Source organism: Chanodichthys erythropterus, chromosome 4 (genome assembly GCF_024489055.1).
Source record: "Chanodichthys erythropterus isolate Z2021 chromosome 4, ASM2448905v1, whole genome shotgun sequence".
Classification (NCBI taxonomy): Eukaryota; Metazoa; Chordata; class Actinopteri; order Cypriniformes; family Xenocyprididae; genus Chanodichthys; species Chanodichthys erythropterus.
Window position 1 is genome coordinate 23,158,710 of NC_090224.1, and position 68,175 is coordinate 23,226,884.

Sequence of the window (68,175 nt, forward strand, 5' to 3'; positions counted from 1 at the left end):
CCAGTTGGATTCAGAGGATCTTTGGTGAATGGAAGATCTAGGCTGAGGCCTGGCACAAGCTTGGGGTTCCTTAGAAGCTTCTAGCTTCTTAAAGCGTCATCTTGACGTCAGCATTTGTCAGTAAAAAAAGAAGAGGAGAAAGAGAGATTTGATCTTGTGATCAGTGAATAGAAGGGGTGAAGATGTCACACCCTCTTGTCTGAGCCAATAAGGAGTTGCCCCCTCGGAGGGAAGTTTTACGAGTCTTTGTTCTGTAGCAAGATATTAGCATACGACACTGGATTGGATGAATGAGAAAAGAACCTTCTGGATTCTTATAATACTAATGTGTCACAGAGTTAGTAACTTGTAACATAAATTTCCAAATAGGAAACGAAAGTTGGAGTCCGTTGATACCAAACATGCTACCAGTGTGATTTCAGTTATCTATACATTTGCAACTATGTAACATTAATACCAAAATAGTTCAAAAGAGAGAATTAATACATAGAATAAAGCCTATAAAAGGAAAGTCATGAGATGGGAAAATTGGATACAGGTTTATACATTTCCCAGGTGGTTATATAGAGAATACATAAGATTAAGGGAGTTTATTTGTCCCTCTCAGAAAGAATGAGTCACTAGTCTCCACAGCATTCTTTCTGATCATAAAAATACTATATATCTGTAACAGGACACCCACCTAGTTCTGCCTGTGTGCTAGCTACATTTGGGATGCTGGTTGCAGTTTTAGGGGGATGGGTTCACAGAACTTTGATAAAGTGAGTTCATAGGTAATTCATTAAATATATTGAATAATGTTGTGTGCCTGATTGGTCCAGATGCTACAGTACCATTATAAAGCTTGGAAGAGCCAGGATATTTAATATAACTGATTGTGTGGTCTAAAAGATGGTCATATACACCTATGGCTTGAGGGTGAGTAAATCATGGGATAATTTTCATTTTTGGGTGAACTATCCCTTTAGTACCAGGTGTAAACAGGGCTTGAGCATATGTGGCCATGCAAGAACAGCCTTTACGAGTTCTTCTGCTACATAAAATATTGGGATATACTGAAAAATCTTGATCTTCCAGTGTGTGCAGGATATTAAAAGACTTTATTGTATGAATTACTGTATTTCATAATGAAAATGTTAAGAATAGAGCAGCTATGGTTGAGTCAGGCTTACAATATCATTGTAACATTAACCTGCATGTTAAACTCTTGAGTCATTCTGTATTCACAGTCCTGTTGCCATGAGAACTTCATCATGTTTCAAAGAAAAAACAATCCAGAACTGCCAAAATATCAACTACTGTATTCAGCTAATCAAGGATAAAATAAAGGCTGAATTTGCTATAGCAGAAATAGTACTAGTATACTATTCTGAATTCAGCACAATATGTGATTTTATGTTTGTTCAATAAGGGTGGAAAAAGGACAACTGAATCTTAAGAACCAATAGAATCATTCAGTTTCATAAACTCCCACTCATGCAAGTCTGGAGAATCATGACAGTTAATGAAGTGGGAGGGATTATTGTTAATGAGCCAAACTCTGAGTAGAAAAAGACCAAAGGGCAGCATCTCAACAGTGTGACTAGCTGTTGAACAATGGCAGGAAGTTGGTGTGTTGTTCAGTCTTTAGCACTTTGTGTGTGGTTTTGTGCTTTCTGTCATGCTGTTCCACAGTTGAGTAATCTGCCCCAGAATCCTCAAGCTCTGATGTTCCAGCAAACTGACCAGCGGTTTCAACAGCCAGCTCAACAACAAGCTGGTCAACAGAAACCTCAGCGGTTTCAACAGGCTAGTCAAGTTAGTCAGCAGTTTCAACAGGCAGTTCAACAAGCTAGTCAACAACAAGCTAGCCAACGGTTTCAACAACCAGCTCAAGCTAGTCAGCAGTTTCAACAGGCAGTTCAACAAGCTAGTCAACAGCAAGCTAGCCAACGGTTTCAACAACCAGCTCCAGCTAGTCAGCAGTTTCAACAGGCAGTTCAACAAGCTAGTCAACAGCAAGCTAGCCAACGGTTTCAACAACCAGCTCAACAAGCTAGTCAACAGTTTTCTCCGCAGTTCCAGCCTAAGCAGCCAGTGGCACAGGCAGAGCCCCTTGACAAATGTGCTGTAGCTGATTATGAGCAGATCCAATGTGGACCACCTGGTATCAGTGGTGCTGAGTGTGAAGCTATCAACTGCTGCTTTAACGGACAGCAGTGTTACTATGGGAAGGCAGGTAAGAGTGAGTCAATGTAAAGGTGTTCATGTTAACCTGATCCTCAGCATTAATCTGCTCTTGTTCCTTGTTCCAGTGACTGTCCAGTGTATAAGAGATGGTCAGTTTGTGGTGGTGGTGGCTAGAGATGTTACTCTGCCTCGATTGAGCCTGGATTCAGTCCGTCTCCTGGGTGGAAACGATCCACCTTGCAGTCCTGTGGGATCCACACCTTCCTTTGCTATATACCAGTTCCCTGTCACTGCATGTGGCACGAGCATGATGGTGAGTAGCTGCTTGTGGTTTTGTGGCTTAAAATGGACTGGATGCCAATAGTGTTACTGTTTGCAGGAGGACAGTGGATACGTGGTTTATGAAAACCGGATGACCTCCTCGTATGAAGTGGGGATTGGACCACTTGGTTCCATCACACGGGACAGTCACTTTGAGTAAGTGATGTGTGCTTCAGCATATTTCTTAATCCATGACGAATGCTACAAGCTCACTGTTTGTTGTCCAGGCTTCTCTTCCAGTGTAGGTACTCTGGTACTTCTGTGGAAGCTCTGGTTGTGGAGGTCAACACCGTTCCTCCACCGCCACCAGTAGCTGCTCCTGGACCCCTCAGGGTGGAGCTTAGACTGGCAAATGGTCAGTGTGTCACCAAAGGCTGTGCAGAAGGTGAGTGTCACAAGTATGCCTAAAGCCTTTCTGAAATTCCAGGTTGCAGCAGTTTCTGGTTTAACACCAGTGTTCTTCCTCAGGGGACGAGGCGTACACATCCTACTACAGTGATGCTGATTATCCAGTCACAAAAGTCCTGCGGGAGCCTGTGTATGTTGAGGTGCGCATTTTGGAGAGGACCGACCCCAACATTGTCCTGATGCTGGGACACTGCTGGGCGACATCAACCCCCAGTCCACTCAGTCTACCCCAGTGGGACCTTCTGGTTGATGGGTGAGTAATGTCAGTCTTTATCCATCTAGTGTGCTGTAAGGCACTTCTGACTGACTCTTTGCTCTTCAGATGCCCTTACCAGGATGACCGTTACCTGACCACATTGGTTCCAGTGACTGGATCATCTGGTCTTCAGTTCCCAACCCACTACAAGCGCTTTGTTGTCAAGATGTTTACATTTGTGGATCCATCATCACTGGCTCCTCTGCAGGAAACCGTATGCTCTGCAGTCTGTCTCAAACCCTTAATCATCCTCTTTATAGTGAATTCTAGGTCTTAACCCTTTCCCCCTCTGTTAGATCTTCATCCACTGCAGTACAGCGGTGTGCCATCCCTCTTCTGGCTCTTGTGAGCAAAGCTGCGCTAGGAAAAGTGAGTGAGTGCTGTAGATTGACTTCAGGAACTGAGAAGTTATTCTCAAATGCGTCATGCTTTTACCATATCTCTTATAGGAAGAGACACGCACGTCAAGACCATCTCTAGTGGGCAAACTGTGGTTTCTAGTGGACAAGTTAACCTGGTCATATGAATTTTGTGGTTTTAATAAAGTTTGTGAAATGCATGTTTGTCTTTGGGTTTTTGACTGGAGTTTGGTCTTTCATGACTTGTATATTGGTCCAACAATGAGGTTACATGGAAAATAGAAACTACATATTGATACTCATGCCCAAGTCCCTCTAAAGTCAATGTTCACTTGTGGGCCCCCCCAATAATGCAAGTACAACACTAATTGTCCTTTTATCTCATGACCATTTCTCTTTGAGAAGTAAACTTGCAGTTTCCCTCCTAGGATGCTACCTGGGGCTCTGTTTACACCTGGTACTAAAGTTAATTCAATCATGAATGGACTATATAAACAGACTGTTTACACAACACCGGTTCCAACTAAACTGAATTTAAGCATTTTGGTCATTTACTGGGGCCTAAAAATGAATTTTGGAAAACTGGTTTCAAAGTGCAACTTTCTGAAAATTTGTGTAAACTACAAACACATCTGTGAAAATGGTGAAGGCCTACATATTACATGTTTAGTCTACAGGAATGCATGTTTGGTGGGAGTGCTCTATAAAATGTTTTGTTTTGCTCTCCTCTGTACTTGTTTGTCATTGCATTTTGCGTCAGGTCAGAGATTACTCTTTTGGTGTAGGCCATCTGCCGGAAACCAGTTATTTTAGATTTAAATATGGATGTTTCTTACAAAAACACATAGATTTGCTTCAGAAGGCCTTTATTAACCCCATGGAGTTGTGTGGATATCTCTTATGGATGTGCGCTTTGGGAGGTAAAACTAGAATCATTCGCCGCTATAGGAGAGGAAGAATTATCTAAACTTATCAAATCCTCAAAATCAACATGTATGTTAGACCCAATGCCGACTAAACTACTGAAAGAAATGCTTCCAGAGGTCGTAGGTCCACTTCTTGATATAATTAATTCATCTTTAACACTAGGATACGTGCCAAAAACTTTTAAGCAGGCTATTATTAAACCTCTTATTAAAAAACCTCAACTAGATCCGAGAGATTTAGTAAATTACAGGCCAATCTCGAATCTACCTTTTCTGTCAAAGATACTAGAAAAGGCAGTTTCAACACAACTGTGCTCCTTTTTAGAAAGAAATAATATCTGTGAGGATTTCCAGTCAGGATTTAGACCATACCATAGTACTGAGACTGCTCTCGTTAGAGTTACAAACGATCTACTCTTCTCATCCGATCGTGGCTGTATTTCTCTATTAGTGTTATTAGATCTCAGTGCTGCTTTTGACACTATCGATCACAACATTCTTTTAAAAAGACTTGAAAACTATATTGGCATTAGTGGAATTGCTTTGGCATGGTTCAAATCTTACTTATCTGACCGTTATCAGTCTGTAGTAGTTAATGAAGAGATGTCGTATCGATCACAAGTTCAATATAGGAGAGATAATTAGGAAGCATGGTGTTAGTTTTCACTGCTACGCTGACGATACTCAGCTCTATATTTCCTCGCGCCCTGACGAAACCTACAAATTCACAAAACTAACAGAATGCATAGCTGACATTAAAAACTGGATGACAAGAAATTTCTTATTATTAAATTCAGAAAAAAAATGATATCCTAATCTTTGGACCAAAAACTTCTTCACGAAAAAACCTTGAATACTCTCTAACACTTGACGGGTGCTCCATTAAATCTTCGTCCTCAGTTAGGAACCTGGGTGTGCTCTTTGATACCAATCTTTCATTTGAAAGTCATGTTTCTAGTATCTGTAAAACCGCCGACATATGCTCTCAATGACTAAAATGCGGAACAGTTGGTTCATGCATTCATGACCTCAAGACTAGATTACTGTAACGCTCTACTGGGTGGTTGTTCTGCTCGGCTTTTAAACAGACTACAGTTGGTCAAAAATGCGGCAGCTCGAGTTCTTACTAGAACCAGAAAGTATGACCATATTAGCCCAGTTCTGTCAACATTACATTGGCTCCCTATTAAACATCGTATAGATTTTAAAATCTTGCTACTTACTTATAAAGCTCTAAATGGTTTAGCTCCCCAGTATCTAAGTGAGCTCTTGGTGCATTATAGTCCTTCACGTCTATTGCGATCTCAGAATTCAGGCCAGTTGATAATACCCAGAATATCAAAATCAACTGAAGGCGGCAGATCCTTTTCCTATTTAGCACTCTGGAACAATCTTCCTAGCATTGTTCGGGAAGCAGAAACACTCTGTCAGTTTAAATCTAGACTAAAAACACATCTCTTTGCCCGTGCATACACATAACACATTATCAATACATTAACATTTGTCAAATCCGTTAAAGGATTGTTACGCTGCAATAATTAGGTCGGCCGGAACCGAGAACATTTCCTATAACACTAGATATACCTGTACATCAGAATAAGAATGGCATCTACGCTAATATCAGTCTCTCTGCTTATCCTGAGGTTTGCCGGGTGCTGGATCCAGGCCGTATCCAGATCAGATGGAGAACCTGTGTCTGGACCTGACTACAACGTAGCCCAGGAGACAATGGGCCTACAGATCCAGTTCTGGCTGCATCTATAATTCAGATTTTTAATCTCCGTATCCGCTTACATATATTTATATATAATGTATTTTTAATCTCTATACTAAAAATGTATAATTCAGATTCTGATCTCCATATCCATTTACATATATTATATATATCTTCCAAGGGGTTTTTTCCCTCCTAGGACTTTTTTCCCAGTGCTAGCACGCTGGGGTTTTCTCCTAGGGGTTTTTTTCCACCCCTGGGAGTCAGCCGACATTGGCTTAATGTAGCACCATCTTGTATATGTTACATATTACCACGCTTGCTTGTACAGCTTATTTTTTAACCACTTCTCTTTTTTCTGTGCTTCTAATATGTAAAGCTGCTTTGAAACAATTACCAATTGTAAAAAGCGCTATATAAATAAATTTGACTTGACTTGACTTGACTTCAAAATCAGGAGCACGGTTCAGTACTGTAGCAATTTAGCTCAAAATAAATGTATAATTATAACTAGTTATAATTAATATTTGGATCAGTTAATAAAATTAATGTAATAAAATTAATATTACAATCAATTAACCCGTTGTCCAATGAACACACTGTGTTAATTGTTTATTAATTCTAAGAAAGGTTAATTTCCAGGTTATGGGAAATAACAATCTTATTGTACAGTACTACTAAAAGCCTGTAGTCAGGATCGACATGAATAGGGACTCCAGCATATGAGCGCAAAACACAGACAACTTTACATGTGACATGAACAAGACTTTATTAACTAGACTAAACACTTAAACTAACATTCACACACATACATGCATACAGTTCACCGAGAGAGAGAGAGAGAGAGAGAGAGAGAGAGCTAAAGCAGAGTACAGGAAAGCAAGAAGTTACAGCATTGTTTGACATTCAGCAGATCAACAGCCTTGAGCAAACCATCAGTTTAGTTTTAACAGGCCCTTCTTTAAAAGGGGTAAGGATACTCAATGTATCCGATAATGAGACTAAGTTTGATACTTGCATGTCTCTCCAAGTTGAATTAAAACTGTCCTGATGCAATTTGTGGAGGCTCCCGTTGAATCTTTGCTGATATTGTCTTGATGAAAGAGAACCAGTTGGATTCAGAGGATCTTTGGTGAATGGAAGATCTAGGCTGAGGCCTGCAACAAGCTTGGGGTTCCTTAGAAGCTTCTAGCTTCTTAAAGCGTCATCTTGACGTCAGCATTTGTCAGTAAAAAAAGAAGAGGAGAAAGAGAGATTTGATCTTGTGATCAGTGAATAGAAGGGGTGAAGATGTCACACCCTCTTGTCTGAGCCAATAAGGAGTTGCCCCCTCGGAGGGAAGTTTTACGAGTCTTTGTTCTGTAGCAAGATATTAGCATACGACACTGGATTGGATGAATGAGAAAAGAACCTTCTGGATTCTTATAATACTAATGTGTCACAGAGTTAGTAACTTGTAACATAAATTTCCAAATAGGAAACGAAAGTTGGAGTCCGTTGATACCAAACATGCTACCAGTGTGATTTCAGTTATCTATACATTTGCAACTATGTAACATTAATACCAAAATAGTTCAAAAGAGAGAATTAATACATAGAATAAAGCCTATAAAAGGAAAGTCATGAGATGGGAAAATTGGATACAGGTTTATACATTTCCCAGGTGGTTATATAGAGAATACATAAGATTAAGGGAGTTTATTTGTCCCTCTCAGAAAGAATGAGTCACTAGTCTCCACAGCATTCTTTCTGATCATAAAAATACTATATATCTGTAACAGGACACCCACCTAGTTCTGCCTGTGTGCTAGCTACATTTGGGATGCTGGTTGCAGTTTTAGGGGATGGGTTCACAGAACTTTGATAAAGTGAGTTCATAGGTAATTCATTAAATATATTGAATAATGTTGTGTGCCTGATTGGTCCAGATGCTACAGTACCATTATAAAGCTTGGAAGAGCCAGGATATTTAATATAACTGATTGTGTGGTCTAAAAGATGGTCATATACACCTATGGCTTGAGGGTGAGTAAATCATGGGATAATTTTCATTTTTGGGTGAACTATCCCTTTAGTACCAGGTGTAAACAGGGCTTGAGCATATGTGGCCATGCAAGAACAGCCTTTACGAGTTCTTCTGCTACATAAAATATTGGGATATACTGAAAAATCTTGATCTTCCAGTGTGTGCAGGATATTAAAAGACTTTATTGTATGAATTACTGTATTTCATAATGAAAATGTTAAGAATAGAGCAGCTATGGTGGAGTCAGGCTTACAATATCATTGTAACGTTAACCTGCATGTTAAACTCTTGAGTCAGTCTGTATTCACAGTCCTGTTGCCATGAGAACTTCATCATGTTTCAAAGAAAAAACAATCCAGAACTGCCAAAATATCAACTACTGTATTCAGCTAATCAAGGATAAAATAAAGGCTGAATTTGCTATAGCAGAAATAGTACTAGTATACTATTCTGAATTCAGCACAATATGTGATTTTATGTTTGTTCAATAAGGGTGGAAAAAAGGACAACTGAATCTTAAGAACCAATAGAATCATTCAGTTTCATAAACTCCCACTCATGCAAGTCTGGAGAATCATGACAGTTAATGAAGTGGGAGGGATTATTGTTAATGAGCCAAACTCTGAGTAGAAAAAGACCAAAGGGCAGCATCTCAACAGTGTGACTAGCTGTTGAACAATGGCAGGAAGTTGGTGTGTTGTTCAGTCTTTAGCACTTTGTGTGTGGTTTTGTGCTTTCTGTCATGCTGTTCCACAGTTGAGTAATCTGCCCCAGAATCCTCAAGCTCTGATGTTCCAGCAAACTGACCAGCGGTTTCAACAGCCAGCTCAACAACAAGCTGGTCAACAGAAACCTCAGCGGTTTCAACAGGCTAGTCAAGTTAGTCAGCAGTTTCAACAGGCAGTTCAACAAGCTAGTCAACAGCAAGCTAGCCAACGGTTTCAACAACCAGCTCCAGCTAGTCAGCAGTTTCAACAGGCAGTTCAACAAGCTAGTCAACCGCAAGCTAGCCAACGGTTTCAACAACCAGCTCCAGCTAGTCAGCAGTTTCAACAGGCAGTTCAACAAGCTAGTCAACAGCAAGCTAGCCAACGGTTTCAACAACCAGCTCAACAAGCTAGTCAACAGTTTTCTCCGCAGTTCCAGCCTAAGCAGCCAGTGGCACAGGCAGAGCCCCTTGACAAATGTGCTGTAGCTGATTATGAGCAGATCCAATGTGGACCACCTGGTATCAGTGGTGCTGAGTGTGAAGCTATCAACTGCTGCTTTAACGGACAGCAGTGTTACTATGGGAAGGCAGGTAAGAGTGAGTCAATGTAAAGGTGTTCATGTTAACCTGATCCTCAGCATTAATCTGCTCTTGTTCCTTGTTCCAGTGACTGTCCAGTGTATAAGAGATGGTCAGTTTGTGGTGGTGGTGGCTAGAGATGTTACTCTGCCTCGATTGAGCCTGGATTCAGTCCGTCTCCTGGGTGGAAACGATCCACCTTGCAGTCCTGTGGGATCCACACCTTCCTTTGCTATATACCAGTTCCCTGTCACTGCATGTGGCACGAGCATGATGGTGAGTAGCTGCTTGTGGTTTTGTGGCTTAAAATGGACTGGATGCCAATAGTGTTACTGTTTGCAGGAGGACAGTGGATACGTGGTTTATGAAAACCGGATGACCTCCTCGTATGAAGTGGGGATTGGACCACTTGGTTCCATCACACGGGACAGTCACTTTGAGTAAGTGATGTGTGCTTCAGCATATTTCTTAATCCATGACGAATGCTACAAGCTCACTGTTTGTTGTCCAGGCTTCTCTTCCAGTGTAGGTACTCTGGTACTTCTGTGGAAGCTCTGGTTGTGGAGGTCAACACCGTTCCTCCACCGCCACCAGTAGCTGCTCCTGGACCCCTCAGGGTGGAGCTTAGACTGGCAAATGGTCAGTGTGTCACCAAAGGCTGTGCAGAAGGTGAGTGTCACAAGTATGCCTAAAGCCTTTCTGAAATTCCAGGTTGCAGCAGTTTCTGGTTTAACACCAGTGTTCTTCCTCAGGGGACGAGGCGTACACATCCTACTACAGTGATGCTGATTATCCAGTCACAAAAGTCCTGCGGGAGCCTGTGTATGTTGAGGTGCGCATTTTGGAGAGGACCGACCCCAACATTGTCCTGATGCTGGGACACTGCTGGGCGACATCAACCCCCAGTCCACTCAGTCTACCCCAGTGGGACCTTCTGGTTGATGGGTGAGTAATGTCAGTCTTTATCCATCTAGTGTGCTGTAAGGCACTTCTGACTGACTCTTTGCTCTTCAGATGCCCTTACCAGGATGACCGTTACCTGACCACATTGGTTCCAGTGACTGGATCATCTGGTCTTCAGTTCCCAACCCACTACAAGCGCTTTGTTGTCAAGATGTTTACATTTGTGGATCCATCATCACTGGCTCCTCTGCAGGAAACCGTATGCTCTGCAGTCTGTCTCAAACCCTTAATCATCCTCTTTATAGTGAATTCTAGGTCTTAACCCTTTCCCCCTCTGTTAGATCTTCATCCACTGCAGTACAGCGGTGTGCCATCCCTCTTCTGGCTCTTGTGAGCAAAGCTGCGCTAGGAAAAGTGAGTGAGTGCTGTAGATTGACTTCAGGAACTGAGAAGTTATTCTCAAATGCGTCATGCTTTTACCATATCTCTTATAGGAAGAGACACGCACGTCAAGACCATCTCTAGTGGGCAAACTGTGGTTTCTAGTGGACAAGTTAACCTGGTCATATGAATTTTGTGGTTTTAATAAAGTTTGTGAAATGCATGTTTGTCTTTGGGTTTTTGACTGGAGTTTGGTCTTTCATGACTTGTATATTGGTCCAACAATGAGGTTACATGGAAAATAGAAACTACATATTGATACTCATGCCCAAGTCCCTCTAAAGTCAATGTTCACTTGTGGGCCCCCCCAATAATGCAAGTACAACACTAATTGTCCTTTTATCTCATGACCATTTCTCTTTGAGAAGTAAACTTGCAGTTTCCCTCCTAGGATGCTACCTGGGGCTCTGTTTACACCTGGTACTAAAGTTAATTCAATCATGAATGGACTATATAAACAGACTGTTTACACAACACCGGTTCCAACTAAACTGAATTTAAGCATTTTGGTCATTTACTGGGGCCTAAAAATGAATTTTGGAAAACTGGTTTCAAAGTGCAACTTTCTGAAAATTTGTGTAAACTACAAACACATCTGTGAAAATGGTGAAGGCCTACATATTACATGTTTAGTCTACAGGAATGCATGTTTGGTGGGAGTGCTCTATAAAATGTTTTGTTTTGCTCTCCTCTGTACTTGTTTGTCATTGCATTTTGCGTCAGGTCAGAGATTACTCTTTTGGTGTAGGCCATCTGCCGGAAACCAGTTATTTTAGATTTAAATATGGATGTTTCTTACAAAAACACATAGATTTGCTTCAGAAGGCCTTTATTAACCCCATGGAGTTGTGTGGATATCTCTTATGGATGTGCGCTTTGGGAGGTAAAACTAGAATCATTCGCCGCTATAGGAGAGGAAGAATTATCTAAACTTATCAAATCCTCAAAATCAACAACATGTATGTTAGACCCAATGCCGACTAAACTACTGAAAGAAATGCTTCCAGAGGTCGTAGGTCCACTTCTTGATATAATTAATTCATCTTTAACACTAGGATACGTACCAAAAACTTTTAAGCAGGCTATTATTAAACCTCTTATTAAAAAACCTCAACTAGATCCGAGAGATTTAGTAAATTACAGGCCAATCTCGAATCTACCTTTTCTGTCAAAGATACTAGAAAAGGCAGTTTCAACACAACTGTGCTCCTTTTTAGAAAGAAATAATATCTGTGAGGATTTCCAGTCAGGATTTAGACCATACCATAGTACTGAGACTGCTCTCGTTAGAGTTACAAACGATCTACTCTTCTCATCCGATCGTGGCTGTATTTCTCTATTAGTGTTATTAGATCTCAGTGCTGCTTTTGACACTATCGATCACAACATTCTTTTAAAAAGACTTGAAAACTATATTGGCATTAGTGGAATTGCTTTGGCATGGTTCAAATCTTACTTATCTGACCGTTATCAGTCTGTAGTAGTTAATGAAGAGATGTCGTATCGATCACAAGTTCAATATGGAGTACCACAAGGCTCAGTACTAGGACTGTTGCTTTTCACTCTGTACATGCTGCCCTTAGGAGAGATAATTAGGAAGCATGGTGTTAGTTTTCACTGCTACGCTGACGATACTCAGCTCTATATTTCCTCGCGCCCTGACGAAACCTACAAATTCACAAAACTAACAGAATGCATAGCTGACATTAAAAACTGGATGACAAGAAATTTCTTATTATTAAATTCAGAAAAAAAATGATATCCTAATCTTTGGACCAAAAACTTCTTCACGAAAAAACCTTGAATACTCTCTAACACTTGACGGGTGCTCCATTAAATCTTCGTCCTCAGTTAGGAACCTGGGTGTGCTCTTTGATACCAATCTTTCATTTGAAAGTCATGTTTCTAGTATCTGTAAAACCGCCGACATATGCTCTCAATGACTAAAATGCGGAACAGTTGGTTCATGCATTCATGACCTCAAGACTAGATTACTGTAACGCTCTACTGGGTGGTTGTTCTGCTCGGCTTTTAAACAGACTACAGTTGGTCAAAAATGCGGCAGCTCGAGTTCTTACTAGAACCAGAAAGTATGACCATATTAGCCCAGTTCTGTCAACATTACATTGGCTCCCTATTAAACATCGTATAGATTTTAAAATCTTGCTACTTACTTATAAAGCTCTAAATGGTTTAGCTCCCCAGTATCTAAGTGAGCTCTTGGTGCATTATAGTCCTTCACGTCTATTGCGATCTCAGAATTCAGGCCAGTTGATAATACCCAGAATATCAAAATCAACTGAAGGCGGCAGATCCTTTTCCTATTTAGCACTCTGGAACAATCTTCCTAGCATTGTTCGGGAAGCAGAAACACTCTGTCAGTTTAAATCTAGACTAAAAACACATCTCTTTGCCCGTGCATACACATAACACATTATCAATACATTAACATTTTTCAAATCCGTTAAAGGATTGTTACGCTGCAATAATTAGGTCGGCCGGAACCGAGAACATTTCCTATAACACTAGATATACCTGTACATCAGAATAAGAATGGCATCTACGCTAATATCAGTCTCTCTGCTTATCCTGAGGTTTGCCGGGTGCTGGATCCAGGCCGTATCCAGATCAGATGGAGAACCTGTGTCTGGACCTGACTACAACGTAGCCCAGGAGACAATGGGCCTACAGATCCAGTTCTGGCTGCATCTATAATTCAGATTTTTAATCTCCGTATCCGCTTACATATATTTATATATAATGTATTTTTAATCTCTATACTAAAAATGTATAATTCAGATTCTGATCTCCATATCCATTTACATATATTATATATATCTTCCAAGGGGTTTTTTCCCTCCTAGGACTTTTTTCCCAGTGCTAGCACGCTGGGGTTTTCTCCTAGGGATTTTTTTCCGCCCCTGGGAGTCAGCCGACATTGGCTTAATGTAGCACCATCTTGTATATGTTACATATTACCACGCTTGCTTGTACAGCTTATTTTTTAACCACTTCTCTTTTTTTCTGTGCTTCTAATATGTAAAGCTGCTTTGAAACAATTACCAATTGTAAAAAGCGCTATATAAATAAATTTGACTTGACTTGACTTCAAAATCAGGAGCACGGTTCAGTACTGTAGCAATTTAGCTCAAAATAAATGTATAATTATAACTAGTTATAATTAATATTTGGATCAGTTAATAAAATTAATGTAATAAAATTAATATTACAATCAATTAACCCGTTGTCCAATGAACACACTGTGTTAATTGTTTATTAATTCTAAGAAAGGTTAATTTCCAGGTTATGGGAAATAACAATCTTATTGTACAGTACTACTAAAAGCCTGTAGTCAGGATCGACATGAATAGGGACTCCAGCATATGAGCGCAAAACACAGACAACTTTACATGTGACATGAACAAGACTTTATTAACTAGACTAAACACTTAAACTAACATTCACACACATACATGCATACAGTTCACCGAGAGAGAGAGAGAGAGAGAGAGAGAGAGAGCTAAAGCAGAGTACAGGAAAGCAAGAAGTTACAGCATTGTTTGACATTCAGCAGATCAACAGCCTTGAGCAAACCATCAGTTTAGTTTTAACAGGCCCTTCTTTAAAAGGGGTAAGGATACTCAATGTATCCGATAATGAGACTAAGTTTGATACTTGCATGTCTCTCCAAGTTGAATTAAAACTGTCCTGATGCAATTTGTGGAGGCTCCCGTTGAATCTTTGCTGATATTGTCTTGATGAAAGAGAACCAGTTGGATTCAGAGGATCTTTGGTGAATGGAAGATCTAGGCTGAGGCCTGGCACAAGCTTGGGGTTCCTTAGAAGCTTCTAGCTTCTTAAAGCGTCATCTTGACGTCAGCATTTGTCAGTAAAAAAAGAAGAGGAGAAAGAGAGATTTGATCTTGTGATCAGTGAATAGAAGGGGTGAAGATGTCACACCCTCTTGTCTGAGCCAATAAGGAGTTGCCCCCTCGGAGGGAAGTTTTACGAGTCTTTGTTCTGTAGCAAGATATTAGCATACGACACTGGATTGGATGAATGAGAAAAGAACCTTCTGGATTCTTATAATACTAATGTGTCACAGAGTTAGTAACTTGTAACATAAATTTCCAAATAGGAAACGAAAGTTGGAGTCCGTTGATACCAAACATGCTACCAGTGTGATTTCAGTTATCTATACATTTGCAACTATGTAACATTAATACCAAAATAGTTCAAAAGAGAGAATTAATACATAGAATAAAGCCTATAAAAGGAAAGTCATGAGATGGGAAAATTGGATACAGGTTTATACATTTCCCAGGTGGTTATATAGAGAATACATAAGATTAAGGGAGTTTATTTGTCCCTCTCAGAAAGAATGAGTCACTAGTCTCCACAGCATTCTTTCTGATCATAAAAATACTATATATCTGTAACAGGACACCCACCTAGTTCTGCCTGTGTGCTAGCTACATTTGGGATGCTGGTTGCAGTTTTAGGGGGATGGGTTCACAGAACTTTGATAAAGTGAGTTCATAGGTAATTCATTAAATATATTGAATAATGTTGTGTGCCTGATTGGTCCAGATGCTACAGTACCATTATAAAGCTTGGAAGAGCCAGGATATTTAATATAACTGATTGTGTGGTCTAAAAGATGGTCATATACACCTATGGCTTGAGGGTGAGTAAATCATGGGATAATTTTCATTTTTGGGTGAACTATCCCTTTAGTACCAGGTGTAAACAGGGCTTGAGCATATGTGGCCATGCAAGAACAGCCTTTACGAGTTCTTCTGCTACATAAAATATTGGGATATACTGAAAAATCTTGATCTTCCAGTGTGTGCAGGATATTAAAAGACTTTATTGTATGAATTACTGTATTTCATAATGAAAATGTTAAGAATAGAGCAGCTATGGTTGAGTCAGGCTTACAATATCATTGTAACATTAACCTGCATGTTAAACTCTTGAGTCATTCTGTATTCACAGTCCTGTTGCCATGAGAACTTCATCATGTTTCAAAGAAAAAACAATCCAGAACTGCCAAAATATCAACTACTGTATTCAGCTAATCAAGGATAAAATAAAGGCTGAATTTGCTATAGCAGAAATAGTACTAGTATACTATTCTGAATTCAGCACAATATGTGATTTTATGTTTGTTCAATAAGGGTGGAAAAAAGGACAACTGAATCTTAAGAACCAATAGAATCATTCAGTTTCATAAACTCCCACTCATGCAAGTCTGGAGAATCATGACAGTTAATGAAGTGGGAGGGATTATTGTTAATGAGCCAAACTCTGAGTAGAAAAAGACCAAAGGGCAGCATCTCAACAGTGTGACTAGCTGTTGAACAATGGCAGGAAGTTGGTGTGTTGTTCAGTCTTTAGCACTTTGTGTGTGGTTTTGTGCTTTCTGTCATGCTGTTCCACAGTTGAGTAATCTGCCCCAGAATCCTCAAGCTCTGATGTTCCAGCAAACTGACCAGCGGTTTCAACAGCCAGCTCAACAACAAGCTGGTCAACAGAAACCTCAGCGGTTTCAACAGGCTAGTCAAGTTAGTCAGCAGTTTCAACAGGCAGTTCAACAAGCTAGTCAACAACAAGCTAGCCAACGGTTTCAACAACCAGCTCAAGCTAGTCAGCAGTTTCAACAGGCAGTTCAACAAGCTAGTCAACAGCAAGCTAGCCAACGGTTTCAACAACCAGCTCCAGCTAGTCAGCAGTTTCAACAGGCAGTTCAACAAGCTAGTCAACAGCAAGCTAGCCAACGGTTTCAACAACCAGCTCCAGCTAGTCAGCAGTTTCAACAGGCAGTTCAACAAGCTAGTCAACCGCAAGCTAGCCAACGGTTTCAACAACCAGCTCAAGCTAGTCAGCAGTTTCAACAGGCAGTTCAACAAGCTAGTCAACAGCAAGCTAGCCAACGGTTTCAACAACCAGCTCAACAAGCTAGTCAACAGTTTTCTCCGCAGTTCCAGCCTAAGCAGCCAGTGGCACAGGCAGAGCCCCTTGACAAATGTGCTGTAGCTGATTATGAGCAGATCCAATGTGGACCACCTGGTATCAGTGGTGCTGAGTGTGAAGCTATCAACTGCTGCTTTAACGGACAGCAGTGTTACTATGGGAAGGCAGGTAAGAGTGAGTCAATGTAAAGGTGTTCATGTTAACCTGATCCTCAGCATTAATCTGCTCTTGTTCCTTGTTCCAGTGACTGTCCAGTGTATAAGAGATGGTCAGTTTGTGGTGGTGGTGGCTAGAGATGTTACTCTGCCTCGATTGAGCCTGGATTCAGTCCGTCTCCTGGGTGGAAACGATCCACCTTGCAGTCCTGTGGGATCCACACCTTCCTTTGCTATATACCAGTTCCCTGTCACTGCATGTGGCACGAGCATGATGGTGAGTAGCTGCTTGTGGTTTTGTGGCTTAAAATGGACTGGATGCCAATAGTGTTACTGTTTGCAGGAGGACAGTGGATACGTGGTTTATGAAAACCGGATGACCTCCTCGTATGAAGTGGGGATTGGACCACTTGGTTCCATCACACGGGACAGTCACTTTGAGTAAGTGATGTGTGCTTCAGCATATTTCTTAATCCATGACGAATGCTACAAGCTCACTGTTTGTTGTCCAGGCTTCTCTTCCAGTGTAGGTACTCTGGTACTTCTGTGGAAGCTCTGGTTGTGGAGGTCAACACCGTTCCTCCACCGCCACCAGTAGCTGCTCCTGGACCCCTCAGGGTGGAGCTTAGACTGGCAAATGGTCAGTGTGTCACCAAAGGCTGTGCAGAAGGTGAGTGTCACAAGTATGCCTAAAGCCTTTCTGAAATTCCAGGTTGCAGCAGTTTCTGGTTTAACACCAGTGTTCTTCCTCAGGGGACGAGGCGTACACATCCTACTACAGTGATGCTGATTATCCAGTCACAAAAGTCCTGCGGGAGCCTGTGTATGTTGAGGTGCGCATTTTGGAGAGGACCGACCCCAACATTGTCCTGATGCTGGGACACTGCTGGGCGACATCAACCCCCAGTCCACTCAGTCTACCCCAGTGGGACCTTCTGGTTGATGGGTGAGTAATGTCAGTCTTTATCCATCTAGTGTGCTGTAAGGCACTTCTGACTGACTCTTTGCTCTTCAGATGCCCTTACCAGGATGACCGTTACCTGACCACATTGGTTCCAGTGACTGGATCATCTGGTCTTCAGTTCCCAACCCACTACAAGCGCTTTGTTGTCAAGATGTTTACATTTGTGGATCCATCATCACTGGCTCCTCTGCAGGAAACCGTATGCTCTGCAGTCTGTCTCAAACCCTTAATCATCCTCTTTATAGTGAATTCTAGGTCTTAACCCTTTCCCCCTCTGTTAGATCTTCATCCACTGCAGTACAGCGGTGTGCCATCCCTCTTCTGGCTCTTGTGAGCAAAGCTGCGCTAGGAAAAGTGAGTGAGTGCTGTAGATTGACTTCAGGAACTGAGAAGTTATTCTCAAATGCGTCATGCTTTTACCATATCTCTTATAGGAAGAGACACGCACGTCAAGACCATCTCTAGTGGGCAAACTGTGGTTTCTAGTGGACAAGTTAACCTGGTCATATGAATTTTGTGGTTTTAATAAAGTTTGTGAAATGCATGTTTGTCTTTGGGTTTTTGACTGGAGTTTGGTCTTTCATGACTTGTATATTGGTCCAACAATGAGGTTACATGGAAAATAGAAACTACATATTGATACTCATGCCCAAGTCCCTCTAAAGTCAATGTTCACTTGTGGGCCCCCCCAATAATGCAAGTACAACACTAATTGTCCTTTTATCTCATGACCATTTCTCTTTGAGAAGTAAACTTGCAGTTTCCCTCCTAGGATGCTACCTGGGGCTCTGTTTACACCTGGTACTAAAGTTAATTCAATCATGAATGGACTATATAAACAGACTGTTTACACAACACCGGTTCCAACTAAACTGAATTTAAGCATTTTGGTCATTTACTGGGGCCTAAAAATGAATTTTGGAAAACTGGTTTCAAAGTGCAACTTTCTGAAAATTTGTGTAAACTACAAACACATCTGTGAAAATGGTGAAGGCCTACATATTACATGTTTAGTCTACAGGAATGCATGTTTGGTGGGAGTGCTCTATAAAATGTTTTGTTTTGCTCTCTCCTGTACTTGTTTGTCATTGCATTTTGCGTCAGGTCAGAGATTACTCTTTTGGTGTAGGCCATCTGCCGGAAACCAGTTATTTTAGATTTAAATATGGATGTTTCTTACAAAAACACAGATTTGCTTCAGAAGGCCTTTATTAACCCCATGGAGTTGTGTGGATATCTCTTATGGATGTGCGCTTTTGGAGGTAAAACTAGAATCATTCGCCGCTATAGGAGAGGAAGAATTATCTAAACTTATCAAATCCTCAAAATCAACAACATGTATGTTAGACCCAATGCCGACTAAACTACTGAAAGAAATGCTTCCAGAGGTCGTAGGTCCACTTCTTGATATAATTAATTCATCTTTAACACTAGGATACGTACCAAAAACTTTTAAGCAGGCTATTATTAAACCTCTTATTAAAAAACCTCAACTAGATCCGAGAGATTTAGTAAATTACAGGCCAATCTCGAATCTACCTTTTCTGTCAAAGATACTAGAAAAGGCAGTTTCAACACAACTGTGCTCCTTTTTAGAAAGAAATAATATCTGTGAGGATTTCCAGTCAGGATTTAGACCATACCATAGTACTGAGACTGCTCTCGTTAGAGTTACAAACGATCTACTCTTCTCATCCGATCGTGGCTGTATTTCTCTATTAGTGTTATTAGATCTCAGTGCTGCTTTTGACACTATCGATCACAACATTCTTTTAAAAAGACTTGAAAACTATATTGGCATTAGTGGAATTGCTTTGGCATGGTTCAAATCTTACTTATCTGACCGTTATCAGTCTGTAGTAGTTAATGAAGAGATGTCGTATCGATCACAAGTTCAATATAGGAGAGATAATTAGGAAGCATGGTGTTAGTTTTCACTGCTACGCTGACGATACTCAGCTCTATATTTCCTCGCGCCCTGACGAAACCTACAAATTCACAAAACTAACAGAATGCATAGCTGACATTAAAAACTGGATGACAAGAAATTTCTTATTATTAAATTCAGAAAAAAAATGATATCCTAATCTTTGGACCAAAAACTTCTTCACGAAAAAACCTTGAATACTCTCTAACACTTGACGGGTGCTCCATTAAATCTTCGTCCTCAGTTAGGAACCTGGGTGTGCTCTTTGATACCAATCTTTCATTTGAAAGTCATGTTTCTAGTATCTGTAAAACCGCCGACATATGCTCTCAATGACTAAAATGCGGAACAGTTGGTTCATGCATTCATGACCTCAAGACTAGATTACTGTAACGCTCTACTGGGTGGTTGTTCTGCTCGGCTTTTAAACAGACTACAGTTGGTCAAAAATGCGGCAGCTCGAGTTCTTACTAGAACCAGAAAGTATGACCATATTAGCCCAGTTCTGTCAACATTACATTGGCTCCCTATTAAACATCGTATAGATTTTAAAATCTTGCTACTTACTTATAAAGCTCTAAATGGTTTAGCTCCCCAGTATCTAAGTGAGCTCTTGGTGCATTATAGTCCTTCACGTCTATTGCGATCTCAGAATTCAGGCCAGTTGATAATACCCAGAATATCAAAATCAACTGAAGGCGGCAGATCCTTTTCCTATTTAGCACTCTGGAACAATCTTCCTAGCATTGTTCGGGAAGCAGAAACACTCTGTCAGTTTAAATCTAGACTAAAAACACATCTCTTTGCCCGTGCATACACATAACACATTATCAATACATTAACATTTTTCAAATCCGTTAAAGGATTGTTACGCTGCAATAATTAGGTCGGCCGGAACCGAGAACATTTCCTATAACACTAGATATACCTGTACATCAGAATAAGAATGGCATCTACGCTAATATCAGTCTCTCTGCTTATCCTGAGGTTTGCCGGGTGCTGGATCCAGGCCGTATCCAGATCAGATGGAGAACCTGTGTCTGGACCTGACTACAACGTAGCCCAGGAGACAATGGGCCTACAGATCCAGTTCTGGCTGCATCTATAATTCAGATTTTTAATCTCCGTATCCGCTTACATATATTTATATATAATGTATTTTTAATCTCTATACTAAAAATGTATAATTCAGATTCTGATCTCCATATCCATTTACATATATTATATATATCTTCCAAGGGGTTTTTTCCCTCCTAGGACTTTTTTCCCAGTGCTAGCACGCTGGGGTTTTCTCCTAGGGGTTTTTTTCCACCCCTGGGAGTCAGCCGACATTGGCTTAATGTAGCACCATCTTGTATATGTTACATATTACCACGCTTGCTTGTACAGCTTATTTTTTAACCACTTCTCTTTTTTTTCTGTGCTTCTAATATGTAAAGCTGCTTTGAAACAATTACCAATTGTAAAAAGCGCTATATAAATAAATTTGACTTGACTTGACTTGACTTCAAAATCAGGAGCACGGTTCAGTACTGTAGCAATTTAGCTCAAAATAAATGTATAATTATAACTAGTTATAATTAATATTTGGATCAGTTAATAAAATTAATGTAATAAAATTAATATTACAATCAATTAACCCGTTGTCCAATGAACACACTGTGTTAATTGTTTATTAATTCTAAGAAAGGTTAATTTCCAGGTTATGGGAAATAACAATCTTATTGTACAGTACTACTAAAAGCCTGTAGTCAGGATCGACATGAATAGGGACTCCAGCATATGAGCGCAAAACACAGACAACTTTACATGTGACATGAACAAGACTTTATTAACTAGACTAAACACTTAAACTAACATTCACACACATACATGCATACAGTTCACCGAGAGAGAGAGAGAGAGAGAGAGAGAGCTAAAGCAGAGTACAGGAAAGCAAGAAGTTACAGCATTGTTTGACATTCAGCAGATCAACAGCCTTGAGCAAACCATCAGTTTAGTTTTAACAGGCCCTTCTTTAAAAGGGGTAAGGATACTCAATGTATCCGATAATGAGACTAAGTTTGATACTTGCATGTCTCTCCAAGTTGAATTAAAACTGTCCTGATGCAATTTGTGGAGGCTCCCGTTGAATCTTTGCTGATATTGTCTTGATGAAAGAGAACCAGTTGGATTCAGAGGATCTTTGGTGAATGGAAGATCTAGGCTGAGGCCTGGCACAAGCTTGGGGTTCCTTAGAAGCTTCTAGCTTCTTAAAGCGTCATCTTGACGTCAGCATTTGTCAGTAAAAAAAGAAGAGGAGAAAGAGAGATTTGATCTTGTGATCAGTGAATAGAAGGGGTGAAGATGTCACACCCTCTTGTCTGAGCCAATAAGGAGTTGCCCCCTCGGAGGGAAGTTTTACGAGTCTTTGTTCTGTAGCAAGATATTAGCATACGACACTGGATTGGATGAATGAGAAAAGAACCTTCTGGATTCTTATAATACTAATGTGTCACAGAGTTAGTAACTTGTAACATAAATTTCCAAATAGGAAACGAAAGTTGGAGTCCGTTGATACCAAACATGCTACCAGTGTGATTTCAGTTATCTATACATTTGCAACTATGTAACATTAATACCAAAATAGTTCAAAAGAGAGAATTAATACATAGAATAAAGCCTATAAAAGGAAAGTCATGAGATGGGAAAATTGGATACAGGTTTATACATTTCCCAGGTGGTTATATAGAGAATACATAAGATTAAGGGAGTTTATTTGTCCCTCTCAGAAAGAATGAGTCACTAGTCTCCACAGCATTCTTTCTGATCATAAAAATACTATATATCTGTAACAGGACACCCACCTAGTTCTGCCTGTGTGCTAGCTACATTTGGGATGCTGGTTGCAGTTTTAGGGGGATGGGTTCACAGAACTTTGATAAAGTGAGTTCATAGGTAATTCATTAAATATATTGAATAATGTTGTGTGCCTGATTGGTCCAGATGCTACAGTACCATTATAAAGCTTGGAAGAGCCAGGATATTTAATATAACTGATTGTGTGGTCTAAAAGATGGTCATATACACCTATGGCTTGAGGGTGAGTAAATCATGGGATAATTTTCATTTTTGGGTGAACTATCCCTTTAGTACCAGGTGTAAACAGGGCTTGAGCATATGTGGCCATGCAAGAACAGCCTTTACGAGTTCTTCTGCTACATAAAATATTGGGATATACTGAAAAATCTTGATCTTCCAGTGTGTGCAGGATATTAAAAGACTTTATTGTATGAATTACTGTATTTCATAATGAAAATGTTAAGAATAGAGCAGCTATGGTGGAGTCAGGCTTACAATATCATTGTAACATTAACCTGCATGTTAAACTCTTGAGTCAGTCTGTATTCACAGTCCTGTTGCCATGAGAACTTCATCATGTTTCAAAGAAAAAACAATCCAGAACTGCCAAAATATCAACTACTGTATTCAGCTAATCAAGGATAAAATAAAGGCTGAATTTGCTATAGCAGAAATAGTACTAGTATACTATTCTGAATTCAGCACAATATGTGATTTTATGTTTGTTCAATAAGGGTGGAAAAAAGGACAACTGAATCTTAAGAACCAATAGAATCATTCAGTTTCATAAACTCCCACTCATGCAAGTCTGGAGAATCATGACAGTTAATGAAGTGGGAGGGATTATTGTTAATGAGCCAAACTCTGAGTAGAAAAAGACCAAAGGGCAGCATCTCAACAGTGTGACTAGCTGTTGAACAATGGCAGGAAGTTGGTGTGTTGTTCAGTCTTTAGCACTTTGTGTGTGGTTTTGTGCTTTCTGTCATGCTGTTCCACAGTTGAGTAATCTGCCCCAGAATCCTCAAGCTCTGATGTTCCAGCAAACTGACCAGCGGTTTCAACAGCCAGCTCAACAACAAGCTGGTCAACAGAAACCTCAGCGGTTTCAACAGGCTAGTCAAGTTAGTCAGCAGTTTCAACAGGCAGTTCAACAAGCTAGTCAACAACAAGCTAGCCAACGGTTTCAACAACCAGCTCAAGCTAGTCAGCAGTTTCAACAGGCAGTTCAACAAGCTAGTCAACAGCAAGCTAGCCAACGGTTTCAACAACCAGCTCCAGCTAGTCAGCAGTTTCAACAGGCAGTTCAACAAGCTAGTCAACAGCAAGCTAGCCAACGGTTTCAACAACCAGCTCCAGCTAGTCAGCAGTTTCAACAGGCAGTTCAACAAGCTAGTCAACAGCAAGCTAGCCAACGGTTTCAACAACCAGCTCCAGCTAGTCAGCAGTTTCAACAGGCAGTTCAACAAGCTAGTCAACAGCAAGCTAGCCAACGGTTTCAACAACCAGCTCCAGCTAGTCAGCAGTTTCAACAGGCAGTTCAACAAGCTAGTCAACAGCAAGCTAGCCAACGGTTTCAACAACCAGCTCAACAAGCTAGTCAACAGTTTTCTCCGCAGTTCCAGCCTAAGCAGCCAGTGGCACAGGCAGAGCCCCTTGACAAATGTGCTGTAGCTGATTATGAGCAGATCCAATGTGGACCACCTGGTATCAGTGGTGCTGAGTGTGAAGCTATCAACTGCTGCTTTAACGGACAGCAGTGTTACTATGGGAAGGCAGGTAAGAGTGAGTCAATGTAAAGGTGTTCATGTTAACCTGATCCTCAGCATTAATCTGCTCTTGTTCCTTGTTCCAGTGACTGTCCAGTGTATAAGAGATGGTCAGTTTGTGGTGGTGGTGGCTAGAGATGTTACTCTGCCTCGATTGAGCCTGGATTCAGTCCGTCTCCTGGGTGGAAACGATCCACCTTGCAGTCCTGTGGGATCCACACCTTCCTTTGCTATATACCAGTTCCCTGTCACTGCATGTGGCACGAGCATGATGGTGAGTAGCTGCTTGTGGTTTTGTGGCTTAAAATGGACTGGATGCCAATAGTGTTACTGTTTGCAGGAGGACAGTGGATACGTGGTTTATGAAAACCGGATGACCTCCTCGTATGAAGTGGGGATTGGACCACTTGGTTCCATCACACGGGACAGTCACTTTGAGTAAGTGATGTGTGCTTCAGCATATTTCTTAATCCATGACGAATGCTACAAGCTCACTGTTTGTTGTCCAGGCTTCTCTTCCAGTGTAGGTACTCTGGTACTTCTGTGGAAGCTCTGGTTGTGGAGGTCAACACCGTTCCTCCACCGCCACCAGTAGCTGCTCCTGGACCCCTCAGGGTGGAGCTTAGACTGGCAAATGGTCAGTGTGTCACCAAAGGCTGTGCAGAAGGTGAGTGTCACAAGTATGCCTAAAGCCTTTCTGAAATTCCAGGTTGCAGCAGTTTCTGGTTTAACACCAGTGTTCTTCCTCAGGGGACGAGGCGTACACATCCTACTACAGTGATGCTGATTATCCAGTCACAAAAGTCCTGCGGGAGCCTGTGTATGTTGAGGTGCGCATTTTGGAGAGGACCGACCCCAACATTGTCCTGATGCTGGGACACTGCTGGGCGACATCAACCCCCAGTCCACTCAGTCTACCCCAGTGGGACCTTCTGGTTGATGGGTGAGTAATGTCAGTCTTTATCCATCTAGTGTGCTGTAAGGCACTTCTGACTGACTCTTTGCTCTTCAGATGCCCTTACCAGGATGACCGTTACCTGACCACATTGGTTCCAGTGACTGGATCATCTGGTCTTCAGTTCCCAACCCACTACAAGCGCTTTGTTGTCAAGATGTTTACATTTGTGGATCCATCATCACTGGCTCCTCTGCAGGAAACCGTATGCTCTGCAGTCTGTCTCAAACCCTTAATCATCCTCTTTATAGTGAATTCTAGGTCTTAACCCTTTCCCCCTCTGTTAGATCTTCATCCACTGCAGTACAGCGGTGTGCCATCCCTCTTCTGGCTCTTGTGAGCAAAGCTGCGCTAGGAAAAGTGAGTGAGTGCTGTAGATTGACTTCAGGAACTGAGAAGTTATTCTCAAATGCGTCATGCTTTTACCATATCTCTTATAGGAAGAGACACGCACGTCAAGACCATCTCTAGTGGGCAAACTGTGGTTTCTAGTGGACAAGTTAACCTGGTCATATGAATTTTGTGGTTTTAATAAAGTTTGTGAAATGCATGTTTGTCTTTGGGTTTTTGACTGGAGTTTGGTCTTTCATGACTTGTATATTGGTCCAACAATGAGGTTACATGGAAAATAGAAACTACATATTGATACTCATGCCCAAGTCCCTCTAAAGTCAATGTTCACTTGTGGGCCCCCCCAATAATGCAAGTACAACACTAATTGTCCTTTTATCTCATGACCATTTCTCTTTGAGAAGTAAACTTGCAGTTTCCCTCCTAGGATGCTACCTGGGGCTCTGTTTACACCTGGTACTAAAGTTAATTCAATCATGAATGGACTATATAAACAGACTGTTTACACAACACCGGTTCCAACTAAACTGAATTTAAGCATTTTGGTCATTTACTGGGGCCTAAAAATGAATTTTGGAAAACTGGTTTCAAAGTGCAACTTTCTGAAAATTTGTGTAAACTACAAACACATCTGTGAAAATGGTGAAGGCCTACATATTACATGTTTAGTCTACAGGAATGCATGTTTGGTGGGAGTGCTCTATAAAATGTTTTGTTTTGCTCTCCTCTGTACTTGTTTGTCATTGCATTTTGCGTCAGGTCAGAGATTACTCTTTTGGTGTAGGCCATCTGCCGGAAACCAGTTATTTTAGATTTAAATATGGATGTTTCTTACAAAAACACATAGATTTGCTTCAGAAGGCCTTTATTAACCCCATGGAGTTGTGTGGATATCTCTTATGGATGTGCGCTTTTGGAGGTAAAACTAGAATCATTCGCCGCTATAGGAGAGGAAGAATTATCTAAACTTATCAAATCCTCAAAATCAACAACATGTATGTTAGACCCAATGCCGACTAAACTACTGAAAGAAATGCTTCCAGAGGTCGTAGGTCCACTTCTTGATATAATTAATTCATCTTTAACACTAGGATACGTGCCAAAAACTTTTAAGCAGGCTATTATTAAACCTCTTATTAAAAAACCTCAACTAGATCCGAGAGATTTAGTAAATTACAGGCCAATCTCGAATCTACCTTTTCTGTCAAAGATACTAGAAAAGGCAGTTTCAACACAACTGTGCTCCTTTTTAGAAAGAAATAATATCTGTGAGGATTTCCAGTCAGGATTTAGACCATACCATAGTACTGAGACTGCTCTCGTTAGAGTTACAAACGATCTACTCTTCTCATCCGATCGTGGCTGTATTTCTCTATTAGTGTTATTAGATCTCAGTGCTGCTTTTGACACTATCGATCACAACATTCTTTTAAAAAGACTTGAAAACTATATTGGCATTAGTGGAATTGCTTTGGCATGGTTCAAATCTTACTTATCTGACCGTTATCAGTCTGTAGTAGTTAATGAAGAGATGTCGTATCGATCACAAGTTCAATATGGAGTACCACAAGGCTCAGTACTAGGACTGTTGCTTTTCACTCTGTACATGCTGCCCTTAGGAGAGATAATTAGGAAGCATGGTGTTAGTTTTCACTGCTACGCTGACGATACTCAGCTCTATATTTCCTCGCGCCCTGACGAAACCTACAAATTCACAAAACTAACAGAATGCATAGCTGACATTAAAAACTGGATGACAAGAAATTTCTTATTATTAAATTCAGAAAAAAATGATATCCTAATCTTTGGACCAAAAACTTCTTCACGAAAAAACCTTGAATACTCTCTAACACTTGACGGGTGCTCCATTAAATCTTCGTCCTCAGTTAGGAACCTGGGTGTGCTCTTTGATACCAATCTTTCATTTGAAAGTCATGTTTCTAGTATCTGTAAAACCGCCGACATATGCTCTCAATGACTAAAATGCGGAACAGTTGGTTCATGCATTCATGACCTCAAGACTAGATTACTGTAACGCTCTACTGGGTGGTTGTTCTGCTCGGCTTTTAAACAGACTACAGTTGGTCAAAAATGCGGCAGCTCGAGTTCTTACTAGAACCAGAAAGTATGACCATATTAGCCCAGTTCTGTCAACATTACATTGGCTCCCTATTAAACATCGTATAGATTTTAAAATCTTGCTACTTACTTATAAAGCTCTAAATGGTTTAGCTCCCCAGTATCTAAGTGAGCTCTTGGTGCATTATAGTCCTTCACGTCTATTGCGATCTCAGAATTCAGGCCAGTTGATAATACCCAGAATATCAAAATCAACTGAAGGCGGCAGATCCTTTTCCTATTTAGCACTCTGGAACAATCTTCCTAGCATTGTTCGGGAAGCAGAAACACTCTGTCAGTTTAAATCTAGACTAAAAACACATCTCTTTGCCCGTGCATACACATAACACATTATCAATACATTAACATTTTTCAAATCCGTTAAAGGATTGTTACGCTGCAATAATTAGGTCGGCCGGAACCGAGAACATTTCCTATAACACTAGATATACCTGTACATCAGAATAAGAATGGCATCTACGCTAATATCAGTCTCTCTGCTTATCCTGAGGTTTGCCGGGTGCTGGATCCAGGCCGTATCCAGATCAGATGGAGAACCTGTGTCTGGACCTGACTACAACGTAGCCCAGGAGACAATGGGCCTACAGATCCAGTTCTGGCTGCATCTATAATTCAGATTTTTAATCTCCGTATCCGCTTACATATATTTATATATAATGTATTTTTAATCTCTATACTAAAAATGTATAATTCAGATTCTGATCTCCATATCCATTTACATATATTATATATATCTTCCAAGGGGTTTTTTCCCTCCTAGGACTTTTTTCCCAGTGCTAGCACGCTGGGGTTTTCTCCTAGGGGTTTTTTTCCACCCCTGGGAGTCAGCCGACATTGGCTTAATGTAGCACCATCTTGTATATGTTACATATTACCACGCTTGCTTGTACAGCTTATTTTTTAACCACTTCTCTTTTTTTTCTGTGCTTCTAATATGTAAAGCTGCTTTGAAACAATTACCAATTGTAAAAAGCGCTATATAAATAAATTTGACTTGACTTGACTTCAAAATCAGGAGCACGGTTCAGTACTGTAGCAATTTAGCTCAAAATAAATGTATAATTATAACTAGTTATAATTAATATTTGGATCAGTTAATAAAATTAATGTAATAAAATTAATATTACAATCAATTAACCCGTTGTCCAATGAACACACTGTGTTAATTGTTTATTAATTCTAAGAAAGGTTAATTTCCAGGTTATGGGAAATAACAATCTTATTGTACAGTACTACTAAAAGCCTGTAGTCAGGATCGACATGAATAGGGACTCCAGCATATGAGCGCAAAACACAGACAACTTTACATGTGACATGAACAAGACTTTATTAACTAGACTAAACACTTAAACTAACATTCACACACATACATGCATACAGTTCACCGAGAGAGAGAGAGAGAGAGAGAGAGAGAGAGAGAGAGCTAAAGCAGAGTACAGGAAAGCAAGAAGTTACAGCATTGTTTGACATTCAGCAGATCAACAGCCTTGAGCAAACCATCAGTTTAGTTTTAACAGGCCCTTCTTTAAAAGGGGTAAGGATACTCAATGTATCCGATAATGAGACTAAGTTTGATACTTGCATGTCTCTCCAAGTTGAATTAAAACTGTCCTGATGCAATTTGTGGAGGCTCCCGTTGAATCTTTGCTGATATTGTCTTGATGAAAGAGAACCAGTTGGATTCAGAGGATCTTTGGTGAATGGAAGATCTAGGCTGAGGCCTGGCACAAGCTTGGGGTTCCTTAGAAGCTTCTAGCTTCTTAAAGCGTCATCTTGACGTCAGCATTTGTCAGTAAAAAAAGAAGAGGAGAAAGAGAGATTTGATCTTGTGATCAGTGAATAGAAGGGGTGAAGATGTCACACCCTCTTGTCTGAGCCAATAAGGAGTTGCCCCCTCGGAGGGAAGTTTTACGAGTCTTTGTTCTGTAGCAAGATATTAGCATACGACACTGGATTGGATGAATGAGAAAAGAACCTTCTGGATTCTTATAATACTAATGTGTCACAGAGTTAGTAACTTGTAACATAAATTTCCAAATAGGAAACGAAAGTTGGAGTCCGTTGATACCAAACATGCTACCAGTGTGATTTCAGTTATCTATACATTTGCAACTATGTAACATTAATACCAAAATAGTTCAAAAGAGAGAATTAATACATAGAATAAAGCCTATAAAAGGAAAGTCATGAGATGGGAAAATTGGATACAGGTTTATACATTTCCCAGGTGGTTATATAGAGAATACATAAGATTAAGGGAGTTTATTTGTCCCTCTCAGAAAGAATGAGTCACTAGTCTCCACAGCATTCTTTCTGATCATAAAAATACTATATATCTGTAACAGGACACCCACCTAGTTCTGCCTGTGTGCTAGCTACATTTGGGATGCTGGTTGCAGTTTTAGGGGGATGGGTTCACAGAACTTTGATAAAGTGAGTTCATAGGTAATTCATTAAATATATTGAATAATGTTGTGTGCCTGATTGGTCCAGATGCTACAGTACCATTATAAAGCTTGGAAGAGCCAGGATATTTAATATAACTGATTGTGTGGTCTAAAAGATGGTCATATACACCTATGGCTTGAGGGTGAGTAAATCATGGGATAATTTTCATTTTTGGGTGAACTATCCCTTTAGTACCAGGTGTAAACAGGGCTTGAGCATATGTGGCCATGCAAGAACAGCCTTTACGAGTTCTTCTGCTACATAAAATATTGGGATATACTGAAAAATCTTGATCTTCCAGTGTGTGCAGGATATTAAAAGACTTTATTGTATGAATTACTGTATTTCATAATGAAAATGTTAAGAATAGAGCAGCTATGGTTGAGTCAGGCTTACAATATCATTGTAACATTAACCTGCATGTTAAACTCTTGAGTCAGTCTGTATTCACAGTCCTGTTGCCATGAGAACTTCATCATGTTTCAAAGAAAAACAATCCAGAACTGCCAAAATATCAACTACTGTATTCAGCTAATCAAGGATAAAATAAAGGCTGAATTTGCTATAGCAGAAATAGTACTAGTATACTATTCTGAATTCAGCACAATATGTGATTTTATGTTTGTTCAATAAGGGTGGAAAAAAGGACAACTGAATCTTAAGAACCAATAGAATCATTCAGTTTCATAAACTCCCACTCATGCAAGTCTGGAGAATCATGACAGTTAATGAAGTGGGAGGGATTATTGTTAATGAGCCAAACTCTGAGTAGAAAAAGACCAAAGGGCAGCATCTCAACAGTGTGACTAGCTGTTGAACAATGGCAGGAAGTTGGTGTGTTGTTCAGTCTTTAGCACTTTGTGTGTGGTTTTGTGCTTTCTGTCATGCTGTTCCACAGTTGAGTAATCTGCCCCAGAATCCTCAAGCTCTGATGTTCCAGCAAACTGACCAGCGGTTTCAACAGCCAGCTCAACAACAAGCTGGTCAACAGAAACCTCAGCGGTTTCAACAGGCTAGTCAAGTTAGTCAGCAGTTTCAACAGGCAGTTCAACAAGCTAGTCAACAGCAAGCTAGCCAACGGTTTCAACAACCAGCTCCAGCTAGTCAGCAGTTTCAACAGGCAGTTCAACAAGCTAGTCAACAGCAAGCTAGCCAACGGTTTCAACAACCAGCTCCAGCTAGTCAGCAGTTTCAACAGGCAGTTCAACAAGCTAGTCAACAGCAAGCTAGCCAACGGTTTCAACAACCAGCTCCAGCTAGTCAGCAGTTTCAACAGGCAGTTCAACAAGCTAGTCAACAGCAAGCTAGCCAACGGTTTCAACAACCAGCTCCAGCTAGTCAGCAGTTTCAACAGGCAGTTCAACAAGCTAGTCAACAGCAAGCTAGCCAACGGTTTCAACAACCAGCTCCAGCTAGTCAGCAGTTTCAACAGGCAGTTCAACAAGCTAGTCAACCGCAAGCTAGCCAACGGTTTCAACAACCAGCTCAAGCTAGTCAGCAGTTTCAACAGGCAGTTCAACAAGCTAGTCAACAGCAAGCTAGCCAACGGTTTCAACAACCAGCTCAACAAGCTAGTCAACAGTTTTCTCCGCAGTTCCAGCCTAAGCAGCCAGTGGCACAGGCAGAGCCCCTTGACAAATGTGCTGTAGCTGATTATGAGCAGATCCAATGTGGACCACCTGGTATCAGTGGTGCTGAGTGTGAAGCTATCAACTGCTGCTTTAACGGACAGCAGTGTTACTATGGGAAGGCAGGTAAGAGTGAGTCAATGTAAAGGTGTTCATGTTAACCTGATCCTCAGCATTAATCTGCTCTTGTTCCTTGTTCCAGTGACTGTCCAGTGTATAAGAGATGGTCAGTTTGTGGTGGTGGTGGCTAGAGATGTTACTCTGCCTCGATTGAGCCTGGATTCAGTCCGTCTCCTGGGTGGAAACGATCCACCTTGCAGTCCTGTGGGATCCACACCTTCCTTTGCTATATACCAGTTCCCTGTCACTGCATGTGGCACGAGCATGATGGTGAGTAGCTGCTTGTGGTTTTGTGGCTTAAAATGGACTGGATGCCAATAGTGTTACTGTTTGCAGGAGGACAGTGGATACGTGGTTTATGAAAACCGGATGACCTCCTCGTATGAAGTGGGGATTGGACCACTTGGTTCCATCACACGGGACAGTCACTTTGAGTAAGTGATGTGTGCTTCAGCATATTTCTTAATCCATGACGAATGCTACAAGCTCACTGTTTGTTGTCCAGGCTTCTCTTCCAGTGTAGGTACTCTGGTACTTCTGTGGAAGCTCTGGTTGTGGAGGTCAACACCGTTCCTCCACCGCCACCAGTAGCTGCTCCTGGACCCCTCAGGGTGGAGCTTAGACTGGCAAATGGTCAGTGTGTCACCAAAGGCTGTGCAGAAGGTGAGTGTCACAAGTATGCCTAAAGCCTTTCTGAAATTCCAGGTTGCAGCAGTTTCTGGTTTAACACCAGTGTTCTTCCTCAGGGGACGAGGCGTACACATCCTACTACAGTGATGCTGATTATCCAGTCACAAAAGTCCTGCGGGAGCCTGTGTATGTTGAGGTGCGCATTTTGGAGAGGACCGACCCCAACATTGTCCTGATGCTGGGACACTGCTGGGCGACATCAACCCCCAGTCCACTCAGTCTACCCCAGTGGGACCTTCTGGTTGATGGGTGAGTAATGTCAGTCTTTATCCATCTAGTGTGCTGTAAGGCACTTCTGACTGACTCTTTGCTCTTCAGATGCCCTTACCAGGATGACCGTTACCTGACCACATTGGTTCCAGTGACTGGATCATCTGGTCTTCAGTTCCCAACCCACTACAAGCGCTTTGTTGTCAAGATGTTTACATTTGTGGATCCATCATCACTGGCTCCTCTGCAGGAAACCGTATGCTCTGCAGTCTGTCTCAAACCCTTAATCATCCTCTTTATAGTGAATTCTAGGTCTTAACCCTTTCCCCCTCTGTTAGATCTTCATCCACTGCAGTACAGCGGTGTGCCATCCCTCTTCTGGCTCTTGTGAGCAAAGCTGCGCTAGGAAAAGTGAGTGAGTGCTGTAGATTGACTTCAGGAACTGAGAAGTTATTCTCAAATGCGTCATGCTTTTACCATATCTCTTATAGGAAGAGACACGCACGTCAAGACCATCTCTAGTGGGCAAACTGTGGTTTCTAGTGGACAAGTTAACCTGGTCATATGAATTTTGTGGTTTTAATAAAGTTTGTGAAATGCATGTTTGTCTTTGGGTTTTTGACTGGAGTTTGGTCTTTCATGACTTGTATATTGGTCCAACAATGAGGTTACATGGAAAATAGAAACTACATATTGATACTCATGCCCAAGTCCCTCTAAAGTCAATGTTCACTTGTGGGCCCCCCCAATAATGCAAGTACAACACTAATTGTCCTTTTATCTCATGACCATTTCTCTTTGAGAAGTAAACTTGCAGTTTCCCTCCTAGGATGCTACCTGGGGCTCTGTTTACACCTGGTACTAAAGTTAATTCAATCATGAATGGACTATATAAACAGACTGTTTACACAACACCGGTTCCAACTAAACTGAATTTAAGCATTTTGGTCATTTACTGGGGCCTAAAAATGAATTTTGGAAAACTGGTTTCAAAGTGCAACTTTCTGAAAATTTGTGTAAACTACAAACACATCTGTGAAAATGGTGAAGGCCTACATATTACATGTTTAGTCTACAGGAATGCATGTTTGGTGGGAGTGCTCTATAAAATGTTTTGTTTTGCTCTCCTCTGTACTTGTTTGTCATTGCATTTTGCGTCAGGTCAGAGATTACTCTTTTGGTGTAGGCCATCTGCCGGAAACCAGTTATTTTAGATTTAAATATGGATGTTTCTTACAAAAACACATAGATTTGCTTCAGAAGGCCTTTATTAACCCCATGGAGTTGTGTGGATATCTCTTATGGATGTGCGCTTTTGGAGGTAAAACTAGAATCATTCGCCGCTATAGGAGAGGAAGAATTATCTAAACTTATCAAATCCTCAAAATCAACAACATGTATGTTAGACCCAATGCCGACTAAACTACTGAAAGAAATGCTTCCAGAGGTCGTAGGTCCACTTCTTGATATAATTAATTCATCTTTAACACTAGGATACGTGCCAAAAACTTTTAAGCAGGCTATTATTAAACCTCTTATTAAAAAACCTCAACTAGATCCGAGAGATTTAGTAAATTACAGGCCAATCTCGAATCTACCTTTTCTGTCAAAGATACTAGAAAAGGCAGTTTCAACACAACTGTGCTCCTTTTTAGAAAGAAATAATATCTGTGAGGATTTCCAGTCAGGATTTAGACCATACCATAGTACTGAGACTGCTCTCGTTAGAGTTACAAACGATCTACTCTTCTCATCCGATCGTGGCTGTATTTCTCTATTAGTGTTATTAGATCTCAGTGCTGCTTTTGACACTATCGATCACAACATTCTTTTAAAAAGACTTGAAAACTATATTGGCATTAGTGGAATTGCTTTGGCATGGTTCAAATCTTACTTATCTGACCGTTATCAGTCTGTAGTAGTTAATGAAGAGATGTCGTATCGATCACAAGTTCAATATGGAGTACCACAAGGCTCAGTACTAGGACTGTTGCTTTTCACTCTGTACATGCTGCCCTTAGGAGAGATAATTAGGAAGCATGGTGTTAGTTTTCACTGCTACGCTGACGATACTCAGCTCTATATTTCCTCGCGCCCTGACGAAACCTACAAATTCACAAAACTAACAGAATGCATAGCTGACATTAAAAACTGGATGACAAGAAATTTCTTATTATTAAATTCAGAAAAAAAATGATATCCTAATCTTTGGACCAAAAACTTCTTCACGAAAAAACCTTGAATACTCTCTAACACTTGACGGGTGCTCCATTAAATCTTCGTCCTCAGTTAGGAACCTGGGTGTGCTCTTTGATACCAATCTTTCATTTGAAAGTCATGTTTCTAGTATCTGTAAAACCGCCGACATATGCTCTCAATGACTAAAATGCGGAACAGTTGGTTCATGCATTCATGACCTCAAGACTAGATTACTGTAACGCTCTACTGGGTGGTTGTTCTGCTCGGCTTTTAAACAGACTACAGTTGGTCAAAAATGCGGCAGCTCGAGTTCTTACTAGAACCAGAAAGTATGACCATATTAGCCCAGTTCTGTCAACATTACATTGGCTCCCTATTAAACATCGTATAGATTTTAAAATCTTGCTACTTACTTATAAAGCTCTAAATGGTTTAGCTCCCCAGTATCTAAGTGAGCTCTTGGTGCATTATAGTCCTTCACGTCTATTGCGATCTCAGAATTCAGGCCAGTTGATAATACCCAGAATATCAAAATCAACTGAAGGCGGCAGATCCTTTTCCTATTTAGCACTCTGGAACAATCTTCCTAGCATTGTTCGGGAAGCAGAAACACTCTGTCAGTTTAAATCTAGACTAAAAACACATCTCTTTGCCCGTGCATACACATAACACATTATCAATACATTAACATTTTTCAAATCCGTTAAAGGATTGTTACGCTGCAATAATTAGGTCGGCCGGAACCGAGAACATTTCCTATAACACTAGATATACCTGTACATCAGAATAAGAATGGCATCTACGCTAATATCAGTCTCTCTGCTTATCCTGAGGTTTGCCGGGTGCTGGATCCAGGCCGTATCCAGATCAGATGGAGAACCTGTGTCTGGACCTGACTACAACGTAGCCCAGGAGACAATGGGCCTACAGATCCAGTTCTGGCTGCATCTATAATTCAGATTTTTAATCTCCGTATCCGCTTACATATATTTATATATAATGTATTTTTAATCTCTATACTAAAAATGTATAATTCAGATTCTGATCTCCATATCCATTTACATATATTATATATATCTTCCAAGGGGTTTTTTCCCTCCTAGGACTTTTTTCCCAGTGCTAGCACGCTGGGGTTTTCTCCTAGGGGTTTTTTTCCACCCCTGGGAGTCAGCCGACATTGGCTTAATGTAGCACCATCTTGTATATGTTACATATTACCACGCTTGCTTGTACAGCTTATTTTTTAACCACTTCTCTTTTTTCTGTGCTTCTAATATGTAAAGCTGCTTTGAAACAATTACCAATTGTAAAAAGCGCTATATAAATAAATTTGACTTGACTTGACTTGACTTCAAAATCAGGAGCACGGTTCAGTACTGTAGCAATTTAGCTCAAAATAAATGTATAATTATAACTAGTTATAATTAATATTTGGATCAGTTAATAAAATTAATGTAATAAAATTAATATTACAATCAATTAACCCGTTGTCCAATGAACACACTGTGTTAATTGTTTATTAATTCTAAGAAAGGTTAATTTCCAGGTTATGGGAAATAACAATCTTATTGTACAGTACTACTAAAAGCCTGTAGTCAGGATCGACATGAATAGGGACTCCAGCATATGAGCGCAAAACACAGACAACTTTACATGTGACATGAACAAGACTTTATTAACTAGACTAAACACTTAAACTAACATTCACACACATACATGCATACAGTTCACCGAGAGAGAGAGAGAGAGAGAGAGAGAGAGAGCTAAAGCAGAGTACAGGAAAGCAAGAAGTTACAGCATTGTTTGACATTCAGCAGATCAACAGCCTTGAGCAAACCATCAGTTTAGTTTTAACAGGCCCTTCTTTAAAAGGGGTAAGGATACTCAATGTATCCGATAATGAGACTAAGTTTGATACTTGCATGTCTCTCCAAGTTGAATTAAAACTGTCCTGATGCAATTTGTGGAGGCTCCCGTTGAATCTTTGCTGATATTGTCTTGATGAAAGAGAACCAGTTGGATTCAGAGGATCTTTGGTGAATGGAAGATCTAGGCTGAGGCCTGGCACAAGCTTGGGGTTCCTTAGAAGCTTCTAGCTTCTTAAAGCGTCATCTTGACGTCAGCATTTGTCAGTAAAAAAAGAAGAGGAGAAAGAGAGATTTGATCTTGTGATCAGTGAATAGAAGGGGTGAAGATGTCACACCCTCTTGTCTGAGCCAATAAGGAGTTGCCCCCTCGGAGGGAAGTTTTACGAGTCTTTGTTCTGTAGCAAGATATTAGCATACGACACTGGATTGGATGAATGAGAAAAGAACCTTCTGGATTCTTATAATACTAATGTGTCACAGAGTTAGTAACTTGTAACATAAATTTCCAAATAGGAAACGAAAGTTGGAGTCCGTTGATACCAAACATGCTACCAGTGTGATTTCAGTTATCTATACATTTGCAACTATGTAACATTAATACCAAAATAGTTCAAAAGAGAGAATTAATACATAGAATAAAGCCTATAAAAGGAAAGTCATGAGATGGGAAAATTGGATACAGGTTTATACATTTCCCAGGTGGTTATATAGAGAATACATAAGATTAAGGGAGTTTATTTGTCCCTCTCAGAAAGAATGAGTCACTAGTCTCCACAGCATTCTTTCTGATCATAAAAATACTATATATCTGTAACAGGACACCCACCTAGTTCTGCCTGTGTGCTAGCTACATTTGGGATGCTGGTTGCAGTTTTAGGGGGATGGGTTCACAGAACTTTGATAAAGTGAGTTCATAGGTAATTCATTAAATATATTGAATAATGTTGTGTGCCTGATTGGTCCAGATGCTACAGTACCATTATAAAGCTTGGAAGAGCCAGGATATTTAATATAACTGATTGTGTGGTCTAAAAGATGGTCATATACACCTATGGCTTGAGGGTGAGTAAATCATGGGATAATTTTCATTTTTGGGTGAACTATCCCTTTAGTACCAGGTGTAAACAGGGCTTGAGCATATGTGGCCATGCAAGAACAGCCTTTACGAGTTCTTCTGCTACATAAAATATTGGGATATACTGAAAAATCTTGATCTTCCAGTGTGTGCAGGATATTAAAAGACTTTATTGTATGAATTACTGTATTTCATAATGAAAATGTTAAGAATAGAGCAGCTATGGTGGAGTCAGGCTTACAATATCATTGTAACATTAACCTGCATGTTAAACTCTTGAGTCAGTCTGTATTCACAGTCCTGTTGCCATGAGAACTTCATCATGTTTCAAAGAAAAAACAATCCAGAACTGCCAAAATATCAACTACTGTATTCAGCTAATCAAGGATAAAATAAAGGCTGAATTTGCTATAGCAGAAATAGTACTAGTATACTATTCTGAATTCAGCACAATATGTGATTTTATGTTTGTTCAATAAGGGTGGAAAAAAGGACAACTGAATCTTAAGAACCAATAGAATCATTCAGTTTCATAAACTCCCACTCATGCAAGTCTGGAGAATCATGACAGTTAATGAAGTGGGAGGGATTATTGTTAATGAGCCAAACTCTGAGTAGAAAAAGACCAAAGGGCAGCATCTCAACAGTGTGACTAGCTGTTGAACAATGGCAGGAAGTTGGTGTGTTGTTCAGTCTTTAGCACTTTGTGTGTGGTTTTGTGCTTTCTGTCATGCTGTTCCACAGTTGAGTAATCTGCCCCAGAATCCTCAAGCTCTGATGTTCCAGCAAACTGACCAGCGGTTTCAACAGCCAGCTCAACAACAAGCTGGTCAACAGAAACCTCAGCGGTTTCAACAGGCTAGTCAAGTTAGTCAGCAGTTTCAACAGGCAGTTCAACAAGCTAGTCAACAACAAGCTAGCCAACGGTTTCAACAACCAGCTCAACAAGCTAGTCAGCAGTTTCAACAGGCAGTTCAACAAGCTAGTCAACAACAAGCTAGCCAACGGTTTCAACAACCAGCTCAAGCTAGTCAGCAGTTTCAACAGGCAGTTCAACAAGCTAGTCAACAGCAAGCTAGCCAACGGTTTCAACAACCAGCTCAAGCTAGTCAGCAGTTTCAACAGGCAGTTCAACAAGCTAGTCAACAGCAAGCTAGCCAACGGTTTCAACAACCAGCTCCAGCTAGTCAGCAGTTTCAACAGGCAGTTCAACAAGCTAGTCAACAGCAAGCTAGCCAACGGTTTCAACAACCAGCTCAACAAGCTAGTCAACAGTTTTCTCCGCAGTTCCAGCCTAAGCAGCCAGTGGCACAGGCAGAGCCCCTTGACAAATGTGCTGTAGCTGATTATGAGCAGATCCAATGTGGACCACCTGGTATCAGTGGTGCTGAGTGTGAAGCTATCAACTGCTGCTTTAACGGACAGCAGTGTTACTATGGGAAGGCAGGTAAGAGTGAGTCAATGTAAAGGTGTTCATGTTAACCTGATCCTCAGCATTAATCTGCTCTTGTTCCTTGTTCCAGTGACTGTCCAGTGTATAAGAGATGGTCAGTTTGTGGTGGTGGTGGCTAGAGATGTTACTCTGCCTCGATTGAGCCTGGATTCAGTCCGTCTCCTGGGTGGAAACGATCCACCTTGCAGTCCTGTGGGATCCACACCTTCCTTTGCTATATACCAGTTCCCTGTCACTGCATGTGGCACGAGCATGATGGTGAGTAGCTGCTTGTGGTTTTGTGGCTTAAAATGGACTGGATGCCAATAGTGTTACTGTTTGCAGGAGGACAGTGGATACGTGGTTTATGAAAACCGGATGACCTCCTCGTATGAAGTGGGGATTGGACCACTTGGTTCCATCACACGGGACAGTCACTTTGAGTAAGTGATGTGTGCTTCAGCATATTTCTTAATCCATGACGAATGCTACAAGCTCACTGTTTGTTGTCCAGGCTTCTCTTCCAGTGTAGGTACTCTGGTACTTCTGTGGAAGCTCTGGTTGTGGAGGTCAACACCGTTCCTCCACCGCCACCAGTAGCTGCTCCTGGACCCCTCAGGGTGGAGCTTAGACTGGCAAATGGTCAGTGTGTCACCAAAGGCTGTGCAGAAGGTGAGTGTCACAAGTATGCCTAAAGCCTTTCTGAAATTCCAGGTTGCAGCAGTTTCTGGTTTAACACCAGTGTTCTTCCTCAGGGGACGAGGCGTACACATCCTACTACAGTGATGCTGATTATCCAGTCACAAAAGTCCTGCGGGAGCCTGTGTATGTTGAGGTGCGCATTTTGGAGAGGACCGACCCCAACATTGTCCTGATGCTGGGACACTGCTGGGCGACATCAACCCCCAGTCCACTCAGTCTACCCCAGTGGGACCTTCTGGTTGATGGGTGAGTAATGTCAGTCTTTATCCATCTAGTGTGCTGTAAGGCACTTCTGACTGACTCTTTGCTCTTCAGATGCCCTTACCAGGATGACCGTTACCTGACCACATTGGTTCCAGTGACTGGATCATCTGGTCTTCAGTTCCCAACCCACTACAAGCGCTTTGTTGTCAAGATGTTTACATTTGTGGATCCATCATCACTGGCTCCTCTGCAGGAAACCGTATGTTACCCAGTGTTAGTTTTTAACTCTGGCTCTTGGCTTGTTCCCTAATGCCAGCTTTGGTTCTCTTAGGTCTTCATCCATTGCAGCACAGAGGTGTGCCATCCCTCTTCTGGCTCTTGTCAGCAAAGTTGCTCCAGGCAAAGTCAGTGCTTCCTGTTACTGAAATGACTTAATTTATGGGATTTATAGTTTGTTCTTCTAACCCTTTTTTTTTTTTTTTTTTTTTTTTTTTTAGGAAGGGATGTTCACATGAAGACCACCACCGCTGGGCAAACTGTGGCTTCTAGTGGAGAAGTGAGACTGATTCTATGAATGTTTTCAATAAACGATACAAGACTTTGAACTTTTGTCTGACCACATTTTGTGCAACACTACCAACCTGAAATTGGGGGTTCAAGCACTGAAATTGTAATCCTTTTCTAATTGTTAATTTCCAAGGATCAGCATTCTTGGTTGACCAAACGTAAGTCAGAGACTTAACTTTGAGGGCTGGTAGTACTTGCACATCCACAAAAGCAACAGTAAGTCTCACCCGATTGTCCTGGTGGAGGCGCTACAACAGTGAAGAGTGTAAACTCATTCCTGACTCTTAAACATTAGGTGTAGGCTCAAGTGTCTTATCATTGGAATCCTTTGCTCAAAATGGACAATGCATGTCTTTGCTTCGCTTGTGGCATCTTTGCTCAGCAAATTTTGAAGGCATTCTCTTGTGAACTAGTCCTAGGTTTTTGGCCTGACTTGAATCAAACTAATGCAAGGGTTTTATGGAGCCTGATCAATTGTCAAGTTGATTCGTGCTCCCTAAGGGCCACCGAAATGGTCAGTGTATGGAGCCGCTTTTACTAAAATGGAGAACTTGTGAACGGAATGAGTTTTTCACTGACTTCAGCACACCAATGTAAGACCTTATTCTGTGGTCATGTGGAAAAGATGTGGCAACTGGCCACTTGGTAGTGGTATAACTGAAAATGGCTATAGCTACACCATTAGTCTGATTTAAATTGGCATGTGGTGTCTTTGTCCAAGGTGCCATGATTGTCTGAGGACATTGATTTATCTCCATGGCCACCATCGGCCAGTGAACTGAGCAGCTATCAGACAAGGTTAGGAATGAAACTCACTGGGCCTGTTTGACTCACAAACCTAGATGCTTGAGATTTTCTTTTTTTAAATATGTAGAGGATTGTATCATGCTTTCATTCAGAGCAACTTTGCCTGTAGCACTGCCATTGTCCATCAAATCAGTTAAATGTGGAAATTATTTCAAAAAGCAACTTTGGAGAACTAGTCCAATGTTTTTTGGCTTAACCTTGATAACTGTTAGTAACTATATACCATACATTTTCTATGGTAAATTTGCTGTACAGGCTATGCATGTGCTCAAATGCCTTAAAGTCTGCATGAACCGGAAGTTGCAAACTACTTTTCTCCAGTGTTGACGTAATTCCAAGTGAAATGAAATATTTCCATACTAGATCATTCATCATGAAGGCCTCATCAACACGACAACCATTGGCAGAGTTCCTCAACCGTCCATACCAGCGTGATGAATACAATCCTCAACTGGATGGAACTGAAATAAATACTCTGAACGTTGCAATCCTATTGGACTTATGATAGCAACCTGAATCATAACAAAGCACTGTTCGCCAGAGGAGAACTGGCCCCCCGACTAATTAAGCCTGGTTTCTCCCAAGGTTTTTTTTCTCCATTTTAACACCTATTTGCCACTTGTTTACCACCTGTTGGAGTTTGGGTTCCTTGCCGCTGTTGCCTTTGGCTTGCTTAGTCGGACTCGGGGACACTTGACATTTGACTTGAACTTTGATATTCAACAGTGCTTTGATCTGCCTGCATTGACACTATTCTTTAAGAGCTGCTGTGCAGCCAAAATTATGTACCAGTTATCAATGTAAAGCTGCTTTGACGCAATATATATTGTAAAAAGTGTTATACAAATAAAGGTGACCTGACTTGACTTGACTATTGAATAGAGGGCAGGGTTTTATTTTGGCGCTCCTCCTCTCCATCTCTCGCTCATAGCAGACTAAAGGTCGGAGGGGAGGGGTTTACGCGTTTTCAACCCAAGCCGTCAAACTGACGTCATCAGAGAAGGAACGCCATTCCAGACTGGAAGTAACTTTTCAGATTTTGATTAAAGATTACTGCAACAAACAATTTTTTTTCAGTGTTTTTACTCGCGTATTAATTGTTCAGCACGAGACTAGTAATATGCACTAACAAAGTAAATAGGGTCGATTTCATGCCGACTTTAAAGTGCTTGAACCCCCGATAACTGCTGTTTGTGGATATATTTGGTGTTTTATTTAGCATGTGCTCCAGACTGCTACAAATCTACTTTCCATCATTGAGACATAATGTCTTGGTTCTCAAAGAGACTTAATTGTAAAGAATCTCTCAGTACCCTTATACAATTTTTATAAGCTTTTCTTGCATGTGCTCCTGATTTGACAATGCAGTACAGTAGGATTTGGGATGGATGGGCTGTCACTCTGAAAAGAAGAACCCCTTACTAAGAGCAATTGGATCATTAAGCACCTGTCAATCATATTAGTTAAAAAAAAACAAAAAAAAAACAACAACAAAAAAACAGCCAATGCAGCTTTTCTTATGCCACCCTCTGATGACCCAATTATGCATCATTACTCGTACTGTGGGCCACCAGAGGGGACATGCATAGAGTGCATGACTCACACCAAACAAAGAACATTGAAACTATTACCAAAAAGGGAAAGTTCGTTTGGGATTTTTTTGACACCTGTAGTTATCTCAAGGAGTTACTTGTTTGTAACGGCATTTAATAAAATGTCTGTTCAGTGGATGATCAATTAAAATGCATTGGACTTCAGAGGCAGCTCGTGCGTGCAGCGGATGGACGTAGCGCGCGTGGCGGTGTTCTGATGCGCGCACAGCGGCTCTGGCTCACTCTCCGCCCGCTAGACATGAAGAGATTCATCGGTGTGTCGCAGCTGGCCGCCTTCTTGCTCTACTTCCCTCTTGTACAGGTAACTAGAGTGTTTCTTACAAAAGATACTACAGTTGTTCAAGTCAGCTGGATTAAATGAATATGATCCCGTTTAATCTCTGCAGTTAAATGTAACTGGTTTGCTTATGTTTGTCAATATCAAGATATCATAATTGAAAGTAATTGTGCTATTCAAGAGGTGATACATTTATGATAAACTAGCCATTGTAAGATATAATTATGCTTAATGAGCTACTTATTGTTTATGCAAATGAACCAAGCAACTAAAATTGCAATGGAAATCTCTGTGATAAACGTGATGCTTCAAATCTGAATGTTTTCCCAATGTCCATCATCAGTATTACACTAAATTTGTGAATGCATCATATTTTTAATTGGTCAACATTGCATTTACAATGTAAAGATTTGCATTCTCTTTCCATCCAGCACTTTGACAGTGCTGTCCATTAAACTATACATTCTTAAAAATAAAGAGTATTTATTGGCATTGATGGTTCATTGAAGAACCTTTCCATTGCACTTTATAGTGGAAAAAAAGGTTCTTCAGAGTTTTTAAATGTTTTTCACATCAAGTCAAAAATAAAGGTTCTTTAGAGAATCAAAAATGGTTATTTTGTGGCATTGCTGTGAAAAAAACCCTTTGTTTTTAAGAGTCAATCCTCATTTGTCTAGGGACGAGTCTCTTTGGTCATTTTTGCCCCAAAAATGTCATATTTTGAAATTTTAAAAATCGTATCTTCATGGGAACGAGATGACACTTGGTGACTTTTGTTGCATTAGCAATATGAACCCATAAAAGTGTGAAATAAAATCAATAATTCAGCCACAAAGCAGTAAAAAAAATGAACCGCAAGAATGAGGTTACACTCTAAAACATCGAGAGTACAAAACAGAAACACCCACTCAAACACACACTCACACATATTCACAGACACACACACACACAAATGAACCGGTTTGGCTGTAACAATATGGTAAAATTGAGCCTAAACTCAAATAAGAGGTTGAAATCAGATCAGACATAGGTATATTAAGCTGTAATAAAACATACCCGTTCGTTTTTGTTATATTTTTTATTGAATTTTGATGTTATGTGTGACAAAATGCCCTCCTCTGTGTTCAGGTTTGACTGTAGTAAAATCGACACTTCAAATCAACATTTCAAACCAAAAACAAAAATCTAAATCTTGACAAAAGGTACTCTTTGAATGTCTAAGTATGAATCCAAAATTTAATACTAATAGAGAATTTATAAGCCACTGTATATAGGAATCTACATGGCATTACGTAAGGTTTTCTTTTTTTACTTCCACCAGATGGCACTAATCTACCTTCAAAAAAAATTATTTTAAATGCCTTTTTCTCTATTTTAACATGGAATACTGCTTTAATTGAAAAATAATTTAAAAATATATTAGAAACAAATTGTGTATTATTTTCAATGGGGAATAGCTAATAAAAATTGTATAAATATTGCATAATATGATAAAATACCCTCAATATTTTATATAATAATCAAAAAATATTATTGAACAAAAATATATTACATTGGTTTTCAAGTTACTTTTCAAGGCTGCCGTAAAGAAGGCAAGTTTGACTCCTAAACGAAAAGGTCCAGAGGGTTAAATAAGAGGCCTGACATTTATCAGAAGAGTCTCTGACGGATCTGAACCCTCTTGTATCCAAACTTTCGCACCGGTTCAGTGATTTGCAGTGGTGAACGTGCTCATTTGGCTCTTATCCTCCAGTGTTCAGTATCTGTGGCAAATAGGCAGCAAAACATTCCTGTTTTACAAGCCGTTCTGAAGTATTTTGTCACGTCACACCAGTGAAAGTTTTGGGTTTGTGAAGTAATTAACTAATCACTATAACAAAAGCTGCTTTGAAACATTCTGTATCTGTAGAAATAAAGCTGACTTGAAGACAAGAGGTTTGTAGAGCATTCATTTGGGTTCCTGGCTGCATCATAAACAAAAGTGACACTAATTTGAATAAGTGCAATGATCTTTTATTAAGTTTATATGGTGTTGTTTGACAGTCAGTATACGCACAGGTTCAGGACGGTTTGAGTGACTGATGAAAGCTTCATTGCTGCACGTCTCCTGGCTAAAGTTAGTGTGCGCCCCCTCTCGTCCCCCTCCTATGGAGATCTGAGAACCCGTGCGCCCTAATTAATGTACAGCTCCCGCGGGAGCCAAGCTCGCCCACTGACGGACATCCAGGGCCCTTCAGTCAGGCTCGGTTCAGTGCACAGAGACAACGGGACAATCTCATTCTGCAGCAGGAGCAGCTCCTGTGGGACGTGCCTTTCCCGGAGTCCGCGTGTGTCTCTGCACACAAATATAAAAATAAACTTCTGTGTGGCGACAGACCCAGTTTTATGGTCTAAAATGGACTCGGAAATGTTGAGCAAATTGATTATTTGAAGAGTTAGAAACTCAGTAGCTAAAAATATGGCTAAAGAAAGAAAAGCGATAGACTTTACATATCTTCTGAACTTTTTGGATACAAACACTAGTGTTTCTTTATTTAATACCAAGATGCATTTTAGCTTTATTTCTTGTTGTATTTGAAACTTTGAACTTAAAAATAATTTTGAGCAGCATTTCTTGTATTTATTAGTAACACTTTACATGGTTCTATTTGTAAATTACATTAGTTACATGAACTAACAATGAAAAAAATTCTTAAAGCATTTTTTAGTCATAGTTCATGATTTCAACATTTTATTATGCATTTATTAAAATAAAAAATTTACATTGTTATTAACATTATTTAATGGACCTAACAATGAATAGTTGCATTTTTATTTACTAAAATGTACAAATATTTACAATTTGTTAATAATAAGCCTATTTTAATTTGTTACAGTATTAATAAATACTGTAACAAATGTATTAATCATTTTTAACGTTAATCAACGTTAACTACTGGGACCTTATTGTAAAGTGTTACCACTTTATTATTATTATTATTAATGACCTTTTTCTTTCTAGGTTTCTACCATTCTGGGCAATTCCCACTCCAAAGGTAAAATAATTTTCCATGTAAAATTCAACACTTCAGTTAGTTTTCCATCTAATATTTTTATTTTATTTAAATGAGCAAAAGCAAGAGTTGTGAATGGAAGCTTGTTTCTGCCATGGAATGAAACGATTTCAACGATAATTGCGACTTTTTATCTCACAATTCTTACTTTTTTTTCCTTACAATTGCGAGATGTAAACTCGCAATTGTGAGAAAAAAAGTTGTTATTACCTTATTTACTTTTTATTCAGTGGCAGAAACAAGCTTCCATAGTTGTGAATAGTTACAGTGAGTGATAATGAGCGTGTTGCGCAGTGATGCTGTTCCCAGAGGCCTGGAGCCGCAGTCTGTGTCACTCCACGGAGCGGATGGTGGAGGTGGAACAGGAGTATCCCGGAGGCGTGGAGCACATGTTCAGTCCCGGCTGCGTCCCGCTGCTGCGCTGCTCCGGCTGCTGCAATGATGAGAAACTAGCCTGCATCCCTATCCGCACACGCAACATCACCATTCAGGCAAGACCCTGCCATTTCACTGCAGTATTGCATCAAATCCCTCTCATCACTGCAATCATGTTACAGCAGCAGCAATAACACTTTTTCTGTGGGAATCAAAAATACATTTCTGAAGAATCTCTATGCAATGTTTGGCATGGTTATGGATATTATGATGTTGATATGTTTGGTCTTAGCAGAATAGATCTGCTGCTGTTACTGCTGCTGCTGCTGTTATTGCTGCTGTTATTAATGTTGCTGCTGCTGCTGCTGTTGTTATTGCTGCTGCTGTTATTGCTGCTGCTGCTGTTATTGCTGCTGCTGCTGTTGTTGTTATTGCTGCTGCTGTTGTTGTTGGTTATTGCTGCTGCTGCTGTTATTAATGTTGCTGCTGCTGCTGCTGTTGTTATTGCTGCTGCTGTTATTAATGTTGCTGCTGCTGCTGCTGTTGTTATTGCTGCTGCTGCTGTTGTTGTTATTGCTGCTGCTGTTGTTGTTGGTTATTGCTGCTGCTGCTGTTATTAATGTTGCTGCTGCTGCTGCTGTTGTTATTGCTGCTGCTGTTATTAATGTTGCTGCTGCTGCTGCTGTTGTTATTGCTGCTGCTGCTGCTGCTGTTATTGTTGCTGCTGCTGTTATTAATGTTGCTGCTGCTGCTGCTGTTGTTATTGCTGCTGCTGTTATTGTTACTGCTGCTGCTGTTGTTGATTATTGCTGCTGCTGTTATTAATGTTGCTGCTGCTGCTGCTGTTGTTATTGCTGCTGCTGTTATTGTTGCTGCTGCTGCTGTTGTTGGTTATTGCTGCTGCTGTTAATGCTGCTGCTGCTGTTAATGCTGCTGTTATTGCTGCTACTGTTGTTATTGCTGCTGTTGTTATTGCTGCTGCTGATGTTGTTTATTGCTGCTGCTGTTATTGCTGCTGCTGCTGCTGTTTATTGCTGCTGCTGTTGTTGTTAATGTTGCTGCTGCTGTTGTTATTGTTACTGCTGCCGCTGTTATTGTTACTGCTGCTGTTACTTCTGCTGCTGCTGTTATTGCTGCTGCTGCTGTTATTGCTGCTGCTGCTGCTGCTGTTATTAATGTTGCTGCTGCTGCTGTTGTTATTGCTGCTGCTGTTATTAATGTTGTTACTTCTGCTGCTGCTGTTATTGCTGCTGCTGTTGGTTATTGCTGCTGCTGCTGTTGTTATTGCTGCTGCTGCTGCTGTTATTGCTGCTGCTGTTATTAATGTTGTTACTTCTGCTGCTGTTGTTATTGCTGCTGCTGTTATTAATGTTGTTACTTCTGCTGCTGCTGTTATTGCTGCTGCTGTTGGTTATTGCTGCTGCTGCTGTTGTTATTGCTGCTGCTGCTGCTGCTGCTATTATTAATGTTGCTGCTGCTGCTGTTATTGCTGCTGCTGCTGCTGCTGTTATTGCTGCTGCTGCTGCTGTTGGTTATTGCTGCTGCTGTTATTAATGTTGCTGCTGCTGCTGTTATTGCTGCTGCTGTTGTTATTGCTGCTGCTGCTGCTGTTATTGCTGCTGCTGCTGTTGCTGCTGCTGTTGGTTATTGCTGCTGCTGTTATTGCTGCTGCTGTTATTAATGTTGCTGCTGCTGCTGTTATTGCTGCTGCTGCTGTTGGTTATTGCTGCTGCTGTTATTAATGTTGCTGCTGCTGCTGCTGTTATTGCTGCTGCTGCTGTTATTGCTGCTGCTGCTGTTGGTTATTGCTGCTGCTGCTGTTAATGTTGCTGCTGCTGCTGCTGTTATTGCTGCTGCTGCTGTTATTGCTGCTGCTGCTGTTGGTTATTGCTGCTGCTGTTATTAATGTTGCTGCTGCTGCTGCTGCTGCTGTTATTGCTGCTGCTGCTGCTGTTATTGCTGCTGCTGTTATTAATGTTGCTGCTGCTGCTGTTATTGCTGCTGCTGCTGTCAGTTATTGCTGCTGCTGTTGTTAATGTTGCTGCTGCTGCTGTTATTGCTGCTGCTGCTGTTTATTGCTGCTGCTGTTATTGCTGCTGCTGTTGTTAATGTTGCTGCTGCTGCTGTTATTGCTGCTGCTGCTGCTGTTATTGCTGCTGCTGCTGTTGCTGCTGCTGTTGGTTATTGCTGCTGCTGTTATTAATGTTGCTGCTGCTGCTGTTATTGCTGCTGCTGTTGTTATTGCTGCTGCTGCTGCTGTTATTGCTGCTGCTGCTGTTGCTGCTGCTGTTGGTTATTGCTGCTGCTGTTATTGCTGCTGCTGTTATTAATGTTGCTGCTGCTGCTGCTGTTATTGCTGCTGCTGCTGTTATTGCTGCTGCTGCTGTTGGTTATTGCTGCTGCTGTTATTGCTGCTGCTGTTATTAATGTTGCTGCTGCTGCTGCTGTTATTGCTGCTGCTGTTATTAATGTTGCTGCTGCTGCTGCTGTTATTGCTGCTGCTGCTGCTGTCAGTTATTGCTGCTGCTGTTGTTAATGTTGCTGCTGCTGTTATTGCTGCTGCTGCTGCTGTTTATTGCTGCTGCTGTTATTGCTGCTGCTGTTGTTAATGTTGCTGCTGCTGCTGCTGTTAATGTTGCTGCTGCTGTTGTTATTGTTACTGCTGCCGCTGTTATTGTTACTGCTGCTGTTACTTCTGCTGCTGCTGTTATTGCTGCTGCTGCTGCTGTTATTAATGTTGCTGCTGCTGCTGTTGTTATTGCTGCTGCTGTTGTTATTGCTGCTGCTGTTGGTTATTGCTGCTGCTGTTATTAATGTTGTTACTTCTGCTGCTGTTGTTATTGCTGCTGCTGCTGTTATTGCTGCTGCTGTTATTAATGTTGTTACTTCTGCTGCTGCTGTTATTGCTGCTGCTGCTGCTGCTGTTATTAATGTTGCTGCTGCTGCTGTTATTGCTGCTGCTGCTGTTGTTATTGCTGCTGCTGCTGCTGTTATTGCTGCTGCTGCTGCTGTTATTGCTGCTGCTGCTGCTGTTGCTGCTGCTGTTGGTTATTGCTGCTGCTGTTATTGCTGCTGCTGTTATTAATGTTGCTGCTGCTGCTGTTATTGCTGCTGCTGTTGTTATTGCTGCTGCTGCTGTTGGTTATTGCTGCTGCTGCTGTTGGTTATTGCTGCTGCTGTTATTGATGTTGCTGCTGCTGCTGCTGTTATTGCTGCTGCTGCTGTTATTGATGCTGCTGTTGTTGGTTATTACTGCTGCTGTTGTTATTGCTGCTGTTGTTATTGCTGCTACTGTTGTTATTGCTGCTGCTGCTGTTGTTATTGCTGCTGCTGTTGTTATTGCTGCTGTTGTTATTGCTGCTGCTGTTATTGCTGCTGTTGTTATTGCTGCTGCTGCTGTTGTTATTGCTGCTGCTGTTATTGCTGCTGTTGTTATTGCTGCTGCTGCTGTTACTGCTGCTGCTGTTGTTATTGCTGCTGCTGCTGATGTTGTTATTGCTGCTGCTGCTGTTATTGCTGCTGCTGCTGTTACTGCTGCTGCTGCTGTTATTGCTGCTGCTGCTGTTATTGCTGCTGCTGCTGTTATTGCTGCTGCTGTTGTTATTGCTGCTGCTGCTGCTGTTATTGCTGCTGCTGCTGTTGCTGCTGCTGTTGGTTATTGCTGCTGCTGCTGTTATTGCTGCTGCTGTTATTAATGTTGCTGCTGCTGCTGTTATTGCTGCTGCTGCTGTTGGTTATTGCTGCTGCTGTTATTAATGTTGCTGCTGCTGCTGCTGTTATTGCTGCTGCTGCTGCTGTTATTGCTGCTGCTGTTATTAATGTTGCTGCTGCTGCTGCTGTTATTGCTGCTGCTGCTGTTATTGCTGCTGCTGCTGTTGGTTATTGCTGCTGCTGCTGTTAATGTTGCTGCTGCTGTTATTGCTGCTGCTGCTGTTATTGCTGCTGCTGCTGTTGGTTATTGCTGCTGCTGTTATTAATGTTGCTGCTGCTGCTGCTGTTATTGCTGCTGCTGCTGCTGTTATTGCTGCTGCTGTTATTAATGTTGCTGCTGCTGCTGTTATTGCTGCTGCTGCTGTCAGTTATTGCTGCTGCTGTTGTTAATGTTGCTGCTGCTGCTGTTTATTGCTGCTGCTGTTATTGCTGCTGCTGTTGTTAATGTTGCTGCTGCTGCTGTTATTGCTGCTGCTGCTGCTGCTGTTATTGCTGCTGCTGCTGTTGCTGCTGCTGTTGGTTATTGCTGCTGCTGTTATTAATGTTGCTGCTGCTGCTGTTATTGCTGCTGCTGTTGTTATTGCTGCTGCTGCTGCTGTTATTGCTGCTGCTGTTATTGCTGCTGCTGTTATTAATGTTGCTGCTGCTGCTGCTGTTATTGCTGCTGCTGCTGTTATTGCTGCTGCTGCTGTTGGTTATTGCTGCTGCTGTTATTGCTGCTGCTGTTATTAATGTTGCTGCTGCTGCTGCTGTTATTGCTGCTGCTGTTATTAATGTTGCTGCTGCTGCTGCTGTTATTGCTGCTGCTGCTGCTGTCAGTTATTGCTGCTGCTGTTGTTAATGTTGCTGCTGCTGTTATTGCTGCTGCTGCTGCTGCTGTTTATTGCTGCTGCTGTTATTGCTGCTGCTGTTGTTAATGTTGCTGCTGCTGCTGCTGTTAATGTTGCTGCTGCTGTTGTTATTGTTACTGCTGCCGCTGTTATTGTTACTGCTGCCGCTGTTATTGTTACTGCTGCTGTTACTTCTGCTGCTGCTGTTATTGCTGCTGCTGCTGCTGTTATTAATGTTGCTGCTGCTGCTGCTGTTGTTATTGCTGCTGCTGTTGTTATTGCTGCTGCTGTTGGTTATTGCTGCTGCTGTTATTAATGTTGTTACTTCTGCTGCTGTTGTTATTGCTGCTGCTGCTGTTATTGCTGCTGCTGTTATTAATGTTGTTACTTCTGCTGCTGCTGTTATTGCTGCTGCTGCTGCTGCTGTTATTAATGTTGCTGCTGCTGCTGTTATTGCTGCTGCTGCTGTTGTTATTGCTGCTGCTGCTGCTGTTATTGCTGCTGCTGCTGCTGTTATTGCTGCTGCTGCTGCTGTTGCTGCTGCTGCTGTTGGTTATTGCTGCTGCTGTTATTGCTGCTGCTGTTATTAATGTTGCTGCTGCTGCTGTTATTGCTGCTGCTGTTGTTATTGCTGCTGCTGCTGTTGGTTATTGCTGCTGCTGCTGTTGGTTATTGCTGCTGCTGTTATTGATATTGCTGCTGCTGTTATTGATGTTGCTGCTGCTGCTGCTGTTATTGCTGCTGCTGCTGTTATTGATGCTGCTGTTGTTGGTTATTACTGCTGCTGTTGTTATTGCTGCTGTTGTTATTGCTGCTACTGTTGTTATTGCTGCTGCTGTTGTTATTGCTGCTGTTGTTATTGCTGCTGCTGTTATTGCTGCTGTTGTTATTGCTGCTGCTGCTGTTGTTATTGCTGCTGCTGTTGTTATTGCTGCTGCTGCTGTTGTTATTGCTGCTGTTGTTATTGCTGCTGCTGCTGTTGTTATTGCTGCTGTTGTTATTGCTGCTGCTGCTGTTGTTATTGCTGCTGCTGTTATTGCTGCTGTTGTTATTGCTGCTGCTGCTGTTGTTATTACTGCTGCTGTTGTTATTGCTGCTGCTGCTGTTGTTATTGCTGCTGTTGTTATTGCTGCTGCTGCTGTTGTTATTGCTGCTGCTGTTATTGCTGCTGCTGTTATTGCTGCTGTTGTTATTGCTGCTGCTGCTGTTGTTATTGCTGCTGCTGCTGCTGTTATTGCTGCTGCTGCTGTTACTGCTGCTGCTGCTGTTATTGCTGCTGCTGCTGTTATTGCTGCTGATGTTGTTATTGCTGCTGCTGCTGTTATTGCTGCTGCTGCTGTTATTGCTGCTGCTGTTGTTATTGCTGCTGCTGCTGTTACTGCTGCTGCTGCTGTTGTTATTGCTGCTGCTGCTGTTATTGCTGCTGCTGTTAATGCTGCTGTTATTGCTGCCGCAGAACTAACTTTGATTTGATTTTACATAAAATATATTCCTTTAGGCTTGAATGTTAAATCTCCTGCTGTGTGTGTGTTTCCCATCAGCTGTTGAGAATCACTCCAGCGGAGAGGAGCAGAGAGTATGTGCTTCTGTCCTTTCAGGAACACCAGACCTGTGAGTGCAGGTATGATACCATTTTTGTGTCTTTGCATCGCTCTTGCTTTTTATTTATTTATCTAACTTACTTTCTGACTTTCAGGCGCAGACGACACCACTTGAGAAATCAACAGTGAGTATTGATTCCTTGATTTATTTCTTGCATCTAAATGACACAGAAAAACAACTTTCAGAATGTTCTTCCTCAGCAACCAGCGACGGAAGGGTAAACGCAGGAGGAGACGGAGAGGGAGGGAAGACAGGGATTGAGACGCTGCCGGTGTCAGGTGACTCTCTACTGCAGAAACACACTCACCTGAGCACTTTCATCTGTCTTAGACAGTAAACACTTCTCAAACAAGAACAAATGTAGGGCGGGGCTTGATTTTGTCTGTGGGGAATTGATTGGATGATTGTGGTTTGCTATTGGTGGATCTCATGTGAGTGACAGGTTGCCCCACCCTGATTCAAGATTACCAGACACATGAATTTAAAAATAATGATGTGCGCTGATATTTTGTTTGTTTATTTAAAAAAAAAAAATCCATTTATTGTGTGATCTGCTGCAGATGTGACTATCACTATGGCTCCTTCATCATCATCATCATCATCATCATGATCATCATCATCATCACAAGCACTTCTGGACATTAGGCTGGCGGTTTGCAGTTTGACACACATAACGATCAAGAAACATTTTTGTTTATTATATATTGCAGTGACTATAATGAGTTGATCAGACACATCGTCTATTTACAGGTATGTTTGGACTTTCATTGAGAAATGGGTGTAACAATAAACAATAAAGCTGCTCAGGCGTTGTCAGGGAATACACACGTGAGCAAATGTAAAATACTGGACCTTGGTGTTGCTCATGATTTCAAAAGTCTGGTTTCTTTATAATAAAATTGTTTTTTTTAAAAAGGCAATTGGGTCAGTCCTACTATTTCTATACAGTGCATGTTCATGTCCCCATCATATGTGCCTTAATATATTTTATAAAACAAAAAACTCACAATATTTAAAGAAATAAATCAGATTTGTTTTATCAGAATGGAGTGAGTGATTTTTGTTTGTTGTGTCTCCAGGTGACGCACAATATGGAAGCCTATTTCTGACATATACTGCGTCCGAAATCGAATACTTCTCTACTATATAGTACATGAAAAACTGTATGAGAACAGAGCAATATGTCTGAATTCATAGTATTCAAAAAAAAAGTAGGTGAAAGGTATCTGGATGACTTGCTACTTCCGGTGAGATTCTGAAGTGTGCATACAAAACTTTACTATCCCATGAGGCCATGGGAGAGGATTTGTGAATGGAGTTGAAGGGACGTAACTGATGCTGGTAGGTCATGTGACAGTAACAACATGGCGCATGTAGTACGTCCGAATTAGATGTGCCAATATTTGATAATGCGATATATCGCGATAATGAATATGCACAATATTGTTATAGTTGGTACTTCAAAATACCGTAAATAATAATTTATTACCAATTATTACAATTTTTACAATGCATTTAAGAATACTTTCCCTATCAACTGTATAAAAAGCACAACACCGCTGTATTCTGCATCAAAGCGACACGCGCTCAAATGTAAACAAGCCTAATGTGCATGAGAAGCACATGGCGGAACGAGTGAAGGAGACACGGTGAAAGTGTACATTCACTCTCTGACAGCAGAGGGCGCTGATGGAACAGCAGAAATGCAGCGGTTACCCCGGAAACCCCGCAAACAAAGCAGCTGCGCTAGTGAAGTTTTTAAAAAAAACTTAAAACAGCCATTAATTTTTTGTAATCTCAATGTTGTTCATCACAGCACCAAATACTTCATACTTAAAGACTTAATAGGTTATTTATTTTCAGACTTAAACATTTTTATATTTTAATCTGGACTACAACATGCCCTAATGATTAGAAAAGTTCTGATTATTTGTTATTGTTCAGTAAAACTTTGAGACATACGGCTTCATTAGTTAACATGTTAATTAATTATTACCAAATTGACAATGAAAAATACTTATAAAGCATTCATTATTGTTAGTCAATATGAATTTCTTAGTTACTGTTTCATAACATTACTAAAATCAAAAGAACTTATTTAATGGACCTGAGATAAAACTAACAATGATCAGTTGTGTTTCTAAACTAACATTAACAAAAAATAACACTTTCTGTAACAAATGTAGCAATTGCTCAATCTTAGTTAATGCATTAAATAATAAGACCTTATTGTAAAGTGTTTCCTGTTGTTTTTTATAGCCTTAACAGATTAAAGTCTTTTGCACTTTAAACTGTTTGAAAATTGTACTTTATATATTTAATATTTATATATTTGAATGTAAATTCAAATCTAATACTTAGTCAACCATTTTCAGACACAACTTAATCTTCTCCGGTTGCATTATGGGATGGTGAAGAGTCCATCAAATGCGCACTTCAGAATCTCACCGGAAGTTGGTCATCCGGGTACTTTTCGACAACTGTTTTATGAATACTATGAATTCAGACATACTACATGCTTTTGTTAATCAGAATAATTACATAAAAATGTAAATTAGGGGAGAGTGGGGTAAGATGAGCCATTTTTTACTTATGTGGTCCTCAAGATAAGGGAAAATGAGGCCGAAGTACAATGAAAGTATTTAAAGTAATTTTAAATGATCAGAATACATCTATGACAAAGGGTTCTAAAAATATAGCTTCTTATAAAAAAAGTGGTCATCTGGCTCAATTTACCCCAGGTTAGGGGTAAGTTGAGCCAAGTCAGTAGGTAGGTGTAAACTGACCATCTAATTGAATCTGAATCAAACCCATGTGAAATTTTAAAGATTATGTACCTATTTTAAAATTAATTTAATAATCAAATTTCCTTTTACAAATATTCTTTGTAAAAAATATTTGGCATTATATTACAAATATTTATTTTTTAAAGCTAAATTAAACAACATAAAACCAACCAAATGAAGTTGAAATTTTAGTATCTTTAATTGTTTGCATTTCTGAAACAATATGTTGAACATCAAAGTTGTAATCTTCCCATAAACAGAGAGTTTGTTGAGTAAAATTAAATAAAAACTGAACAAATGTCACTGAAACTAATAAACATTTTAGTCAAAAGGTTCTTGACATGGTAGTTTTTCTGCAGTGTTGACCATGTTAGGCCAATAGAGTCTACAGGTGGAAAGATATATATGATTAAACATCCTCTGGTTCATATCAGAGAAGGATTTGGTGTGCTTGTGCACTATTCTTATTAAATAAACTCGAAAATAAAGATAAACTAAACCAGTTGCTTAATATTACATTGAAATGACACCAGTTTATACCTCAGATTTAACTTAAATGCATTGCCTTAGTAAGTTAAAACGCTGGCTCAATTTACCCCACAGCATTTGGCTCACTTTGCCTCATAGCTGCCATTTTAGAAAAAGCTAGCTAGCTTACCAACTCAGAATAATATTTAGCTTCCATGGTTACATACGTTGTTAAATCACCAATATGCATCATAAATAGTTTTAGACAAATTTTCTTTAGTGAAATTACATCTGATATGTTTAAATTTTACTTTGACAAGCCAAAAACACTTTTTAAAGTAAATAAGTGACTTCTACTCCTCCCATGCGCTTCTCCTTTTCACAGTCTGCCAGAAATAATGGGTGGTTCTAAAATATATGTTCACATAAAATGGTACGGTTGCCAAGATACAGGGGGTGGGTCAACTTACCCACTGGCTCATCTTACCCCACTCTCCCCTACTGTCATGAGATGAAAAGTTGAAAAAAAAAAAAAAAATCGAATTATGACAGAAAGACTTGACTTTTGAACTCTTTTCAGTTATTTGTGTGATAACTTAGACTTTTTATATCAATATTGACTTTTCATGTCATAATTTCTACATTTCATCATAATTTTTTACGTTTTAAGGCATAATATTTTCCACAGCATGATTTTTCGTGCTTTCCAAAGCACTAGGTTAAATTAAGCTCATCTTTGTTAGCCTTACATAACACACCTGAACGTCAAAGATGTTTGACTATCTGCGGTTTATATCGACACGCCACTCTGCGGTTGAACAGAATGTTCTCATGACGCCCAACGGTCACGTTTTATATCTGCTCGAGTGCTCGAGGCGACGACCAATGAGAGGCGACCGTCGAGAATGACGCAGACAGACCTGCCCACAGCTTCCATAAAAGCAAAGAGTTTAGAACCCAAGAGGCGACACTTTGATATTTTTGGGGCAACAGCCACTAGATGGCGCTCCGGTAGCGCGGCCGCCATTATGGAGTGAAAATACAGACTGGACCATAGAATCCTTCACATCTAACACTCGAAACCGACGATTTTCACTGCCAAATCAGAAGAGGTAAATTGTAAATTGTATGGCTCCTACAGTAAATGCTGTTGTCAGTTGTGGAATTCAACCATTCATCCATCTGAGGTAACGCACTTAGCCTACTTTATTAAGTATTTCCATTTTATGCAACTTTACACATTTATTAATAGTAAATTAATACATTTAAGATCATCATTGCAGCGAACAATATTTCAGACCTAGTGGTATAGTAATAGTAGTAATAGTAATAGTAGGTCTGAATTGAAATATATAACTTATATTGTATGTTTTAATGGATCACGCTACAAACATCATGATCTTATAACACATGATCATTGCTGTGTCCGTTATCCCATAATTCACACTTTTGGACACTTTTGATTTAACGCACATTAGACAATACTGCAAAATCAAGCTGTTATATTCATATTGTCCAACATTCCCAATTTTTCTGATGCATGTCCTTAATAATAATTCAATGTTTATAAGCCTTTTATAGAATTTTAACCCAAACTGACTGGGTTTCTAGAGAGCAAAGGTTTCGTGAGTAAAGTGGAAGACTTAAACACAAAGTGTGTAAAATATACTGCTAAAAGGATTTGATGATCACTAGTGATAGTATTTTATTCTGTGTTGTTGGATTTCAGCTTTAATGTACATTTTGTTTTATCAAAGCTGATATTGCCATAGAAACTAGTGGACTGCGACTCGCTTTCACTCCAGAATGGCGGAAGCGCAGGGCTGCTGCTGGGCGCCGGTGCTGCAATGGAACCTTCAGTTGAGTGTCGCTTCTTGTCAGTGTGTATTCTTCGATAAAAGGAAAAGCCCCAAAACAAAACAGACGTTTTTCCCCCTCACAACAAACCCCGCCTCCTGTGACAGGATTGGCTATTCGGAGCGATTCGTATCTCTGATTGGCTTAGATCAGAAATCACTCACGTACCCGTTAACAACTGGAGCGATTATATCGCGTCAAATAATCCACAGAGTAAATATGGCGAAACAACAGAGCGAAAGCGCTGTTTTTACGTAACGAACACTTATTAAAGTGAATATTAAAGTTTTAACGTCTTGATAAAGTTGAGAGGGCGGGGCTTGTAGGGATCTCGCTCAGGTCTCGTGTACTGCACCGTGTAGCCGCGAGCGTGTTGTGCGTGACGGGACGATCAGGGCGTCTGGCCGACGCTACGCGCCGAGAACACGGTAAGACGCCGCGGAACGAGCGCTGCACACTGTTAGAATACATTATAACTACCGGATCTGAGGAAACCTGCAAATATAGTCGGTGTTTATCCGTCTCTGGGGATCGATTCCGCTCCGGATGAAGTCACGGCCGTCGCCACACACACGTAAGCTTTCATATTCAATAACTTTGAGCAAAATTACCTTCTCTGAATAGATTAATGTTTCTCAGATAAAATTTGCATGCTTTTCTGGAGAAATTAAACGGCAATCCCGCTTTTAACGGTGTTGTTTCTGTGCTTCAGGCTGATATATTTTGCGTGAATGCTTAAAGTTTAAATATGGAACATATTAGTACAATAAGTACAAAGCTGTCAAATTAGTCCTTTGACCGGTAAAACGAGTGATTCTGACGAACCAGAGCTGCTGGAGATTAAATATGTCAACTGGTTACGTCATAGCTTGGTATGTGACGTCATGACGCTTGGCTTAAAATAATAATAACAATGGAAATAAACCGTTTTAGAAGACCGTTTTACACATTTAAAGGGTTAGTTCGCCCAAAAATTAAAATTCTGTCATTAATTACTCACGCTCATGTCGTTTCACACCTTCGTTCTACACAAATTAAGATATTTTTGATGAAATCCGATGGCTCAGTGAGGCCTGCATAGCCAGCAATGACATTTCCTCTCTCAAGATCCATTAATGTACTAAAAATATCAGAGACTGCTTGAGGAACGAAGACAATTCTTATGTGATTATAATCGTTTATTTATTTTGTTTAATGTTTTATCTGTCTCTTCCCTGTGCCTGTTGATTCCTGACAAATGCATATCTTTCACAGATTCACACACTCCGGTTAACTCGTATAAATCATAACTCCTGTTGTCTTCTCATGAGCTCCCTCTGTTGCTCTGGCTGAAAGGATCAGGATAGATAGACGGAGAGATCACGCAAACGTCCTCGGATTGCAATCATCGCATAATTTAGAGGAAAATAAATAGAAATGCTCAGAAAAGTGATGCAAACATAGGGTATGTTATCAATATATTTCTAAATGTGTAAGCCTTTGGATTTAAAAGCTTTAGTGGAGTTGTTTTTTGTGTTCTTGTGATCGTAAATAAATGGAAGCAGGCGCAACTGAATAGGTCTGTGTTTTCTTTTTATGTCAATATAAATATCAGTTAGATTTAGCATGATTGAGCTGCACTTCTGACATAAATTAATACATTACTATTACTGTAACATTTTTTTATTGTAAAACATTGTTCAAATATTGATGCCGGAATCTTAAATCTTTAAGTAAAAAACAAACGTTCGCAAGTTTGGATCGTTAAATCTTGAATGACTGTCAACTGTTGAATGAATGAGTGTCACGTCCAGCTTGTTTACTTCAAACCGGAAGACGCTCCCACGTTTGACGCAAGGCCTCATGGGGCGTAGGAAACTTGTGGATAGTGATGGCCAATTTCAAAACACTGCTTCAGGAAGCTTCGGAGCGTTATGAATCAGCGTGTCGAATCAGCGGTTCGGAGCGCCAAAGTCACGTGATTTCAGCAGTTTGGCAGTTTGACGCGTGATCCGAATCATGATTCGACATATTTGCACATTTTAATAGACAAGGGAATAACTGTTTTGATATATTTATAGACAGAAAACTAATTATTGTTATATAGCTCAACACGTTTAGTCTTATTGTTTAAATCTAATTTTCTTGATTTTTTGCGATGCTTTACCATGCCTCAGAGAAAAACACTATTTTGTGAAGTAGCTAACATAGCATAATCAGATGCAGCTTTATTTTTAGTAACAGTAATACAGCATTTATCAACACAATCATCCAGCATTTAATGTGATATTGTAAAATGGATCTATCTTACTGCAGTGTGTAACAGTGTCTCACAGCAGCCGCCGAGCGAACGCACAGAGTAACGTTATAACATCATTTTCAACACTCTCAAATGTATCTAATATGATAAACAGAGCTGCGTTTCCTCATACTCATGACCGGAAAAGTGACTGTGTCATAATAAAAGTCCCGCTGCTCGTGAGGCGTGTGTTGATCAATCGCTCCAGCTCCTCGTTCAGCTCCACAACACTCGCTCCTTCTGCTTCATACTACAGTAACGTTAATAATCACATCCATGAACATGATTTCTTCCCGAGTTCAATCCTGATTCTTTTGCACCGTCTGCTGAGGTGGAGACCACATGTCCCAAGATTCCGCGCTCAAACTTGGTGTCATCAAGCTACGCCTTTGTTTTGAACAGGCCTCTAGCGGACAGAAATTATTACATACTGCACCTTTAACGTTGATCTCAAATAAACACATTGGCATGCTTTTGGCTCAACTAAACATCAATCCTGTTTTTCCAGTTAGTTAAACTGTTTGAATACTTAATGTCTGCTGTTTCAGGCTCAAACAGTGGAAGAGGATGAAGGATGAAGGTCGTATAAGAGCGATGGCCAAATTTAAACACAAAAGGATGGAGAAGTCAAAGCCGGAGTCGGAGAGGGATTCAGGTTTCTCAGGTGTGTAATCATAAGGATTGGATTCTTGTTCTGATTGTTTTCGAAGCAGTGTTTGAGATCTGTGTGTGTGTTGGTAGACGGCAGCTCGGAGCATCTGAGCGCGATCGATCAGACGGACACGGAGGACTCGTCCTGCTCCCGATCACAGGTGTCTCCGATGGCTGCGGTGGTGGGCGGAGCTCTGCAGGGCCTCTCACCAATGATCATCATGAACAATGTTGTTCTGAAACAGGTGAACGTCAGTCCTGCCCCAAGGCTTTTACATTTCCTCTGAAGTACATGTGATTGAGTACCAGTTCATTTTGAACAGAAACTAATGATGCTATAAAACCAGAAGCATATGAGTTTGGTATTAGGATCACTAGTGTGTGTGTGTGTGTGCATATATATATTTATATATATATGCACAGATTTCTGTGTATTTTTATGTCTGAAAAGTGTCATTCAGAAATATTTAAAGGATTAGTCCTATAAAATTTTCCTGATAAATTAAATAAAATTATGAAGGTATGAAATGAAGGTTTTTGAGGAAAACATTCCAGGATTTTTCTCCATAGTGGACTTCACTGGGGTTCAACGGGTTGAAGGTCCAAATGTCAGTTTCAGTGCAGCTTCAAAGAGCTTTACAAGACTCTTATTCCTCGTCTGGGATCATGTAGAGCTCTTTGAAGCTGCACTGAAACTGACATTTGGACCTTCAACCCGTTGAACCCCAGTGAAGTCCACTATATGGAGAATGTTTTCCTTCATTTCTTTTCGACTGAAGAAAGAAAGACATAAACATTTTGGATGACATGGAGGAGAGTAAATTATCAGGAAAATTTAATTTAAAAGTGAACTAATCCTTTAATTTAGTTTATTTCTGCTTTTTAACACAATAAAAACTAAATCTTTGTAATCTGCAATCATGCATAAGGTGAATTCAGGTTGATTGTGACACTTTTTTCCATTGAGATGACTGGGGAGAGCGTCCCGATCAACTTGAATTCACCCCTATGTATAATAATAATAAAAATCAGACAGTTTGTTTTATATCTGCATATAACTGAGTTTCTTTGAGACCCATTAAAATGCAAGACAGGTAAAAAACCTGATTATTGTCCGTCTCTAATTTGAATATAAATTGTTTATTTGCAGTCTGGAGAAAATGCTCCGTCTCTGAAACCCTGGGCCTTCAGTCCAGCGGTGGAGGTGGTTCAGCAGCCTCAGGTCGTCTTCATTCAACCCGTCGTCCCACAGAGAAGCGCCTCCGTGCCGAAGGGACACGCTTCGAAGCGCCGCCGGCACAAAAAGTACCTCCCCATCCTCAAATCCTACCCCAAAATCGCTCCTCATCCTGGAGACAATCCGCACAAGAGCAGCAGCAGCAGCTCGGCTTCCTCAGTCAAGAGTTCGTCTTCCTCTCACACGGATCAGAGCTCGTCCTCGCCGTTACCCGGCTCTCTTCCAGCGTCTGCTCTTCCGCAGGATACATCCGCCGATTCGGATACTACCAGACCCGAATCCACGGACGGCCGCTCCAGTTCTAATTCGTGCACGACGGACAACAAAATAAAGCGCTTCTGCAACACCTACAACATCCTCAGCAAGTCGGGGTTGCTGGACATCACGCTGCGCACGAAAGAGTTGCTTCGGCAGAACCGCCGGACGCAGACGGAGCTGGAGCGGCTGCGCGAACACACGAACATGTTCATGGAGGCGCTGCAGACGGGAGACTGTGGGATCTGGAGCAAGCTGCAGATGAGCATGAATGAGGAAGACAAAGGGAAAGAGCGGACGCCACGTGATGAGGAGAACCGGGACGTGACTCTCTGAAGTGACACGCGTGTGCGTCGTACACGCAACTATATCTCGAGGTCAAAACAATGATTACCGGTGTAGCTGTCCACTGTTAACAGACTTTATGGATGTGCGTTCACTTTCTGACAAGCTTCAGCCTTAATCTAGTTCAGTGCATAAGCTGTTTACTCTCACTTCCTGCTGTAGTTTCACCTCTTTTGTTTCACAGTTTTAGATGAATGAATGAAGGCCTCGTTTGGGGATCGTAGAATGCTAAACGAATCAAGTATGTAGCTGGCAGCCGCTTCTCCTAGACTCTCACAGCAATTATTGTTAATTATGAAGAACGGATCTGTCTGTGAAATGTGGGATCGGCCGCAGCCCTTCCCGTCGTCTAACCCCAATCCTCCCGAATGATTATATGTAGGAACTTTCGCTTAAAAAACAAAAGACTCACAATATCCAGCTCGCATTTCACCGCAAAATCAAGAGGAAAACAAAAAAATAATTTAGACTTGTCGTAAAAGAAAATGACGTCTGTTTTAGGACCATTAAGGCAAAGACACTACAGGTGAATACGGTCAATGTTAACTGATAAATGATTAATCACAGTACATTAAGAGAATTGTTTTGTATTACAAGTTACCAGTGCATGAACAAACAACAGTTTTGCTTGTAGTGTCTTGATTTTTTTGTCACATTGTGACATTATTTTATTACTGTATTCAAAATACAATTTTCCTTCTTTCGATTTGAAGGTGAAATATGACCGGCTCTGTGGCATAAATGCATCTGTTTTTGATAAGAAATATGATGAATTGTTTTTATATCCGTTGTTTTGTTCTGATAGATCATCGAGCGGTGGCGTTTTAAATGTGATGTGATCATTTACTGATCTGACTCTGCTTCATGAGGAGCTTTGGACCAACTCAACCTGAACGTGCGTTAGAGCTGCACGATTAATCGTTAGAGGATCGCGACCTCGATTAAACGCACACGTCATCTTATTCCTTAATGACAGCGATTCAGCACTATGTCTATTAAAGCTTTAACAACTACGATCAAACATTCAGATCTGTGTTCTGATCCAGAGAGAGAATAGGTATGAAACAGATTCACAAACAGTCTTTTCAGCCACACAGTATCATTATTTCTGTCTTGTTACACCAGTAGGTGGAGACAACAGACTTAAAAAATGTATACATCATACGTCGATCAGTCTGCGTAGCACTGATGCATCTTGAACAATCCTTTTATGAGTGAGTCATTGAATCATTCATCTAAGAGATTCATTCAAAAACACAGATTCATCCTGTAATGAAACAAGTGAAGTCTTTATGAGTGAGTCATTGAATCATTCATCTAAGTGATTCATTCAAAAATTTAGATTCATCCTGTAATGAAACAAGTGAAGTCTTTATAAGTGAGTCATTGAATCATTCATCTAAGAGATTCATTCAAAAACACAGATTCATCCAGTAATGAAACAAGTGAAGTCTTTGTTCAAGATGCATCAAAGTTGCGCAGACCGTTCAGCTTATGACATCAAAGTACCACGACAGCGATTCAAAAGCATAATGAGTCGTATGCTCTCTGAATGCTCTCCCTGTACTTTTATGTCATGCGCCAATCAGTCTGCGTAGCGCTGATGCATCTTGAACAAGCCTTTTATGAGTGAGTCATTGAATCATGCATTCAAGAGATTCATTCAAAAATGCTGATTCATCCAGTAATGAAACAAGTGACGTCTTTATGAGTGAGTCATTAAATCATTCATTCAAAAATGCTGATTCATCCAGTAATCTCTAAGTTATTGAATCATTCACTGAAGAGGTTTGTTAAGAAACGCTGATTCATCCAGTAATGAAACAAGTGAAGTTTTTATGAGTGAGTCATTGAATCATTCATTCAAAATATTCATTCAAAAATGCTGATTCATCTAGTAATCTTTGAGTGAGTCATTGAATCATTCACTCAAAAGATTTGTTCAAAAATGCTGATTCATCCAGTAATTAAACAAGTGAAGTCTTTATGAGTGAGTCATTGAATCATTCATTCCAAAGATTCATTCAAAAAATCGTGATTCTCAGTTTATCCAGAATCGTGCAGCTCTAATATGCGTGGAGTTTTCCGACCGGAGCACATTGGCGATCCTCTGATACCGACGTGATGAATGATCATATTCTCATTATCATCTTGCCTTACTTCATGAAGTTTCAGTGGCAGCTAACACATCACCACGAGTTCATCGAATCATGGCTTTACGTCCTTGTTTGGCGTGTGTAAAATATGATCATTTCATGCGTTGACTAAAGCATTAGAACGGGTTTGCTCATGTTTTGGTGTTTCCCGACTCTAATTGCCTTGCTTTAATGACAGTCTAAGCTTTTTTTAAAATGCAGAAAACATTTTGTAGGCCAGCAGTTTTGATAAAGCTTTATACATGTTTTGCTGTGTAAGAAATCAGAGCGCATTCAACATCATGAAATGCATTTCTGTTAACCAATTCAAAGGCCTTCAGATGTGATTGCTCCTGCTACAGCCGTTTCAGTGACTTTGGAAACATTGCGTTTGTGTGTTTTGTTGCTCTTATTACTGATATTTGTTATTCCTGTATTTTGTAAGTTAAATAATAATATGCCATTTTGTGTATAAAGATGTAATTTTGTTATTTTCCTTTGCTGTTATTAGGTAATCCTCACAGATAGACGTGTTTGTGAGTAGAGCAGAACTGTGAAGGGTTGTTGTGTTGTTATAACAGCTCAATCTGGTGCTTTTACATTAATAGAGCATTAGATGCACTTAACAAATGGCCTGATCTACATAATCGCTCTGAAAATTCATTTCTCAGCTGTGCAAAACCAAAACTGCGGCCAAATGTTCGCATTACTCATTTACTGATTCTTTGGGTTTAAGTCTTTTTTTATTATTATTATTTCCCACTTTAAAACATGGATAACTGAATACTACACTGTCAAATGTTTTCATGTCATAAAGTTATTAAAATCATTTCAAATGTCAAATGAGCCTACTTATTTATCATATTTCTGATTAACTTTGTTCTGGTTATCAAAAACATGTTGGCTTCGAGAAAGAGTCGGTTCAAAAGAATCAGAATCAGGCATTGTGAATCGAAAGTATCTTGGATTCCCTGACTCTTTTCAACCGATTCTTTCGGATTCAATAAGCGTATCTCTCATTGAAAGTCTTTGTTTGCTACAATAAAATCGATTAGATAGAAAAGTGTTTGATGCTACAGATTGCTGAATGATCATTTCATATAGAACGCTTTAACTTTGTTCTGGTTATCAAAAACATGTTGGCTTCGAGAAAGAGTCGGTTCAAAGGAATCAGAGAATCAGGCATCGAGAATGCCGCTTTCTGATTCGAAAATATCTTCATTTAAAGGGACAGTTCACCCAAAAATGAGAATTCTGTCATCATTTACTCACCCTCATGTTGTTCCAAACCTGTATGAGTTTCTTTCTTATTTTAAAGAATTCCATAGTATTTTTTTAGTCAATGGCTACCGTCATCTGTTTGATTAAACATTCTTTAAAATATATTATTTCGTGTTCAGCAGAAGAAAGAAACTAAAAAGCTCGTTATTTCTTCAAAAAAAAACAAAAAAAAGTGAAAGAATCGGTTCAAAAGAATCAGAGAATCATTCGAATCTCCATTGATGCCTGATTGTCGTTATTTTGAACTGATTCTCTCGGATTAAAAAAAAGCGAATCGCTCACTGAAATTCAGCACTATGTTTACTAAAGTAAAGCAGGCTTTCCAGCACTAATTTCCATTTTAATAAAACAACATGATCAATATTCAAATCAATAGTTTTCCACACAGAAACACATCCCTCAGCACGTCCCCGCGTGACCCGGAAGTGCACTCGATCTGTCTTTGTGTTTGTGTTTAGCTGCTCTCTGTCAAACATCAGCGGCGATGAAGGTTAAGAGACTTTATAAAGATTGATGTTTATCATAATCATCTGTCAGGTATGTTTAAGGTATCTAATTGTATAAAAGCGAAAGAAAATCGCGCAGAATGCAGGAGATTTGTGCTCTAGCTAACGGTGGCTAATGCTGTCTGCTTATTAATGACAAATGCTTCATATTTATAATGCTTAATTATTCAAAATATCAAACCTCTGTGTATAAACTGTGTGATTTGAGGTTGTCTGAGGCTGTGATAGATTTAGAAGCCGAATATTCATTCATACGAACCTAATTTAAATAATTTGATATTCATTTGAATATTTAATGATGTTCTGTGTGTTTTTATTAATTCAGTTCTGTCAGCAGATGATGGACGAAACCTTCTCTCTCTGACCCTCCTGAACCTGGTCAGTTTCAGTCATTCTGTTTTATTTTACACAAAATATATATTTTAAAGCTGTGTTTACATCATTGAAAGGCAACAAAGATGTATTGATGTTATGTTTATGTGTTCAGATTACATCACGCTGAATCCATGCTTTCTGATGAACTTGACTCCAAACCTGAGGTATTAAATATTATATTGTTATGCGACAATAAATGAGTGTTTTAATATTAATAATCATCAGATCGATGTTTACTTTTGCTCCACGAGAATGATATATAACGAGTATAATGCTGTAATTAATGCAGCCGGTATTTGATTGTGTTCTCTGGTCCTGCAGCTGCTGGTTGAGTTTGTTCAGAACGCGTCCATCCCGCTGGGCCAGAGTCTGGAGGAGCCGGACAAACCCTCCTGCGTCCCGCTGCTGTCGCCCGCTCACGCCTCCTTATGCAGCCCGCTGGAGCTGCCAGGTGAAGATTTAGATTCAAAGGATTAGTTCAGAATTCAATGATCATGTACTCTCCTCCATGTCATCCAAGATGTTCATTTCTTTCTTCAGTAGAAAAGAAATGAAGGTTTTTGAGGAAAACATTCCAGGATTTTTCTCCATATAGTGGACTTCACTGGGGTTCAACGGGTTGAAGGTCCAAATGTCAGTTTCAGTGCAGCTTCAAAGAGCTCTACATGATCCCAGACGAGGAATAAGAGTCTCATCTAGAGAAAC

At 40.3% G+C, this 68,175-nt stretch overlaps 9 protein-coding genes across 17 annotated transcripts in view; all 9 read left to right on the forward strand.

Moving 5' to 3' along the window:
* Positions 1–1,553: 1,553 nt before the first annotated feature.
* On the forward strand, positions 1,554–3,663 carry LOC137019284 (zona pellucida sperm-binding protein 4-like). The gene is made up of 7 exons (XM_067384570.1): positions 1,554–2,218; positions 2,295–2,482; positions 2,549–2,646; positions 2,718–2,875; positions 2,959–3,151; positions 3,221–3,368; positions 3,451–3,663. Exons 1-7 carry the CDS (start codon positions 1,597–1,599, stop codon positions 3,529–3,531), a joined length of 1,488 nt encoding a protein of 495 aa, XP_067240671.1. The 5' UTR covers positions 1,554–1,596; the 3' UTR covers positions 3,532–3,663.
* A 4,811-nt stretch (positions 3,664–8,474) lies between these two features.
* On the forward strand, positions 8,475–10,924 carry LOC137019283 (zona pellucida sperm-binding protein 4-like). The gene is made up of 7 exons (XM_067384569.1): positions 8,475–9,479; positions 9,556–9,743; positions 9,810–9,907; positions 9,979–10,136; positions 10,220–10,412; positions 10,482–10,629; positions 10,712–10,924. Exons 1-7 carry the CDS (start codon positions 8,858–8,860, stop codon positions 10,790–10,792), a joined length of 1,488 nt encoding a protein of 495 aa, XP_067240670.1. The 5' UTR covers positions 8,475–8,857; the 3' UTR covers positions 10,793–10,924.
* A 4,894-nt stretch (positions 10,925–15,818) lies between these two features.
* Positions 15,819–18,400, forward strand: LOC137018660 (zona pellucida sperm-binding protein 4-like). The gene is made up of 7 exons (XM_067383359.1): positions 15,819–16,955; positions 17,032–17,219; positions 17,286–17,383; positions 17,455–17,612; positions 17,696–17,888; positions 17,958–18,105; positions 18,188–18,400. Exons 1-7 carry the CDS (start codon positions 16,178–16,180, stop codon positions 18,266–18,268), a joined length of 1,644 nt encoding a protein of 547 aa, XP_067239460.1. The 5' UTR covers positions 15,819–16,177; the 3' UTR covers positions 18,269–18,400.
* Positions 18,401–21,676: 3,276 nt separating this feature from the next.
* On the forward strand, positions 21,677–25,895 carry LOC137019285 (zona pellucida sperm-binding protein 4-like). The gene is made up of 7 exons (XM_067384571.1): positions 21,677–24,450; positions 24,527–24,714; positions 24,781–24,878; positions 24,950–25,107; positions 25,191–25,383; positions 25,453–25,600; positions 25,683–25,895. Exons 1-7 carry the CDS (start codon positions 23,595–23,597, stop codon positions 25,761–25,763), a joined length of 1,722 nt encoding a protein of 573 aa, XP_067240672.1. The 5' UTR covers positions 21,677–23,594; the 3' UTR covers positions 25,764–25,895.
* Positions 25,896–30,978: 5,083 nt separating this feature from the next.
* LOC137018661 (zona pellucida sperm-binding protein 4-like) lies at positions 30,979–33,532 on the forward strand. The gene is made up of 7 exons (XM_067383360.1): positions 30,979–32,087; positions 32,164–32,351; positions 32,418–32,515; positions 32,587–32,744; positions 32,828–33,020; positions 33,090–33,237; positions 33,320–33,532. Exons 1-7 carry the CDS (start codon positions 31,154–31,156, stop codon positions 33,398–33,400), a joined length of 1,800 nt encoding a protein of 599 aa, XP_067239461.1. The 5' UTR covers positions 30,979–31,153; the 3' UTR covers positions 33,401–33,532.
* A 3,416-nt stretch (positions 33,533–36,948) lies between these two features.
* Positions 36,949–42,124, forward strand: LOC137019286 (zona pellucida sperm-binding protein 4-like). The gene is made up of 8 exons (XM_067384572.1): positions 36,949–39,570; positions 39,647–39,834; positions 39,901–39,998; positions 40,070–40,227; positions 40,311–40,503; positions 40,573–40,720; positions 40,793–40,865; positions 40,959–42,124. The coding sequence occupies exons 1-8, from the start codon at positions 38,790–38,792 to the stop codon at positions 41,033–41,035; spliced, it is 1,716 nt and encodes a 571-aa protein (XP_067240673.1). The 5' UTR covers positions 36,949–38,789; the 3' UTR covers positions 41,036–42,124.
* Positions 42,125–46,667: 4,543 nt separating this feature from the next.
* On the forward strand, positions 46,668–54,907 carry pgfa (placental growth factor a). The gene is made up of 2 exons (XM_067383361.1): positions 46,668–47,269; positions 53,236–54,907. Exons 1-2 carry the CDS (start codon positions 47,075–47,077, stop codon positions 53,422–53,424), a joined length of 384 nt encoding a protein of 127 aa, XP_067239462.1. The 5' UTR covers positions 46,668–47,074; the 3' UTR covers positions 53,425–54,907.
* A 2,628-nt stretch (positions 54,908–57,535) lies between these two features.
* cipcb (CLOCK-interacting pacemaker b) lies at positions 57,536–66,143 on the forward strand. Of its 8 annotated transcripts, none has more exons than XM_067384575.1 (5): positions 57,536–57,737; positions 58,308–58,409; positions 61,234–61,349; positions 61,427–61,587; positions 62,487–66,143. In XM_067384575.1, exons 2-5 carry the CDS (start codon positions 58,357–58,359, stop codon positions 63,162–63,164), a joined length of 1,008 nt encoding a protein of 335 aa, XP_067240676.1. In that variant the 5' UTR covers positions 57,536–57,737; positions 58,308–58,356; the 3' UTR covers positions 63,165–66,143. The 8 variants fall into 8 exon arrangements, with proteins under 8 accessions (XP_067240676.1, XP_067240675.1, XP_067240678.1 ...); XM_067384576.1 differs by having other exon boundaries at positions 57,547–57,662; XM_067384574.1 differs by having other exon boundaries at positions 57,536–58,409.
* A 765-nt stretch (positions 66,144–66,908) lies between these two features.
* znf410 (zinc finger protein 410) overlaps positions 66,909–68,175 on the forward strand; it is a 5,060-nt gene continuing 3,793 nt past the window's right edge. Inside the window, exons 1-4 of one of the 2 annotated variants that reach the window (XR_010894924.1) lie at positions 66,909–67,126; positions 67,421–67,473; positions 67,583–67,634; positions 67,792–67,921. Coding sequence is in view for 1 of the 2 variants with exons in the window: in XM_067383362.1 (XP_067239463.1) it covers positions 67,602–67,634; positions 67,792–67,921 (163 nt within the window). In the remaining variant the exon portion in view is untranslated. The remainder of the gene's footprint in view (positions 67,127–67,420; positions 67,474–67,582; positions 67,635–67,791; positions 67,922–68,175) is intronic. The other variant, XM_067383362.1, reaches the window with a different exon arrangement.

Excerpts from the sequence above, each read along its gene's own strand:
- LOC137019284 (XM_067384570.1), top strand. The coding sequence starts at position 1,597 with ATGGCAGGAAGTTGGTGTGTTGTTCAGTCTTTAGCACTTTGTGTGTGG. Across the intron at positions 2,876-2,958 it reads CACCAAAGGCTGTGCAGAAG|GGGACGAGGCGTACACATCC; the intron begins GTGAGTGTCACA and ends GTTCTTCCTCAG. Across the intron at positions 3,369-3,450 it reads TGGCTCCTCTGCAGGAAACC|ATCTTCATCCACTGCAGTAC; the intron begins GTATGCTCTGCA and ends CCCCTCTGTTAG.
- LOC137019283 (XM_067384569.1), top strand. The coding sequence starts at position 8,858 with ATGGCAGGAAGTTGGTGTGTTGTTCAGTCTTTAGCACTTTGTGTGTGG. Across the intron at positions 9,744-9,809 it reads CATGTGGCACGAGCATGATG|GAGGACAGTGGATACGTGGT; the intron begins GTGAGTAGCTGC and ends TACTGTTTGCAG. Across the intron at positions 10,413-10,481 it reads TGGGACCTTCTGGTTGATGG|ATGCCCTTACCAGGATGACC; the intron begins GTGAGTAATGTC and ends TTTGCTCTTCAG.
- LOC137018660 (XM_067383359.1), top strand. The coding sequence starts at position 16,178 with ATGGCAGGAAGTTGGTGTGTTGTTCAGTCTTTAGCACTTTGTGTGTGG. Across the intron at positions 17,613-17,695 it reads CACCAAAGGCTGTGCAGAAG|GGGACGAGGCGTACACATCC; the intron begins GTGAGTGTCACA and ends GTTCTTCCTCAG. Across the intron at positions 18,106-18,187 it reads TGGCTCCTCTGCAGGAAACC|ATCTTCATCCACTGCAGTAC; the intron begins GTATGCTCTGCA and ends CCCCTCTGTTAG.
- LOC137019285 (XM_067384571.1), top strand. The coding sequence starts at position 23,595 with ATGGCAGGAAGTTGGTGTGTTGTTCAGTCTTTAGCACTTTGTGTGTGG. Across the intron at positions 24,715-24,780 it reads CATGTGGCACGAGCATGATG|GAGGACAGTGGATACGTGGT; the intron begins GTGAGTAGCTGC and ends TACTGTTTGCAG. Across the intron at positions 25,384-25,452 it reads TGGGACCTTCTGGTTGATGG|ATGCCCTTACCAGGATGACC; the intron begins GTGAGTAATGTC and ends TTTGCTCTTCAG.
- LOC137018661 (XM_067383360.1), top strand. The coding sequence starts at position 31,154 with ATGGCAGGAAGTTGGTGTGTTGTTCAGTCTTTAGCACTTTGTGTGTGG. Across the intron at positions 32,352-32,417 it reads CATGTGGCACGAGCATGATG|GAGGACAGTGGATACGTGGT; the intron begins GTGAGTAGCTGC and ends TACTGTTTGCAG. Across the intron at positions 32,745-32,827 it reads CACCAAAGGCTGTGCAGAAG|GGGACGAGGCGTACACATCC; the intron begins GTGAGTGTCACA and ends GTTCTTCCTCAG.
- LOC137019286 (XM_067384572.1), top strand. The coding sequence starts at position 38,790 with ATGGCAGGAAGTTGGTGTGTTGTTCAGTCTTTAGCACTTTGTGTGTGG. Across the intron at positions 40,504-40,572 it reads TGGGACCTTCTGGTTGATGG|ATGCCCTTACCAGGATGACC; the intron begins GTGAGTAATGTC and ends TTTGCTCTTCAG. Across the intron at positions 40,866-40,958 it reads GCAAAGTTGCTCCAGGCAAA|GAAGGGATGTTCACATGAAG; the intron begins GTCAGTGCTTCC and ends TTTTTTTTTTAG.
- pgfa (XM_067383361.1), top strand. The coding sequence starts at position 47,075 with ATGCTGTTCCCAGAGGCCTGGAGCCGCAGTCTGTGTCACTCCACGGAG. Across the intron at positions 47,270-53,235 it reads CACGCAACATCACCATTCAG|CTGTTGAGAATCACTCCAGC; the intron begins GCAAGACCCTGC and ends GTTTCCCATCAG.
- cipcb (XM_067384574.1), top strand. The coding sequence starts at position 58,357 with ATGGCGGAAGCGCAGGGCTGCTGCTGGGCGCCGGTGCTGCAATGGAAC. Across the intron at positions 58,410-61,233 it reads GTGCTGCAATGGAACCTTCA|GCTCAAACAGTGGAAGAGGA; the intron begins GTTGAGTGTCGC and ends CTGCTGTTTCAG. Across the intron at positions 61,350-61,426 it reads GAGGGATTCAGGTTTCTCAG|ACGGCAGCTCGGAGCATCTG; the intron begins GTGTGTAATCAT and ends GTGTGTTGGTAG.